General features: G+C 39.6%; 3 protein-coding genes across 7 annotated transcripts; all 3 read right to left on the bottom strand.

The window, feature by feature from the left end:
- Nucleotides 1-580: 580 nt before the first annotated feature.
- Nucleotides 581-9596, bottom strand: LOC128506660 (tripartite motif-containing protein 16-like). Its single transcript, XM_053477217.1, has 5 exons — nucleotides 8905-9596; nucleotides 7823-7918; nucleotides 7096-7329; nucleotides 1464-1620; nucleotides 581-1297 (listed from the first exon to the last, which is right to left on the bottom strand). The coding sequence occupies exons 1-5, from the start codon at nucleotides 9499-9501 to the stop codon at nucleotides 765-767; spliced, it is 1617 nt and encodes a 538-aa protein (XP_053333192.1). The 5' UTR covers nucleotides 9502-9596; the 3' UTR covers nucleotides 581-764.
- An 11756-nt stretch (nucleotides 9597-21352) lies between these two features.
- Nucleotides 21353-32105, bottom strand: LOC128506771 (E3 ubiquitin/ISG15 ligase TRIM25-like). 5 transcript variants are annotated; one of them, XM_053477350.1, is made up of 7 exons: nucleotides 31938-32051; nucleotides 31450-31834; nucleotides 31159-31254; nucleotides 30215-30448; nucleotides 22327-22486; nucleotides 22145-22204; nucleotides 21353-22046 (listed from the first exon to the last, which is right to left on the bottom strand). In XM_053477350.1, exons 2-7 carry the CDS (start codon nucleotides 31825-31827, stop codon nucleotides 21505-21507), a joined length of 1470 nt encoding a protein of 489 aa, XP_053333325.1. In that variant the 5' UTR covers nucleotides 31828-31834; nucleotides 31938-32051; the 3' UTR covers nucleotides 21353-21504. The 5 variants fall into 5 exon arrangements, with proteins under 5 accessions (XP_053333325.1, XP_053333323.1, XP_053333324.1 ...); XM_053477348.1 differs by having other exon boundaries at nucleotides 31450-32105; XM_053477349.1 differs by having other exon boundaries at nucleotides 22145-22198; nucleotides 31450-32105.
- Nucleotides 32106-56951: 24846 nt separating this feature from the next.
- On the bottom strand, nucleotides 56952-59398 carry LOC128506347 (tripartite motif-containing protein 16-like protein). The gene is made up of 7 exons (XM_053476768.1): nucleotides 59142-59398; nucleotides 58899-59076; nucleotides 58574-58669; nucleotides 58227-58460; nucleotides 57893-58052; nucleotides 57669-57737; nucleotides 56952-57547 (listed from the first exon to the last, which is right to left on the bottom strand). The coding sequence occupies exons 1-7, from the start codon at nucleotides 59396-59398 to the stop codon at nucleotides 57012-57014; spliced, it is 1530 nt and encodes a 509-aa protein (XP_053332743.1). The 3' UTR covers nucleotides 56952-57011.
- Nucleotides 59399-60948: the final 1550 nt, after the last annotated feature.

Raw genomic sequence — 60948 nt, 5'->3', positions numbered from 1 at the left:
ATACACATGGACAATCATTTTAAAACATGTTAAGACCCCAAGAAGCCCAAAAAAGCCCCCAAAAGCCATAGATACTTGAAAAAAAAAATCATTGGAAAAACAATAGGGCCCCTTACACACTATGACATAATTGAGCTGAAGTCATCGCACTTGGGGCCCTTAATAAGAGACCAAGTATTTAGATACTGATACTAAACAGGATAATTTTTCCTTAATATACTGTAATTTTCCTGCATACAAAGTTTTATGTCTGTTGCACCCACTGAAGAATTAGTAGGAATTTTAAGTGGGACCATTATACAAATCCTTAGACCTGCTGTAAAAAAGCAGCTCACTTTGTTTGTCAACAAAATTCTGTAAGAATAACTGTTTTTTGTGTGTACCATATTAAAAACCTTAACCAAAATATAAATAAAAGTAATTGACATGCAAACTGTAGTGTGTAAAAATGAAAAACTAGAACCAGGGTTTATAAAGATAACACTTTATAAAATAATAAAACAAAATAACTAACAATCTTTTGATTTTTTTAACAGAACATACATATGAATAGTGGAATTGTCATAAAGCGCATGGTGTAAATGCCCATTAATATTTTATTAACAAAAACACACAAATAAAAACATGAAAATGAAAAAAACTTTTTTTGTACAACAGTGTAGCTGAGCCCAGACTTTACTGTTTTAAAGTTTTATTATACCTAAACAACGATTAGTAACTGTGCAAGTTCTGCATCCTCCTGTTACATATAATAAAACACCACACTACATTATTTTGTCATTAAGTTTTAAAGTTGAATACAAAACAAGCTTAAACCCAGCGTATAGAGGCTGAGTGAATGTTGTGTGGACTCTGTGGAGGAGCTTCATCTTGTCAGAGACGCTGTAGAAGGACAGACTTCCTGCACTGTGATCAACGTATATGCCTATTCTGGTGGAAGATGGAACGCTAAGATCAGTTTTAATGTCATCATGATAGAACCAGAAAGAGGAAGGAGAACAGCACAGACTCCAGGACTGACTGCTGCGACCAAAGTCGCACTCTTTACCCTGTCCTTTTCTGCTGATATCTTTATATGAGACTGCGATTTCCACACCTCCATCACCACTCCACTCCACGTCCCAGTAACAGCGTTCACTTACACTCTCCTTACACAACACCTGATAATACGAATCAAATCTCTCTGGATGATCAGCGGACAGCTGCTTTTTTCTACTACATGTCACCACTCTGTTATTCTCAGACAAACGGAGTAAATAATGTGCTGTGTTGGGATCCAGTGTCAGATAACAGAAATCTAAAATAAAAAATATAAATTAATACTTTGAATGTATATTCATTTTAAATACATTTTAATAAACCAAAACTTCCTATTTTAATTATTTTAAAATGGAAAGTCATTTCCATGTATATTTCCCGAGCAAATCATTGTGTTTAGTTTCAGCAAAAACAGCTTCTCTTACCATATGGAGGGATTTTGTGGAATTCCTCCTCGCAGAATTCCTTAAATTTCTTTTTCAGCTCTGAGAGAGAATTTCTAAGGCCATCATATGAGAGCTGCGGATGGACAATGATGCAAGGTGAATCACGTCCAGACGAGAGACAGAGAGAATGGAACCTCTACAGAAAGAAAAGCAAAACAGACCTAAGAAGGGGAAAGGTGATTTTTCTTCTGATTTTAAACAAGAAAATTTAGTGTTGGAAATGCAAATGCATGGCCTAATTGGTTGCAAAGATTGCCAAAGCTGTTGGAGATTTGGGACAAAACATATCAGTATGTTAAGCAGAAAGAATTTCTTGAATTTAGAGTTAGATTATACACCTGCTTAAGTCAGATTCAGTTATTTAAAATCACCTTCTGATTGTTTAAAAACCCTAGAATTGACAATATTTTATAGATAAAAGTGTTTGAGTCATGTCAAGAACTGTCTTTAACCTCAAACATGCCCTTTAAAATAAATGAATAAAAAAAAAATTAGATGTACTCTAAGATAGCAGGAGCTTGGCAAAGGTTGACATACTGGGACCACTGGTACACACACAGGTCTGTCATGCCTGGCCCCAAGCAACGTAAGGCATTTAAGGCTGTGATTTAGTTTATGTGATTTAAAAAATGATACAAAATCAAAGAAGGATACTATAATTTGAGGACATTGTATCAAATAGTAAAGGAAATCAGAAAAAGTCTAAGAGTAGGACACTAAGAGGATGTTGATGTAAAGAAGAAGGATGCTTTCTACAGCAGTCTATAAAAACTGAAAAGACGTCCTTTAGAGCTATTACTTTCATTTACTTCAACATAACATTAAGAACAAGAACAAAGAAATATTATTGATTAAATGTGGGCTGAAAAAATTGTTATCTTCAAAAATTTAACAGATGAGGACTCATGTCCATCAATCTGATATACAGTATGCTGGAGAAACCCCTAGGTGGGAAGACACTGTTCCCTTTCAAAAGCTACACTTGATGCTGCGTGAAAACGCTATGGGAACATCTTTCCGTGTTGCCGGTTGTAAAGCATGTGTGTATCAAACACGCGAAATCTTGGCATATATACCCTCAGTCAGGTGGCGTCATCTGGAGAAGTCATCTGACTGACATCTTTCCTGGTGGGGAAAAGCTTTCAGGCAGCTGATCAGGCTGGTGCTCTACTGCACACCATAGTGGTTTTGCAGGCTTACCAGGCTGACCTGTTGAAAGACTTGAGCTCTGGCAGGGCTCTTCAATGGCGTTCCTGGAATTACGCCGAGCCACAGACCTGTCTCATTGTGCAACAAAGCAGTGCTCAAGAGTCGGGACTGACCGGGTCTGACTCTTGCCAGGCGTGAAGCACAGAGAGAAAGTATTATGAGCTGGGCACCCCCTCGTAAGACTGGGGTGCGGCGTGCTATGCTTTGCAATCCGCCTCAAAGAAGTCGGACCTACATACTGTTTTCTTTACGAAGAAGAAGTTCTGAGGCTCATTCGCCCAGGACCATGGGGGTGCCTCCATCTGGGGAGGGGCGCGTAGAATTCCTCTCAAAGATGAAGTGTTCTCTCTGGCACCCCTAGGAGGTCGGTGTTCTTGCTCCGCCACCACTGGTGTTTCGGACAACACCACACTCCAAGAAATGTTAGTTTTTTGGTCTTTTTCTGCCATGTTTTAGGATGCAGAACATCTAACACCCCCCGTCTAACGCCCAAAACTTTTGCTCATTTCGGAGAAACTGGAAGCGTGGAAGCTACTGCCAAGTATATCTCCTTGGGTACTAAGCACTGTAGTAAGAGCTACAAGGATCCAGTTCTTACATCGCCCTCCGCATTTTAATGGCGTGTTCTCCACTTCCATCAAACCGGAAAGGGTGCATCTGGTGACTCTGGAGTTACAGATGTTGCTGGAAAAAGGGGCCATAGAACATGTTCCTCTACCAGAGAAAGAGTCAGGCTGCTACAGTTGTCATTTCTTGGTTACCAAGAGAAACGGGGGGCTGCGTCCGATTTTAGATCTTCACGGGCTGAACCGCTATCCAAAAAAAAGACAGGTTCAAAATGTTGACTGTCAAAGTGATTGTTTCTCAAATCCAACGAAGGGATTGGTTTGTGACAATTGATCTGAAGGACGGATATTTTCACAGAGAAATTTTGCGACAACACAGGAAGTTCCTAAGGTTCACTTTCGGGGGCGAAGCTTACCAGTATCGAGTCCTCCCATTTGGTCTAGCTCACCCCCCCCGCACATTAGACGACTGGCTGATTCTGGCTCAGTCTCAGGAGCTAGCGCTTCGACATCGGGATGTCGTTCTAACTCATCTCTGTTCCTTAGGATTGAGACTCAACGCCATAAAAGCGTTCTCACAACATAATTGGGTGTCACATAGGATTCGATCACAATGCGGGCACAGGTGTCTCCTGCGTGTGTCAAATCCATTTCCAACACCCTGAAGGAAACCAAGCTAGGCCAGAAAGTCACTGTTCATCACTTTCAGAAATGTTTAGGTCTCATGGCAGCTGCGTCCACAGTGATACCTTTGGGCCTTCTGCACATGAGATCGTTTCAGTTGTGGCTAAAAGCTAGGGGATTTTACTCAGGGCCAATCCCCGGTGGCAAATAAGGGTTATGCGCCAAGGGCTCTGACCCTTTCTATGTGGTTCAGACCCCGGTTTTTGACTTTGGGTCCCACTCTACATGCATTTTGTCGTTGCAAGACGCTAACGACAGACGCTTCCCTCACAGGCTGGGGTGCGGTCTTAGATGGCCGTCCAATCCAAGGGAGCTAGAGAGGCTATCTTCTCGCATGGCACATCAATTGCCTAGAAATTATGGCTTTATTTTGACCCTGAAACACCTCCTCCAGCAGTGGAGGCTACCATGTCCTAGTGTGGGTGGACAACACTACGGAAGCTCTCGTACATAATCGCCAGGGCGGACTGTGCTCGCGCCGCTTGAATAGCTAGCGCACCAGGTTCTCAGGGCGCCCACAGGGCGATGTACATTCCAGGGCATATAAAGCTGGGAGCCCTGGAACCTTCATGCACTAGAAGAACTTTTGCCCTCAAGGTGAGGGTATTTGAAAGTGTTGCACAGTGTGTCTAAACATGTAGACCCAGTCCCCTGCCAAATTGTTTCAGTGCTGAAGTTTCTTTAAGAAAAGTTGTCCTCAGGCTTATGCCCTAGTACCCTCAATATGTACGTAGCCGCTATTTCGGCGTGTCATCTTCTGACCGATGTGGTCTGGTTGACACCCCTTCCAAACCACTAGAGTCAGCGCTTGTATGGCTTCTGACCTTAAGATGGTTTCTCTTATATTTCCTTTTTTAAAAGAATTGGAGATCTGCAGGCTTCCCTTCCTACCTAGACTTTGCCCCTGGGCTAATCAGAGTTATTCTGCATCCTCACCAGAACCATTTTTATTCTTGACCATGCACCCAGTCTTCCTCTAAGCCTCCTGTCCTCCGGCTTTTACAGCTCCAGAGCAGGAAAGTTTCACTTACTGTGTTCAGTACGCACTCTTCAGGTTTACGTCCACCACGCTAGCCAGTGGCGTAAGTCAGAACGGCCTTTTTTATGCCAAACGCTGTCACATTGGGTGAGACATGCTATTGCCCTAGCCTACGAGGCGCGTGGTCACACTTCGCCTCTAGGAATCAGGGCTCATTCGACCAGGGGGATTGCCTCATCTATTGCGCTGGCAAGTGGTGTCCCCTTGCAGCAAGTGTGTTATGCGGCAGGTTGGTCCTCTCCGCACTATATTTCAGATTTTATAGTCTGGATGTTCATGCAACTTCGGGCTCACGGGTCCTCGAGTCAGCCTCCCAGAGCTAGCTCTGAGACCTCCTAGGCCTTTGTGAGCACATGCTACACAACCCTGGGGGTTTACACACTTGCAGTGCGGTGGCGTTGGTATTCTCGTTTCCATAGCGTTTTCACGCAGCATCAAGTGTAGCTTTTGAAAGGGAACGCCTTTGCGATACTTTGCTGTAACCCTGTTCCCTGAAAAAGCTACATTTATAACCTGCAGGTGTGCTTCATCGAATGACGTCACCTGACCGAGGTTATATATGCCAAGATTTGGCGTGTGTGATACACACATGCTTCACAACTGGCAACACAAAGATGTTCCCATAGCGTTTTCATGCAGCATCTCGTTCCCGCTTTTTCAGGGAACAGAGTTACAGCAAAGTAACCTGAGGCATTTTTTGTAGTTAACATTAATGTTCCTCAATTCTAAGAATACAAAGAACAGATTGATTTGGAAGTGCAGACTTGAGGGTTTGAGGACACCGGGTATATTGCAAATGGAACGCAGCGTACAGGATGCATTACACAGTCACAATATATTATACCATAACCGTATTATACCAAAGAATGCCACTTAGAAATATAAAAAAAAAAATACAAATAAAAGTGTTCGGGTGATTTTTTTAAATAAACGCTATCTTCAATAACCGATGGAGGTTTTGAGGTGTACACACATGCATTCTCGCCTAAACAACACTTAAATCTACACTTTATGACACAATTACAGTAATATTTCTAACATTTCGCAGGCTGCCATTTAAGAAACCGGGAACAACAGGTTCTCTTTTTTAAATGACCCACTACAACTCATTTGATTCAGCATAAACCTTTAGGAATCTAAATTCGTACCATGCTGATGACTTGCCACTTTTTGTAAGCAGACATTTAGTAAAGCAGTAAACGTAAATCACAAAAACTTGAAGACACATACCAGAAGCTCAGACAAATATTAACATTAATACTGCTTTACTGCTTTACTGACTTTGATAAAGCCAAAACAATGAAGATTAAGAGCAATGTTGACAGGGAAATCAACATCACTGGTAAAGACACTGAATGCATGGAAGAATTTCTTACCTTGGCATAAACTAACTAAAGATGGGGACACTAAGGGAGGGGATGTTATATCAGGAGCAGCAAAGCCAACCAGTAACAAAGACTTCATTACTGTATGTTATTAACCAGCAGGCAATCCAAAAACATCAGCTTAATTTTAAAAGCCTACTTTTTTAACAGTACACCTTAGAGTGTCCTGCTTTGTAAAGCTAAATGTTGACAGCAAAAAACATGGATAATTTTGTGATATTTCATAAAAAAGTTATTTTGTGGGTATTCTGACCCAACAGTCTACACAAAAAGATGTGTACAGTGATTTTTGAAGCATATCATTGTAAATGGCAAAAATGGAAATGTTTGGGACAGATAAACAGACTACTTTCTGGTGTACTTCAGATAGAATTAGGAAAACTGTCTAGTCTAGAGAGATATTGAGAAGAACAGTGGAGATGAGAGCATGCAACTCTCAACCTTTGTCTGAATCTTTTCCCTGACCAGAAAACTCTCTTGTGGATGCCTTTTGTGCGTCTACATGATAATACTGCATATGCATGAGAAGGTGAATTTATGAAGATAAATTGAATAGAAGTCATTTGGCATTATATAATATAATAAATATTATATTCCTGCATTGCATAAAATTGCATATGTGAAGCGTCAAACAGTGGTACCGGACTTTATTCTGCTCTTCACTTGTGCTAACAACACATAGAAAGAAAATGTGACCAATAGCACGCTCTGTAAATCTAAAATGTTACCTGAATGAAATGTAGGTTATCTTGTGTATGTGAAAGTTCCTCCAGATCAGTGATTCTCCTTTTAAGATCAGAGATCTCCTGCTCCAGTTGCTTCAAAAGTCGTTCAGCTTTACTTAGTTCATCCTTCTCCTGAGCTCTGATCAGCTCTGTTACCTCCGAGCGCTTCTTCTCCATGGAGCTGATCATCTCAGTAAAGATCATCTCATTTTCCTCCACTGCCGTCTGAGCACGAGACTGGTAAGGAAAGCACACACACATACAGTACACACACAAACACACACACACACCATGTACTATTATATGGTACTGTATATAAGTCGCAGCAGCAAGCAGTCAGAACATGGCCTTCTGGGTAAAACCATTGTCTCTGCCCCTGAATGTGACTGTCTCATGTATCAGGTTTCTTTCGGTCCTGCTGTGAGAACTTATTAAGTTTAGGACAAACCTCAAAAGTGTGAAGTCTTCCTCAGGCAAAATGTATCACCAGGTCTCAGGTCAGACATGCATCCAAACCAGTTATGCACAGAAACGATGTGCTTGTATTCTTTACACGTACAAGTTTAGTTCCACTTTAAGTTGACTGGGTACAGTCAAACAGGACTTTACACCTGGGAGCAGGTTCACTTAAACCTTTACCATTTTACCCTCTCTTACTGTGACTCTTAATGCTTGGTTATTGATGTTGTGTGTGTTTATAGGAGCATCTCTGTGTCTGCTCACTGCTCACCTTAATCGTGATCACAGCCTGTTTCAGCTCATCCACGATCTCCTGCTTCTCTTGGATTTTCTGCTGTGATTTCATCTGCTCCTCCTTTAGATTACACTGTACACAAATCATGTTTATCATCTGCTCCAAATTTCACTGAAGCTGTCTAACAGTATTATGACTAAGACGGGTGAGGAGGACAAATTAATTTATTAGTTGTATAAACACAACACACTGAAATGTAATCTAAAAAAAAATCTACAGAATTTTACAGAAAATGACGTTAGAATTTAATAGAAGTTTTCCTTTTTTTTAAAAAAAAACATGCAAATCTCGTAAAATTGCAGACATTTGACAGAAGTCGACTGTTATTTTAAGTAATAATTAATTACTGAAAAATATACTAAAAAATACTGATTTCTATTCTATACTCATTTTGTTGCTTCATGTAAAGGTGTTTGATCTTATAAGGTGTTTTTCTTTAAAAAAAAAACTTGTAAAATAACAGTTTTTCTCTGCTAAATATCTAATGCTGTTGCTTTATTGAAGGCGTTTGTAATAATTTAGGAAAAAACTATAAAATGAAAGCATTTTGCTGCTAAACATCTAGTGGTGTTGTTTTAATAAAAGGTGTTATACTGTATACATTTTGGAACAATTTGTAAAATAACAGTGTTTAACTGACTTCTAGTGCTGGTGCTTTATTGAAGGTGTTTAACCATAAAATTTTTGAAAAACGGAAGTAACGGAGTAACATAAAAGTAACAGAATTTCTATGTAAAAGATGAAATAATTTCTGTAAATTTAATGTTTTTGCACATAATATAAATTAGAGTTTTATAGCTTAATTTTACATTTTTTTTGCCATCTATTGCTGCCATTCATTTGACCGTTTTTTAAAAGATTTTTTTTTACAGTGTAATATAATGTATTTAAATAATTCTTGTAAGAATTAAGTCAGTTTCTGTGCCTACACACTGCCTTGCATGCTTCTTTATTTGAGAACTATGGTCAACCGTTGCAACAACTGACAAATGATTAAATCTGACAAATGATTAAAGCCATTGATAAACAAAAAAACCACATAGATGTCTCATTCTTACCTGTTGCTCAGTTCTCTCTGCTAAAAGTGATACAGTGTCATGAACTTTGTGATTATCCAACATACACAAAGAACAAATAGACCTTTGGTCAGTACGACAGTAGATCTCGATTGGTTTTTCGTGTTGAGAGCAGATCTTCTCCTGGAGATTTGATGAGGCTCCAACTAAGGTGTGCTTTTTCAAACCTGGAATTTCAAGATGATGTTTAAGATGAGTCTCACAAAAGGAGGTCAGACACATCAGACAGGACTTAAGGGCTTTGTGTTTTCTTCCGGTGCAGATTTCACACTCCACATCTCCAGGTCCAGCGTAACAGTGAGTAGGAGAAGCAGCTTGGACTCCAGCTTTCTCCAGTTTCTCCATCAGTTCAGCCAGCATGTTGTTTCTGCGTAGAACAGGCCTCGGTGTGAAAGTGTCTTTACACTGAGGACAGCTATAAACCCCCTTTTCATCTTCCTTATCCCAGCAGTCATTAATACACATCTTACAGAAACTGTGACCACAGGGAATCGTCACTGGATCTTTTAGGAGACCTAAACTCAATGGACAGGTGAATTGATCCGCTGATAAGTGATCTAAAATCCTGGCCTCAGCCATTTTTCCTTATTTCATCCACACACTAAGAGAAAGTAAGAGTGTGAGAGCAGCTTTTGGAGATCAGATTGGTTTTCTCTGAAATAAGTAGATGTGGCTTCCTGTTTGTGTGTTTGAGACAAAGAGCATGAAGAAAATGGCTGAGAATGAGAGTGAGAGAGGGAGAAAGAGAGAACAGGAAGCTCTGCTCTATATTCATGTCAAAAGGGGTTCCAACATTACAGTTGTGACTTATTGGACTCAATGCATGGATAAGCTTAGTATTAGTGAATTTATTTGCAAAACTGTTTATTTAATCTTTGCTGCTTCACACAAACAAATCTTTTTCAATTCATATACTTATTTAAATCCTAATATATATATAACTATTTTTTTTTTTAATTTTGCAACATTTATAGGATCTGAAACATATTGTTCACAGTTATTGTGCTGTCAAAGTGCACTGGAATGATTCTCTACCAGTTTTTTCTCTAAGTAAGGAGATAGCATATATTAACACTTGGAAAATCGAACCATTTCTATGTCTTCCTTGTGCCAAAATACAAACAAAGTCTCCAACAGGTAGCTCCAATGGTGGATAAAACAATCTGTGATGCTCTAAGATCATGCACCGCTGCCTAAATATGGAAGTTTCTTCTTGGAACATAAAAATGTATAAGGCTGCATCATACACGTTCACAGAGCGGTAAAGGAGAGAAGCAGTGCTACAAAAGGAAACTAAAGACACACCTCCAACAGAGTGAATGTAGGAGCCTGTGACAGAGACTAAGGATGATAATGGACTATAAAACAGAACCAACCAAAATGCGACGAGGTGAACACCTTCTACGCTCAGGTTAAGGCTGTTAACAGCGCTAACCGTGCTAGCAATTCTGACAGTGTTGGTAATGCTAATGGCAGTAGACAGAAAATGGATACCAACATAGAAGAATGCCAACCATTACCATCCAGCCCTGACCTCAGTTAAGTGCTTTGAAATACAGGCTTCATCTCCTCACTACCTGACTGGTCCCATTACAGTTTGCATACTGGAGAAAATCAATCAACCCTACTTCTTCATCTCACTATCTCCTAAAACTGTTAATCACCTGGACACAAAAAAGGGAATATAATGTTAGAATGATGTTTGTTTACTTTAATTCAGCTTTTAAGACTATAGCTCCCTCCACATTCACCACCAAGCTGGAAGACCTGGAACTCAGACCACCTCTCTGTCAACTGGACTTGGGGTAAAAAGGTGCTCTCAGTCGTAAACAGTGAACTTGTTTTTACACACAGTCTTAATTAAGAGAATAACCTAAACCATGATATTTTTATTGAATTTATTTACATACTTATTTATCTAATTATCTATTTAATATGTACATTTTATTAAGCTTTCAAAATGTGCCTAGCACAAATAAAACAAAGTAAAAGTCAATAGGGTAAAATTTTATGTCAAGACCTTCATGAAACCCCAGATGCTGGCAAAAAAAGCATTACACTATGATGTCACTTAATGCAATGTCACACAAAATTTTTTAGCCAATTTTCAGCATAGGTTTAAGGCATCGTTACGGCTGACCCGTTTGAGATATTAATAATCCCTTTTAAAAAATCCTTCGCAATTTTGCATACTTAATGTTTTGTTACATAGGCCTGGTGTGGTCACAATTGTATAACTCTCTTAGGAGGAGTAAATTAAATTCCATTGGGTGCCTTTTGTAAACAACCCAAAATGACTGACTTACAGTACTGTTGAGTAGGACCCATGACGTTGAGTTTTCAATAACTAGCTGGACTCCATATTAACTTCAATTAACATAAACGGCTATGCTGAACTGCCTGCCAACTAACACACAGTATGGATGCAGATCAATTCCTGCTCTCTGTTATCACCCAGATGAGGTTGGGTTCCCTGTTGAGTCTGGTTCCTCTCAAGGTTTCTTCCTATTACCATCTCAGGGAGTTTTTCCTTGCCACTGTCGCCCTCGGCTTGCTCACCAGGGACTATCTGACCATTTCGATTCATACACATTCAAATTCCATACAAACTTAAATAATTCTTTTGATTGTGTTAAGCTGCTTCGGGACAATGCCAATTGTTAAAAGCGCTATACAGATAAAATTGAATTGAATTGAATTGAATGATGCGCAATGCAAAAGTTGTTCAGCTCAATAAAGCTTAAATGTGTACTGGGCTTTGCATGTATAAGTGCAAGTGTATATGATGTAAGGGGCCTGTGCCATGCCCAGGGCCCAGCCACTCAGGCATCCTAATGGCAGCAGATACCAACCTTTCTTACAATTTTTATTTTCATTAATTTTTGAGTATTTTAAGACCTAAAAAGCCCTGAATGCTGAAAAGAAGTCCTTACAAAAATAAGAGGACACACTATGACACCAGCATCCTTAGACATTAGCACTATCATAGCAATGACATTGACTTAATAGCCATGACGTCATGCATTATAATAATGAGATAATGACTGAAGCATCACTGGCAGCAATTCAAGTTTCTCAAAGGGACCTAATCACCCTGCTCAGGTGCAGTGACAGCTGGCCAAATTTGAAAGTAACAGAAGCGACATATCAGTCACAGTGCAGTAATGGTGGCAGCATGGCGGAATTGAGGCATAGAAGCCAATCTTTGGCAGTGGCGTCAGCAAAACATGGAATTGATCAAACTGATGTGGCTGCCGCAGTCTGTAAACCAGAAGGGGTGATGTAAAAGTCGAGGCAGCAGCTGGCATTTTAGTTGTGGCTATATATTGAGAGTTGGCCATAACTTAAGGTGCAAGTGCTGAGGCATGAACACAGTCTATAAATGGCTGACAATCAGCAAGCCCAGTGGTGAAAACCACTCCTGAACATGGAAGCTGGAAGGTCCATGCAAACCCTTACAGCATGCCTTGCACAATCTTTACCCCGATCTTGGTGATTTCCTAGAAGAAAAAAAGATTTCTTTTTAAAAATACCATGTGCTTTATCATGTTTCCATTCTATTTTTTCATTTACTTTTTGATTTCAGGATTTTAAATACTTTACATTTTTATATATTTTGTTAGAGGGTAGAACAGGATTTCCGTATGTCTTCCTTTGTCTCACTCTTTCTCCACATGCCTCACACACACAAACAGGAAGCCACAGCTACTGATTACAGAGAATGCAAGTTTGATTACTAAGAGCTTTTCTCTCACACATTCTCAACCTCCTTGGTGTGTAAGTGCAGGAAAATGCATACAGTATGTTCATCATGTTATATGCACCTCATATTGATTGCATAATATCCTATTACATAGAATGTATCGCCAAAGTTAGGGGGCGCGTAGATGTAGATTTTTACCCTATAATTGTCTGTGCTGGCAGTAATAGAGTGTAAACATCCTTTTTTTTTTGCTTTTAACAAGCTAAACAAAAAAATAATAATTCCACTAAATGCCTTGGTTTTTCATTATGCATCAGATTTTGTTTAAAAAAATAAGCCACTACATGCCATTGTTTGCTTAAAACAAGTGTAAAGCTTCTAAAATAAGGTTATATAGCAGTTTTGAGATTAAACATTTTGTTATAGAAAACCTTAGAGAAAAAAAATGTCAAAATGAACATTTTTTTTTTCTCTAAATAAATGCTCCTTATTCCTACTGTTCGCAAAATTAAGAGATCAGTGGTCCTTATTGTCATAGTAATGAAAACCTTATTCCCATATGTTTCTTACTTGTGTCAAGGGGCGTTAGAGGGCGTGATGGATCCAAGCAAAGACTTAGACCTGTGATTCCGAGTGACAAATGGTCTCGCTGGAATGCGGAAGCGCGCGTGAGAGCTCTGTGTGCAACATGGGCATGGGAGGAATGCAGAAGCGCTGCGAGTCGGCAAAAGCGCCTTGTGTGCGGAATTGCATAGAGCCGGCGAGAAAGCTTTGTGTGCAGCGCAACTCGCGCAGTGTTGCAGAGACGTAAAGAGTCGGTGAGGAAATAGAGATGCCGCACAAATTGGTGGCTGGTTTTGCTAAGCTTATTTGTGGTCGAAGGCGAGCGAGGTTCAGAGCCAGAAAGATGAAAGTAGGTCCGTGATCCGAATTCGTAGTCGTTAAGTCAAATCCAAAGGTCGATAACAAAACTCCGTGAGCATGGAATCCAAACGTGAGACAATGGCGTGGTCGAGAAAAAACGGAGCATGGTCGGTAAGAGGTAGTCCAGACATGGAATTAACGCTGGAAAATTGGGCTACGAAAGGCACACAATAATCTGGCAACATGACGGTGGCAGAGCGTGGTTTACACAGGTGTGTTGAGAGCAGAAGGTGAGGTGGCGAGATGCAAGGGGTGGTTGGGAACGTGAAACAGGAGTGATTATATGATCATGCAGAGCTGTAGCTTGACGGGTTGTGACAACTTGCTCTCCTCAAATCCACTTTGTTCCATTATTGCTGGCAAAACTTGCATGGTCTGGTGTGGCCTGTTCACTTATTACTCGATGACAAATCAAGCAGATTAAAGGCCTGGAGATGGTTTTGAATGTAAGGTTTGCAAATGAAGGTGGCCATCATTACCCCAAAAAAATAAAAAAATAAAAATTCAAAAACAGATAGCAAAAATGGGGAATGACCAATACATGATAAGTTTAAAACATTCTTAAGAAGAAAGGATTAACAGGACTGGAAGACCATGAAAGACAACTAAAGTAGATGACTGCAAAGATGACTCTCTTGAGAAGGTAGGCCTGTCATTGTCAAAGCCTGAACTTAACAAGAGTCTTTATAAAGTAAATCACTAAATTACTGGTGACGCTCAAGAACAGAAAAGCCAGAACAGACTTTGCCAATAAACTTTGCCAGATTCTTTGGACTGATAAAACCTAAATTAACACTAGAAGCGCCGAGCAGCGGTCATTTGACCGCAAGGGGGTAAAGAAAAAATAATACTTCACACTCGATCAAATTCCAGGGCCCTCCTTTCATGACTTTTCCTAGTTCCGTGAGCTTAATCACCTATATATATATATATATATATATATATATACTTCCGTGAAATATCGACAATTTCGCCATTCATTCTGGCATTGATAATCAGCGATATTTTATAAGGACATTTAGGGGATTTCGCTTTACTTAATTTTATAACGTTTAGAGAAAATTCATTAGTCTGTTCATTCTGTTAGAAGCCTCCGTGAAATTATCTCTAAAACAATATTGTTTTACATATTACATATGTAATGACCCCTCCTGAGGATATAAAGCCTCATTATTAAATTTGTATATTATCTGCTGTGGTAGATCTGATTTAAACTATTAAACTATTATTATTATTATATAAACCACGATTATGCCTCCGTTCGTTCAGTCGAAATCGGCGGGAACGTGGTTCACTTTGCCACGGTGTATTATAAACCTGCGGAATGTTTGACTGCTTATGTTCATGTAATAAAAGCGAGGGAAATGTGGAGGTGATGTGTGGCCACTGAATGAGAACTAAATCAAAGATTTCGGTAACTACACTGAGTGTAACATCTGCATAATGACACTAAACAGCTGAACAACTTCACTTTTCCGTTTACCTCTGAGAAAAAAAAAGCTGTATTTTGTTTGTTTATATTTAGAATGTTTATAAAAGTACACGAAGTAGGCGCGCACGCGCACACACACACACACACACACACCTCCCCTGAGCCCTCGGTCAACATCTAATCACCGTCGATATGCAAATGAGTCAAGACGTAACCTAACGTGGTGTCGTGTCAGATTTCAGCGGTCACGGAGTGGAAAGACTTTGAAGCAGTTGCAGCGTTTTTTCAGTTACAACAAGCACAGCGATGAGTCCACGTTGTTTCACTGGTTATGACATAGTAACACTAAACAACTGAACAACTTCACTTTTCCGTTTACCTCTGAGAAAAAAAAGCTGTATTTTGTTTGTTTATATTCAGAGTAACACCTTCCAACCACCTCTCATAGTTTATTGTTCAAATTTAATATTGTTTTAGCGATAATTTCACGGAATCGAGTTCAGAACTAAATCGCTGCTCCTGCTCCATCCGATACGTTCAGAAGCTTCGAATAGAATGAAAAAACTAATAAATTTTCTCCATACGATAAAAAATTAAGTAGAGCTTTCCTTTTTGTTATAGTACGAAGCCCCTAGATGGACACAGGAGGAGAAAAAACGGCAGAAAAAAGTCATGCCAAAAACTTTGGGTTATAATGCAAAACATGACTTGTTTTTTTTCTGCCGTTTTTTCCCTTTTCCTTTGTCCCCTTAGAGACTCTGTAGTAGGTTTTCTCAGTTGAATATGAAAAAAAGATACCGCTGATTATCAACGCGGGAATGAATTGAGCATTGTCCAAGTGCAAGTTGATCTGGGAGCTAAACTATTTGCTTTGGGTGAAAGCGCCATCTAGCGATCATTGTGTGTCAGCAGCAGCTTCCTATTCAAAACATTAGGCGGTCAAATGACCGCTGAACCGCGTTATTAGTAGGTGACACTGGCGCGGCGCTTCTAGTATTAACTTGTATCAGCATGGTGTTAGAAAGGAACAACTCATAATCCAAAGCATACCACTTCATCTGTCAAACATGGTGGAGGCACTCCTATGGCATAAGCATGTATGGCCAGTGGAACCCGGTCACTGGTGTTTATTGATGACCTGACTGCTGATTAAAGTAGCAGGATATACTGAAGCATAGTGTATGCTCAGATTCAGTTACATCCTGTAGGTATTACAATATATAAAGTGAATGTATATTTACTGCAACCAGGGACTCCGACAGAACTAACTATGACAGCATAACTAAAAGGGAGAGCCAGAAGGAAACACAGACATGAGGGCTCCCTGAGATGTAAAGTGACCAATCGCTTCACTGTCAACAAACCTGGGTAATCGATGAGAGTGGGAAAGACAGCATCTAAACATACCAGTTCAACATAATACTCACATGAGTCTCCCAGATCTGCTCCTTTACCCAAGGCAAATCTATTTACAAAAATGCTTGGCTAAATAAATAGGTTTTTAGTCTAGACTTAAACACTAAGACTGTGCCTGAGTCCCAAACATTAATTGCAAGACTAGTCCATAACTTTGGGGCTTTGTAAGAAAAAGCTCTGACCCCCTGCTGTATGTTATGTCATCGCTGCTTATGCTCATGTAATACGCGGTACTGACAAGCAGCATGCATGTGAGGCGTTACAATAGTTAAAACTAGAGATGATAAAAGCATGAACTAGTTTTTCTGCATTGTTTAGTGACAATATATTTCTTTATCTTGGCAATATTTCTGAGGTGAAAGAAGTGGTAATATTATCTACATGTGCTTTAAATGAAAGGCTGAAATCTATTATCACACCAAGGTCTTTCACTGTTGCACTTGATTTAACAAAAAGGCCATTTAAAGTTACAGTGTGATCAAAAAGCTTGCTTCTAGCTGATGTGGTCATATGACTAGAACTTCTGTCTTATCAGGATTAAGCAAAAGAAAGTTAATTAATCTCTATGGCTTGCACACATTGCTCATCTGGTTTGCTGAGACGCATAACATTGTGGCATCATCATAACAATGAAACATAATACCATGCTTACGAATTATGTTGCCCAGAGGAAGCATGTAAAGAGAAAAAAGCAGTGGGCCTAAAATTGAACCCTGTGGAACACCAAACTTTATTTGAGAACATGCTAAATAGTCACCATTTAGATCAATGAACTGATAACGAATAGTCAAACAGGACCTGAGCCAGGAGAGGGCTGTTCCCTTTATTTCCTACTACATTTTCTAATTTGTGAAGGAGAATACTATGATTAATGGTTTCAAAAGCTGCACTGAGGTTGAGTAACACAATTATAGTGACGCAACCCTGATTAGAGGCCAATAGGAGGTCATTTACTACTTTAACAAGTGCTGTCTCTGTGCTGTGATGGGGCCTTAATCCTGACTGATACAGTTTGTTTATGTAGCACAGGGCTGTGTGTATATTATTACTATGACACACTTTAATTGAGACAAGACAGTGATCTGAGATGGCCTTAGACTGTGGAATTGTGGTTATATTTCTTATACTTAATCCGAAGGATAGCCGCCTCGCCACAGCGTCAATGTCACAGATCCCCACCACCCCCACCACCCACCCCCCCAACAACAACCAAAAAAAAATCTAGGGGAGGCTCCTCCGCTATGCCACTTACATGGTCTGGCATTCTGTCACGAAATTGTTTTTGTAGGCGAGGCAAAATCGCAGGAGGTTAATACTTTAAGGTCTTAAATAATATAAAGAAAACAAACATAAACTAACGCAAGCAACTAAGACAACAAAAAACAAGATCTATGGCAAAAAAACAAGAAATCCAACAGAAAAGCAGTAAACCAAAACAGGATATCAACAGTTTAATACAAGACACTCTAAACTCAAAATCCTGGCTTCTTATAGCCAAACGAATTAGTCACCTCGGTTCAGGTAAGTGCTCCTGTCACCTAAATGACGACATGGAGTTCAAAAACGAAAAGAGCCTTAGAACGCAAGGCATCCTCTAGGGGTTAACCCTGACAAACTGCTTTAAATGCGAGAAATATAATATTTAATAGTCCTGCTTCAGATCAGAGGTGCTGGCTGTGTATTCATTGTGTTTAGAATTTTTGGTCTCTCTCTCTCACTCTCTCTCTCTCTCTCTCTCTCTCTCTCTATATATATATATATATATATATATATATATATATATATATATATATATATATATATTACTAAAACAGACTTTTTGAATCTTAATCTTAACTCAGGGAACAGACACAGTCTTAATATAGTGAACCCTGAGTGATGACTCTATGCAGTTAGCAGATGTTTGGTTTAGTCTGTTAGTCTGCTCCCTGGCCTGGGCTCTGAGTAGTTACCGTACCGAGTAGTTAGAACTAATCCTCTTCTGAGACTATGCACTATACTACAAAAAATTAGAGTAGCACCTTTCCGAGTGGGATGGACACCATCCCGCCCTAACAGGACAGCTTTGCCCTCAAAGGTCTTCTAACCAGTGATGGTAATTTCCACATATGAGTTCTTTATACAATAAACATGAAAAATCTGAACCAGAGCTATTGATATTTACTGTAAAATAATGAGTCAAAAAAACAAATATTGGTTAAATGTTGTTCAAACAGACGATTAAGTTCACTAGCTGACAATTTTATTTGTAAACTTCCTCCTCTTTAATTTCCTACATAGTCTATCGCATGCCTAAAGTTGTCCAGTGCACGGAGGAGTTTTGTTGTACTAAATAATATTTATGCAGTATAATCAGAGCCTCTTATTCCTATTTATCCTGGGTTGTTGTTCTTTTTGTGTTTCTTTGTGTGCTTAACAATGTCAGACAACATTTAAATGCAAATAATTCACCTCTCCCCAGGTGTGAATCAGCTGTTCTCACCTATACATTCAGGGAAACTAAAATGCAACTGAAATCCCCACTTTAAGACCCTCTTGGATCCGAGGGTCTTATGAAGAACTGCAGTGCTTTAGACATCTTCTTAATTTTTTGTAAATTTCATCTTCTGGATTCTAGATTCTAAAATTGACATTGTTACTGTTTTAATCCCTGGAAAGGCAGAAATGGAGATTTTTACCCTATCCACACAAATTTTCTTTGGTATTTTTTATAAAATATTTAAATTTTATATTTTATAAAAAATGAAAAAAAAAAAAGTCCATTTGTAAAATAGCATAAAAAATAACGGGCTGTGTATAGAATGATTAAAAACAATACAAGGCGTGTTATGACAAGGAAACTTTTCATCTCTTCCATTCAACGCGAGATGTTTCTGGACTGTTTATTAATTCATGGACTTTTGTTGAGGAGAGCAAGGACTCCAATCATTTAGCTAAAGTAACAGACTGTGTAAATATGGTATCTGGTGCTGAGTGTGAATGGTGTACAGCACGGCAATAAATGTATAAACGCGGGTAATTTTATACTCGGTATCTCTGGTGGTCCTTACCCTAATCTGTAAATGGCTAGTTTTTGTTTTATTAACAAGAGGTAGTTCGTTACAGTGGCATCCAACATGGGGCCATCTGAGTTTTATTTTTAATATACATTTTGTGTATTACACATTGAGAAATGATTGTTTGTTAGCTGTTAGCTACCTAGCCATCTCTCATACCGTTCAGCAGGGAGTATACTCACTCAAGGGTTTGTTAATCAAAAGGTTATTTAAATTAAATTGGGGCAAATTATGGCGGAGTCCGATGCACGAGCTGGGAAAGGGTTGGTAGCTCACGACTTCACAGCAGACCCTTTTGTAACCAGACCTGAGCCCATTCAAGAGCTCATTAACACCCTTAGCCACCTTTATCTGGACACCAATGATGAGGAGGGTTCTGGGGTGGATGACGAGGGCCCACAAGGTGATGATGGGGTAGAGCAACCGCTCAATGATGAACAGCTGCCTTCCACTCATCGACGCTGAAGACAACCAAAGCCTCATATGCATGGTGCTAGCGGCCCACCTCTGTCAGCTAAAAATGGCTTTGCAGGCACTAGAAGACAAACTCACCCAGCGAATGAATGAGCTGTCAGATCAGGTGCAGCTGCAATGCAACAGCAACAGTGATGTGTTAATAAACCAGCAAACTGGAGAATGTCCAGGCAGAAATTGTGTCAAACAGTAAAAAAGCAGAGTAAGGTTTAGTTGAAGCTAATGTAAGCCATTCCATGGTGGAGTTCATGAAGAGACGAGACTCACAATTAAAGGCCATATTGGGTGCGCAACCAGTCACACTCCTTTCCCTCGGCCAGGGTCCACCCATTCCTCTCCCTTTCCCAATAGCTGCTACCATGCTCCTACTTTCAAGGCCCCTGTTAAGTTAGATTTTCCCAGGTTTGGTGGTATTGAGGGGGAAGACCCCATTAGTTTTGTGGAAAGGTGTGAGGAATACTTAGCCCTACATTCACTATCTGATGGTGAGATACTTGCCATGCTCCCCTCTGTACTCTCACACACTGCAAAAGACTGGTGGGCTGCAGAAAAACACATGGTGAGAAGATGGGTGTCATTTACAGTAAATCTGCCCTGCTGAAGGCATTCCTTACCAAGGACGATGATATAAAGGCTGGGAAGCTTCTGAGGGAGCGGCTCCAGCATCCTGACACAAGCATAAGGTACTTTGCCTTTTAATATTGTGTTCTGTGCCTAAGGTGGAAACCAGGGATGACGGAAAGAGAGATAGTGCAGGCAACACTGAGGAACTGTAATCCCCATATTGCCAGCCTGCTGTGTAGCACACTGAACACCATAAGTGAGCTGGTGTGAATTGTAACACTGGTGGAGAGGACTTTCAATGTGTCTTTCAATAGCATTTCACACACGCTGATTTTTTTTAAAGCCATGAATCACGGGTAGACTGCTGATTTGTTTTTTAGGCATTTTGACTTTTGACTCAACTCAGTAGCAATTATGTTTCTGTATTCTGATACAGTATTCTGATAAGTGTCCTACACAGCAGCCCCCTTCCACCCTTCCTCCTCTCCTCTCTCTGGTCTCAATCACTACAGCTACAATTCTTTGCAAATTTAAAGTGCAGGTTCATTTGGTATATTTTGTACTAATTATTTTTATATGAATAGTTTCCATTATTTCTTATAGGGGGATTTCACTTTGATATACGAGTGTTTTGATATAAAAGCATGCTTCTGTAACTAATTATGTTTGTAATCCGAGGTTCCACTGTATCTTTTAAAAAATAGCATTGCAAGTCATTGCATTTATTATTATTTTTATTATTATTATTATTATTATTATTATTGATTTGGTCCTTATAATGCACTTTTTCACAATCATCATTCAGTACACATTTCAACGGTGTATCTGCTATATGATAATGACTCTATTGTGAATCTGCACACGTGAACACAACCAAACAAATCAATTTACATAACATTATAAATATGTTAGAAACAACAAAACATGCCTTCAAGACTTTTAATGTTTACTTGGTTAATGAAAATGTTTTAATCATGATTAAACAGTGAGGAAATAAGCAGGAATTTTTCATTCTATTTTGGCTTACACAAACTCACTGCTGAGTGTGATCCCAGCCCAAAACCAGCATATAGAGGCTGAGTGAATGTGCTGTGGACTCTGTGGAGGAGCCTCATCGTGTCAAAGACGCTGTAGAAGGACAGAGCTCCTGCACTGTGATCCACGTAAACTCCTATTGTAGAGGATGATGGAATTTCGAGCTTAGTTTCAATGTTGTTGTGACAGAAAGAGAAAGAGGAAGAAGAACAGCACAAACTCCAGGACTGGCTGTTGCGTCCAAACTCGCACTCTTTACCCCGTCCCTTTCTGCTGATGTCTTTATACGAGACTGAGATGTGCACATCTCTATTACTTTTAACATTGCTCCACTCCACCTCCCAGTAACAGCGTCCACCACACACACTTTCCTTACACAACACCTGTCTGTAGATGCTGAATCTCTCTGGATGATCAGGGACCGATTGCTCTCTCTCACTGCGAATCACCACTCTATTTTTTTCAGACAACTGGAGAAATTTATTTGCTGTGTTAGGATCCAGGCTCAGATAAAAGAAATCTAAAATAAAAGAGAATGATTAACATGGATAATGTATTTGGTAGTGTGTGTGTGTGTGTGTGCGTGTGCGTGTGTGTGTGTGTGTGTGTTACATTTACATTTCAGAAAATCCTCTCTACTCTTTGGCTCTGAGAGTGGAATAATATTCACTGCTGTTGCTGTTGGAAAAAAAAAAGGGATGGGACAAAATGAAATTAGCATTTGGATTACATGGATTACATTTAAGGTTAGATGAAGACTTCCATCATGGTATTTCTTCAGAAGGAACAGTTTATCTTACAATATGTAGGGATTTTGTTGAATTCCTCCTCACAGAAGCTCTTAAATTGTTTTTTCAAATCTGAGAGAAAATTCCTCACTTCATCCAATGAGTGATGTTGATGTACAGTGATGCAGGGTGAATCCTCACATCCAGAAGAGACACAGATGGACTGAAATCTCTGCAGAGCGAGAGAGAAAGAGTCATTAAAATCACCTGTTTGTTGTTCACACATTCAATTTTGTCTGATAAGACATATCTATAATGTATAAGCATCAGTTAATAATGTCAAGATTACTAAGTATGAACCCTCAATACAATAATATATGTCTTGCAAAAAATATTTAACCCACTTAAAATTCATCAGAATTGTCTGAATTAAAAAGGACACAATTTGGTTCATGATTTGACTGTGCAACAGTCTACACATCTACATTAGGGCTGTGCCAACATTAAAGTCATTTAAGTTGTTGCTGTTGTTAATCTTTTGCCTTCCATCGAGGGGCCGCCGCAGCCATCTGATCTGCGCACCAACTTGGCACATATTTTACACCGGATGCCCTTCCTGACGCAACCCTCCCATTTTATTCAGGCTTGGGACTGGTACTGCATCTAGAGGCAGGTTTGGACATTGGGTGGAAATTGAACCTGGGCCTTTTGCATGATAGGTGAGAAACCAATGCCCAGGGCCCTGCAAGTCCAGATTAAAATGTTAGTCCTTTGGTTTTGAACATCTCAGGTTACTTTGCTGTTACCCTGTTCCCTGAAAAAGCGGGAACGAGATGCTGCATGAAAACGCTATGGGAAAAGGGTCTTCTTTGACCGGTTGTTAAAGCATGTGTGTCAAACAAGCCATAAACTTCAAATATGTCAAATATGTAAATTAATGTTATGCACTTATTTTACAGAGCCGTTGTCGCAGCCATAGAAACCATGAACAACTGTGGCGTGACAATGGAGTGGACATCAGTGAGAGATCAATTCGTAGAATCAGGCAAAAAGTTGGTTGGAGATATAGGAAAACTTTGCATTGTCCCATGATCCGCAACAAAAACACAGAGATACGTCTTCAACAAGCTCAGACATGGATCAATGAAGAGGAAAAATTTTTAAACGTAATTTTCACTAATGAAACTACGGTGACTTTGGATCACTTTGCCACAATGTCCTTTCGTAAAACAGGAAGACAAGTGTTCAAACCCAAGCCGAAACATCCTGTTAAAATTCATGTTTCGGGAGCCATAAACATTAATAAACATTAACATAAGTAGATTTAAAATTTTTAATGGTAACAATTAAATCAGACTTCATAGTTGGATTTGGATATATTCAGATTGTGTAAAATAACTAAACCTGTTTCCTTCCTAGACCTTTTGTACCACACTGTTAACCCTGGTGCACAAAGTCATTAAACATATGAAGTACTCAAAAGATGAAGATCTCAAAGCTTTTATTTTTTGGGTCATAAATGCAGTGTTCAGTTACAATTTAGTGTGTCCACCCTGATTTTTAACCACTATAATAAACAACCTATTAATGTATTTATTATATGCCTCTTCTGTAAGCATCTCTAACCAGAATTTATTCATGGCAGTAATTAAAATGATTTTATAGTCAGTTTTGCTTCTTTTCGAATATAGTCTTTCATAGCACGCCACACAATTTCAATGGGATTCATGTCAGGAGATTCGGCAGGTGTCTTTACCCAGTTAATTCCCTCTTCAGCGATCACTTTTCTTGCAGCAGTGTGCTTCGGGTCATTGTCCTGGAAAAAACGGTGATAAATACTGAAGTTTTCCTTAATGTATGGGGCAGCAGTTCCTTTTATAATCGCCTCTTCGAAGAAAGACCTGTCCATTATTCCCCGTACATTTGAACACTCATGTGTAAATATCCCAAATAGGAAACTGGGGTCAGAGCGCAGGGTCAGCCAGCTTGCAGCACCCCTGGAGCAGATTGAGTTAAGGGCCTTGCTCAAGGGCTCAACAGTGGCAGCGTGACGATCGAACCCCTGACCTTCCGATCTATAACCCAGTAACCCACAGCCTTAACCGACTGAGCCACCACCCAGCATTTTTTTTGTATACTACTACAGTAATAATGAATGGAGAAAGAGCAGTCAAAGCCCGGGGAGTCTGCGAGCTTTTGTATTGTATTCAGCGAGTAGCACATATTTTTGTGTTTGTTGCATTTCATTTCTGTAGTTTTATCGATAAATCCGCTCATATCTGCGCACACGTTTATCAGCCTTTTGATCAAAAACATCACGAGCGGGGTGTTGTGGCAGGTGTTGAATGCCGTGGGCAGAAGGAGCAGGCAAAGAGGCAGAGGGGTGGTGTAACCAAAAAGAGTCTTTTAATGGTGGTGAAACAAAGTATAAATAAAGACACAAACAAAGGAACAAACAAACTCAAACAATACTTAACTCTGTGCTAACAGAGGCTCTCTGGCAAGACACAGACTGGAGGGACACCGAACCCGCCCTGTGGCCAGACACAGGCAGAGGGGGACACCGAACCCGCCCTGTGGCCAGACACAGGCAGAGGGGGACACCGAACCCGCCCTGTGGCCAGACACAGGCAGAGGGAGACACGCAACACGCCCTGTGGCCAGACACAGGCAGAGGGAGACACATAACACGCCCTGTGGCGAGACACAGGCAGAGAGAGACACATAACACGCCCTGTGGCGAGACACAGGCAGAGGGAGACACATAACACGCCCTGTGGCGAGACACAGGCAGAGGGAGACACATAACACGCCCTGTGGCGAGACACAGGCAGAGGGAGACACATAACACGCCCTGTGGTGAGACACAGGCAGAGGGACAAACACATAACAGGACAAACGATGCGTGGAGCTGAAACTGGACACTAGAGAGAGACACGTAGAGACAAGGGAGACGCGTAGAGAGAAGGGAGACACGTAGAGAGAAGGGAGACGAGAGACCAAGAGAGGGACGGGACGAGGGCTAAAGACATGGCAATCAGCTAGGCATGGCTTTTAGCTGAACGTTGTTAAGCAGTGCTTAACCGTGGCAGTTAGCTACACATACACCTAGCTAAGCATGTCTTTAGCCCCAACATGCACTAAGCTACACTTACCTAATAGCTTAACACACACTAGGGAATGGGGGCACAGAAACATAGACAGAGGGTACCCAGTGGCTAGGCGAGGCAGCCCTCCAAGACTAAGCGAGGCGGCACTAACAAGCTAGTCGGTACTCCAAAGCTAGGAGGGGCAGCACTCTGAAGCTAGGCGCACTGGGACACTAGGGGGAGAGGAAACACAGGACAGCTAGAGACACAAAGGGGCTATGGCTAGAAGTAGCTAGTTACTGTAACTCAACATAGATCTTAGCTAAACACACTCCTAGCCAAACACACACCTAACTACTTACCTGCTCAAGCTTAACACAAGAACACAGGAGGACAGGACTGAATCAGCTCCACTAACACAGACACACACAAGATACACAGAAACATTGCCAATAAGAGAGCCCAAGTCAACACAACTAAAATCAAAGTACAAACTAAACAAATAACAAAACTGATCAGAACAAAATGCCCACACAAATGACAGTGGTGTTACCAAAAATGCTCGACCCAGTTTCCCAGTCTAAACAGCTATTTATAGATTGATTGATGGCTACCTCGGTTCAGGTGTGCACTCGCATCACCTGACCGAGGTGCCTGCTGGGAAAATGAGTCGGCCAACAAAAACTACAAAATAAAAACAGTGATCTCTAGTGGCGGACCCTTACAAAAAAGCTGCACGCGCAACTCACTTTCACTTTGCACAAGGCAGTGTTTATTGTTTAGAGTACATTTAAAGTGCATAAACACGATAAAACAATAATGTTTTAGGCTAACATATCATACATCTTTGTAGTCTTTTTGCGCACAGGTGCGTTACAATAATAATAATATTAATAATAACTTCGGAGCACTACTACTACTAATATTAATAATACCCAATAAAGAAAGCGCAGTCAAAGAAGTATCATCATTAAAGGAGAGAAAAAAAATGAAGAATAAATACATATCAGTATTTACAATTTGAGCTCGACACGTTCATGAGCTCTATAGCATTCTGTCAATGGGGGCCTAAGAGAGATAACACATTTTTGGCTTCAGTAGAAACACGACTGCCCCTACAGGTAATAAAGGGCATTTCCACGGTTTGCCGCGCATAGCCGCGGCAAGTCGCAGGATCTCTTTTCTCGAAACATGCATTCTAAATGGGCAGGTCTGTATTAGAAAAAAAACATCTTAAATGTTAAAAGCCTAACAGGCACAGCTTCTGGAGGTTCGAAAGAGGTCTTAGCCAAACCTTCGATCATAATAGCTAGGTCCCCTGAAGGGACTGTTGTTCTAGTGGGCGGCCTCAACCATTTAGTTCCATGAATAAAAAACGGGTTTCAACTAACGAGTGTCTACCATGAAAACCCACTCAATCAGAACATGGTAAGCCAAAATGGCGGTCACATACATTCTGAGAGTGCTAGGACATATGCCTGATGACAGTTTCTCCTGCAGAAACTGCAGCACTGAAACAATCTGACAGTGGACTGAGTCTACATCGTTTGCCCTACACCAATTTTCAAAAACCATTCCATCTGAGGGCGTAAGTTCTTCTTGTAGAGGCAGCCCTAGCACATTAGCCATATTCAGGGGATAAACGTAAGGTCCCAAAGCTCGGGTCTGGTAAGAAAAAGAATTTTTATTCCTTGCGCCTGGGATCAAGGGACCCTCTCGAGCGGATTTGAGCCATCTAGGAAAGCTATTAGATTTGAGAACCATACTCAAGGCGCTATTAGTAAGAGGCGGAATCCCTGTTAACAGTTTCTAGCTAGGTCTCTGGAGAGCAGTTTTATTCCATAAGACGCAGTCTAGGCCACGTGTGGGCCATAGCGTCCAGCCAAGGGGAAGAACTTGTCCTATGCCCAAAGCAATTTGCTGCGATAGCTCAAATGTCATGGTGATCTATATATAAGAGAGTACCATAGTGTTGTCCACCGTATCCTAGGACATGGTAGCCTCTCAGCTGAAGGAGGTATTTTAGGGCCAGAAATAAAAGCCATCATTTTGGGGCAACTGGTGTGCCATGCGAGAAGATGAACTCTCCAGATCCTTTGAGCTGGGCGGCCATATAAGACCGCATCCCAACCCAAAGGGACACTTCTGTCGTTAGTATCTTCGTCTGTCGTATCTTGTGATGACAACAGAGACCTAGAGTGGGATCCAAAATCAGAACCGGGGTCTAAACCACATAGTGTCTGCGTCCCTGTTTGCCTCAGGGGATTGGCCCTTGGATAAAATCCCCTGGTTCTCAGCCACGAGAGAAAAGGGTCCCATGTGCAGAGGGCCCAAGGGTATCATCATGAAAACACCTGCCATAAGACCTTAAATTTTCTAAATGTAACGGCCAGTTACTTTCTGGCCTAGCTTGACATTCTTTAGGGTACCTAAAAATGAATTTGATATGTACAGAAAACAATTGTGCCTGTATTCTGATCGAATCCCATATGACCGCCCCCAGAAGTATGTTGTTCTGTGAGCGGGAGAGACAACACTTTTCCGAGTGTTTAGTCTCAATTTAAGATTTAAGATGAGCTAGGACAACATGCCGATGTCGAAGCGTTAGCTCCCGAGACTAAGTCAGTCATGTATATAATTCAAATTACCATATAGAAACCAGAGCTGCATCCATGTTTCTTATATATTTTCGGGTTGCTAAGCTTTACCCCTGAAAGCGAACCTCAGGAACCTCCTGTGTTGTGGCAATATTCCTATGTGAAATTATGAATCCTTCGAGTCGATTGTCATGAACCAATTTTCTAATTGGATTTGGAAACATTCATCTTTCCCGTCAACATTGAGTTGTATGTTCTGAGATAGTGGTTCCAAACGCAATGTTCTAGAATTGGACGCACCTACCAATTTTTTTTTTTTTTTTAACCAAGAGATGTTCGGTGTCCTGAAACATGGCAGGAGGCAACCAAACACCTAACATTTTATTGTCGACCACTATTCCCCAAAATACCTGTGGTGGCTTCCTGAGGGTGCCAGGAAGGATTTCCTCTTCCCATAGGAATACTATGCTCCCCTCCCTGGAGGGAGACATTCTTATGGTCCTGTGCATCTCATCAGTCTGAGGACCTCTTTTTTTGGAAATGATACTCCTCAGGTCTGGTCTTTTAGAGGTGGACTGTAAAGCGCGGCGAGTCGTGCCCCAGTCTTTATGAGGGGGTGCTAGATCCGCCACACTCTCTTTTTGCGCTTCACGCCTCACTGGGACTGGACCTGGTCGGAAGTGGGTGGCCAACAGTTTTGACTCTTGACCACGCCAGGGAAGAAACCTCTTCGTGGCGTGTCGCCTTCTGAAACCTAGTGGTAATGGTATTAACTGCATTGCCAAATAGGCCAGAAGGCAAGATGGAGGCATCAAGAAGGAACTTGTCCTTGATGCCCATGAGGTTGAGCCACAGGTGTCTCTCTGTGGCAAACATGGCAGCCATAAAACGGCCAATGGCACAAGCCCTCTGCTTTGTGGCACAGAGAGACAAATCTGTGGCTCGGTGAAGTTCTGAGAAGTTCTGAGAAGGCTTCTTCGCCGAAGAACCCGCCGGTGCTCAAGTCCTTCTGCAGGTTAGCTTGGGTCAAGCGTCTCTTCTATCTGGGGCATCATCATGTAGCCCCGCGTCTTTGCATCAACGATCATCGAATAAAGCAACGTCGATGGCACAAAGATACAGGAAGAATAAGGTTTACTCCATGAACAAACTACCTCATCATGGAGGTCATCAAAGAAAGGGAGAGACCTTCGTTGAGGTTCCTCACCCCGGCCACCTGACAGAAACCTGTCATCTAGTTTTGAGTGTTTGGGGAATTCCTGTTCCTGAGGCCAGTTGAGATTTAACCGTTTGACTGCCTTAGTTACCACCTCAAGTAATTCCTCATACTCTCGCTCGTTACAAGAGGAGCGATCTGAGGTGGTAAACGAAAAGGGCGAATCCTTCTCATGCGCTTGCACCAGACCAACACGCGATACCCAGGAGTGAAGCATGGCTCGCGATCTCTCTCTAAAGAATGCAAGGCGTGCACAAAGCGCTTTGATCAGAAGCAGATCACAGTGCTCGCATTGACACTCAAGCCCGAGGATAGCGTGCTCTTCACCCAAACACTCGAAACAAAAAGCATGGTCATCATCATCGGAGAGAAGTCTCTCACACGGAGGTAAACATTTCTTCCTTAATTGTGCCATTTTATTTTAGTTTTCTGTTTTAACAGTAGCGTTTCAGTATCACTAGACACACACACATGCACACAAAACAGTCCTTGAAGACAAAAGACCTGAGGATGTTTCCGGTTCAGACCTATTTATAACCTCCAGGTGTACCTGATCAGATGACGTCACCTGACCAAGGTTATATAAGTCAAGTTTTTGGCATGTTTGACACACATGCTTCAACAACCAGTCAAAGAAGACCTTTTTTCCATAGCGTTTTTACGCAGCATCGAGTGTAACTTTTGAAAGAGAACATGTTTGTGATATTTTTGCTTTATGATGGCACTCCGTATTTTTATGACTGATTTAAATTGAGTTAAATTGACTTTTTGGACAAAACACACTATTCAATCTAAAATGATAATGGTTTCATGAAATCTTGTCAAGAACCAAGCCTAAGTATCATTACCTCAAGAAAAAACACGCATGTGTAGAAAATAATTATTTTTGTCCAAGTTATGGTGAATTTTTAATTTTCCCTGGACAGGTGTGGAATCACATAATATCCAACTTTACTGAACTTGATGTTCCAATTAAAAAAAAAAAATCAATTTTCAAATATTTCAACAAGTGCTCTATAAAACAATTCATCTTTTACAGATTACACCATGTGTCTTACCTGAATGAAGTGGACATGATCTTGTGTATGTAAAAGCTGCTCCTGCTCACTGACTCTCTTCTTAAGATCAATGATCTCCTGCTCCAGTTGATCCAGAAGTTGTTCAACACGACTTAGTTCAGTCTTCTTCTGAGCTCTGATCATCTCAGTTACCTCTGAGCGCTTTTTCTCTATAGTACTGATCATCTCAGTAAAGATCCTCTCACTGTCCTCCACTACTGTCTGAGCACAGGACTGTTAGGAAGCACACACATACAGCACAGACACCATGTATAGCCTTTATTACATTTTTCAGGCCACCACCAACAGCTGTATCTGTGTTTGACGAGTTAGTATTCAGATGTGACTGGATTTAAGGTGTAGGTGTTACTGAATCCCAGTTATTGACAATGTGGTAGTATGTGTACTGTATGGCTGTTAAATCAGTTTTAAATATAATTTAAGCACTTATTTTCTTTCTTTTCTTTTTTGTATTGTATTGTGATTTTAGAGAGCTTAAGTGTAGTAAATATATTTTAACTGTTATTTTGTGCTGGCTACAGTTTAGATCGCGCCAATAAACTTTTCCCCTTTTGTGGGGAAAACCTTTGTCTCTGACAAGGTTGAATTATTGTGTTTAAGACAAACCTTGAAAGTGTGAAGTCTCCCTTTTAAGATTTATAGTGAGCATTATCATTGTAAGTGGGTCTCCAGTCACACATGCACAGAAACAACATGCTTGTGTTTTTTCTTGTGTAAGTTTAGTTCACTAATTTAGTTTATGAAACGTATTCAAATATACTGTATTAAGCCTCTACATTGCTGATATGTATTTTCTGCAGGTCTAATTAAAATGCCACCACTACGCCTATCTTACAGTGACTCTTGATGACTGGTTATTATGTGTGTTTATAGGAGCCCTAACCCTAACCCTAACCCCAACCCTGTTTTTACTCACTGCTCACCTTAATGGTGATCACAGCCTGTTTCAGCTCATCCACTTTCTTCTGCTTCTGCTGGATTCTCTGGTGGGATTTCATCTGCTCAGCCTTTAGCTCCCTCTGTAGACAAATCAACAAATAATGTACATCATCTGCTTCAAAGTTCACTAACTGATCTAACAGTATAATGACTATGACTCTGTAGGGAGGATAACATAATTGAATACTTAAGGACATAAAATCATTGTGTTCATTCCTGCCTTCATCTGAGAATTTATATACAGTATAAAATTTAGATAAAATTCCTCTTCTCACCTGCTTCTCAGTTCTTTCTGCTGAAATTGATACCATGTCATGAACTTTGTGATTATCCAACATACACAAAGAACAAATACAGATCTGGTCAGTACGACAGTAGATCTCGATTGGTTTTCCGTGTTGAGAGCAGATCTTCTCCTGGAGATTTGATGAGGCTTCAACTAAGGTGTGCTTTTTCAAACCTGGAATTTCAAGATGATGTTTAAGATGGGTTTCACAAAAGGAGGTCAGACACATCAGACAGGACTTAAGGGCTTTGTGTTTTCTTCCGGTGCAGATTTCACACTCCACATCTCCAGGTCCAGCGTAAAAGTGAGTAGGAGAAGCAGCTCGGACTCCAGCTTTCCCCAGTTTCTCCATCAGTTCAGCCAGCATGTTGTTTCTGCGTAGAACAGACCTGGGTGTGAAAGTGTCTCTACACTGGGGACAGCTATAAACCCCCTTTTCATCTTCCTTATCCCAGCAGTCATTAATACACATCTTACAGAAACTGTGACCACAGGGAATCGTCACTGGATCCTTCAGGAGATCCAGACACACTGAACAGGTGAATTGATCCACTGATAAGTGATCTAAAATCCTGGCTTCAGTCATTTTTCTTTATTCACACACTGAGAGAAAGAAGAGTGTGAGAGCAGCTTTTGGAGATCAGATTGGTTTTCTCTGAAATCAGTAGATGTGGCTTCCTGTTTGTATGTCTGAGACAAAGAGCATGAAGAAAAAGCTTGAGAACAGGCGTGAGATAGGGAGAAAGAGAGAACAGAAAGCCCTATACTCTATATTAATGTCAAAAGGGGTTCCAACATTACAATAAAATAATAATAATAATAATAATAATAATAATAATAATAATAATATACACACACACAGTATCTGTTCTGGTGTATTTGCAACATTTATAGCATCTGAAACTAATTTTTCATAATTAAGCAATTTATTCAGTTTTTAAAGTTATCGTGCTGCCAGTGTGCAATGGAACAATGCTTTGCTAGTTTTTTTCTCCAAGATCCATACTCGGAAATATACATCAACTTTTTTGTAAGTGCTTAAAGATTCATTCATTCACTCAAAATCCACTCATTGGCCAAGTCCAAGTAAAGCATTAATTTACAGTGTTTTGATTAATTTACACTGTTGTCTCTCAAAACATTTCACCTTAAAAACATTTTAGCTTATGATGTAGTTTCTTTGCAGCACAGAGAATAAAAATGCATTGCTAGTTAGAGCATAATAATAAAATAAGGTAGAAAACCATTCATTCTCTTTTGCTATAAAAAAGAAAAAGTCTAACTCCATTGTATAAAATAAGCAAATAAAACAGCAAAACAATAAATAAATAATAAATAAAAACAGAGAAGAATATCTGTTCAGGGCCTGCCTGATGTATAGGCCAAAATAGAAGACATTCCCATAATCTAGCTGAGTTGTAATAAAAGCATGTATAACCTTTTCAAGATATTTTTGTTAAAAATGGATTGACCTGGGATAAGAGCCTAAGCTAAACAAAGCTAGATTTAACAACTGAGGTAATTTGCTTATCTAGTTCAATAAAACACCCAGGTTGTTTTAGCAGTTGCTTTTACTTAAGATTTAAGGGAACACGTCTCAGTGAAATGGTCCACTAGATTTAGATACAGATTCACCAAGACCAACAGAAAAATGTCCGTCAGGTTAGATCTATACCAGTCCAGCCATATACAGTAAGAGAATGGAATGATCACAGTGTCAAATGCAGCTGTTAGATCTAAAAGCAGAATAATAGCCAAATTTCCTGAGTCAGTATTTATTAAGAGATCATTAAAACTGAGGGGCGGATTCAGTGCTGTGGAGAGATTTAAAATCAGACTGGAACACCTCAAGAACGCCATGTGCATCTAAGTAAGACTGGAGCTGTAAAGAGACAATTTATTCCCATTTTTTTTAAAGAAATGGTAGCTTAGATATTGGTCTAAAGTTAGACAGAATCAAGGGATCCAGGTTATGTTCAAGATGCTTAAAAGTCTTAGGCACAACACCAGTGGTCAGATTGATTGATTGATCCAATAGTATGAAAGATCTAAAAAAAAAAAAAAAATCAAGGAGGGATAACATCGATAAGACAGGATCTATATTTTATATGGCCTATAATCTGCTCTAAAAAGAAAAGTGAAACAGGCTCAAACTGGGTAAAAGCAGCAGAGCATGTATTGATGATGAATGGATCACAAGATGGAGGTCATATACAGTAAGTGCTCTAATATTCCTAATCCTATCCACATTTTTATATAACAAATATAAAAATAATTCACACTTTTCAGGGGACTCAACAAGACATCTACTGTGGGTTGTCTGATCCTTTCATCCAGGATCAGAAAGTCCAAAGCCCTGAGCCATGTGCCATCATCTGTGTCATGTTTAAAATAAAGAGATCGCAGGTTCATTTCATTCATTCAGCCATCCACAGCTAGGAGCCAGGAGAGCACCATGGCCGTGCTCTTTTAGGGGACTCGCACTCCCACATTCGCCAGTCATGTGTGAGCAGCAGTTTTAAAAGTTTCATCTTCTGTGATATCATTCTCAATATTCTCAGATTTCTACAGGTTATATTCAACACAGTATTTTTAATTGGTTAAAAAAATAATAATACAATGTGGTTTAACATGTTTTCCATTTACTTTTTAATGTCAGGGTTTTATAATACTTTAATTTCAAATAATTTGTTACAGGGTAGAACAGGATTTCCTCTTCTCTCTGTCTTTCTTTTCATGCCCTATGCCTCACAGACAAACAGGAAGCCACAGAGAATGCACTGAGAGTTGAGTTGGTCTCTTACTCTCCTTGATGCCAGAGTGCAGGAAAATGCACATGTATGTAACATATCACCAAATTGAAAAATGTCTTGTTCCACGTTAAGAGGTGCATACTGTACCTGTCAATACTGATGGAGTGACCTCAGTGGCAGTAACAGAGTGTAAATATCCTTATTTTGTGAATTCAACATTCTCGAAAAATGGTTGTTTTTTTGCTGGATGGTAAAAAATCTAGGCCAGTTTCAAGTCATTTGCAGACTCTAACAGGTTTTCTTCTAAAATTCTCTGTATTTGGTTTCTGTATCTGACCAGCTTCCCTGTCCCTGCTGAAGAAAAGCACCCCCACAACACAACAGTGTTAGTTTTTCACCACACATAGCATCCAGCATTTAGACCAAAAATTTTAAAAACATTTATCACTTGCCTTTCACTTCACAATTATGTAATATGTTCAGCTGAAGCAAATCCATGCAGTTCATAAAGTTTTTTTTATGTTCTGTACAAATGAGATTTCCAGTGAGTTACAGATGTCGCCATTAAAAACGCACGTTTCGAGAAAATGGATTACTTTCACAGCTTTGCACGTCAAGCTGTGAAAATGCCCTTCATTACCTGTAGGGGGCAGTCGAGTTTTAGTCTGTCCAAAGTATTGTGTGTCTACTGAAGCCGAAAATGTGTTATCTTTCTTAGCACCCATTGATAGCAAGCGACAGAGCTCATAAATGTGTCGAGCTCAAACTGCAAATACTGATATGTATTTATTCTTCATTTTCTTCTCTCTTTCAGTGATGATACTTCTTTAAATGCGCTTTCTCCATTCAGTATTATTATTATTATTATTATTATTATTATTATTGTTGTTAGTGGTAGTAGTGCTCCGTATTTATTATTATTGTCATTATTCTTCTTTTTATTGTAACGCACCCGCGCATGTGTGCAAAAAGACAAGTAATAATAAAAAAATTTATATGTTAGCCTAAAACAATATTGTATATTATTATAATATTCTAACAATATGTCAGGGAACGGTAGGGGGCGTGGTGGATCCAAACGCAGAAGAAACTGATCACTCTAGGTAGCAAATGGAGTTTGGGTGCTTGTGACTTGGTTGACAACGTTATAGTTTAAATGTCTTGACCTTAATTCCGCGTAGAGCTGGGATTTAAAATAAATCCACTGGAAAGCGGAAGCGCGGAGCGCCGACACGAGCGGGCCGAGGGAGGAGGGGGGGTGTGCGACGCTTGACTCGCAGAGACGCGGAAGCGCGAGCTTTATGCCGGTATGAAGAAGCCTGAGCCTTGCGGGAAGGCAGGAGCGAGCGGAGCCGGCGAAAAGCGGCAGCGTGAGTCCGGTTAGGAGAGGAGATAAATCGGGGTCGTGGAGCTGGCGAGGGTCGAAGCCGAAGAAAGGGGAAGAGGTCCGTGATCCAGATTCGTGGTCGATGGCAGGTAAGCAGTCGGTAACGGGAAAACTCCAAATGTGTCAGATCCAAAACGAAAGGCGAAGTCGTAGTCAAAGGGGCGAAGCGAGGTCGATACTTGGCAGGCTGAGACGAGAGATAACGCTGGTAAATTGAGGCTGAGAAGGCACACAATAAACTGGCGATGTGGTGGTGTCAGCACATGGCTTAAATAGGCATGAGAGGTGATTGCTGATAGGAGACAGGTGTGTGGAGAGCGGAAGGTGAGGTGGTGAGTTGGAAGCAGTGGTTGGGAGAAAGGAACAGGAATGCTTTTAGTGATCATGGCGAGACTGTGGCTTGACGTGGCATGACAGTACCCTCCCCCCTACGAACGCCCCCAGGCGTTCTACCAGGTGCCTCGGGGTGAAGTCTGTGAAAATCAGTGATCAATGAGCGGTCTAGGATGAATCTTGCAGGTACCCAGCTTCTCTCTTCAGGACCGTAGCCCTCCCAGTCCACTAAATACTGGAGACCACGCCCACGGCGGCGAGACTTGAGGAGTCTGTGAACAGTAAAGGCTTCACCCCCATCTATGAGTCGGGGGGGTGGAGGGGGTTGGGAGGGTATGGACAGTGGGCAAGGGGCCAGGCGACGAATCTGGGAGACGTGGAAAGTGGGGTTAATTCGGCGCATGGTGAGAGGTAGCGATAGCCGGACAGAGCATGGATTGATGATGCGGTTTATAGTGAAGGGGCCAACGAACCTTGGAGAGAGCTTCTTCGAAGCGGTCTTGAGGGGAAGGTCCCGTGTAGATAGCATGACCCTTTGACCGACACGATACCTGGGGGCCGATGATCGATGACGGTTAGCATAACGCTGAAAGGTACTCACAGTGTGCAAGAGTTGCTTGCGGGCCTGCTGCCATGTCCTTTTGCAGCGACGGACAAAGTTTAGCGCTGAGGGAACCGCCACCTCCTCTTCTTGGGCAGGAAAGAGGGGTGGTTGATAACCCAGGCAGCAGTGAAAGGGGGACATGCCTGTTGAGGAAGTTGGGAGCGAGTTGTGGGCATACTCGACCCAGGGAATGAATCTGCTCCAAGAGGATGGGTCCCGGGAAGCCATGCACCTTAGGGCCTTCTCGAGTTCCTGGTTCATTCGCTCAGTTTGCCCGTTAGTTTGTGGGTGGAATCCAGATGATAGGCTGGGGGTGGCGCCGACAAGGTTGCAAAAAGCCTTCCAGAACTGAGCCGAGAACTGGGGACCCCTGTCCGAGACGATGTCGACAGGAAGCCCGTGAAGTCGAAAGACATGATTGACCAGGAGCTCAGCAGTTTCCTTGGCAGACGGGAGCTTGGGTAGTGGGATAAAGTGGGCCGATTTAGAGAAACGGTCCACAATGGTCAGGATGCAGGTGTTATTCTGTGACGATGGTAGGCCGGTGACGAAGTCGAGAGATATGTGAGACCAGGGGCGGTGAGGGATGGGGAGAGGTCTGAGTAGGCCCTCCGGAGGTCGGTTAGTGTTCTTGTTTCTGGAACAGATATCGCAGGAGGCCACAAAGTTCTTTACATCTTCTTTGATTGTGGGCCACCAGAAGCGTTGGTGCAGGAGGAAAAGAGTGCGTGCTGCTCCAGGATGGCAAGCCAATCTGGAACCGTGGGCCCAGTCCAATACCTGAGGGCGCACAGAGGCTGGAACAAAGAGTTTATTTGCGGGAACGATACTTGGGCCTGGTTCTTGTTCCAGGGTCTGCTGAACCAGGTGCTCTACGTCCAGTTGGGTGATTGCAATGAGGCAGTGAGGGGGTAGAATTGTCTCTGGCGTGGACATGTCTTGAGGGGTAGAGAACTGTCGGGAGAGAGCATCAGGTTTTACATTCTTGGTCCCAGGACGGTAAGACAACGTGAACTGGAAACGGGAAAAAAACAGTGACCAGCGTGCCTGGCGTGAGTTCAGTCTTTTAGCTGTCTTTAGATATTCAAGGTTTCGGTGATCCGTCCATACGAGGAAGGGATGTTCGGCCCCTTCTAACCAATGTCTCCATTCCTCAAGTGCCAGCTTGACTGCCAAAAGCTCACGATCCCCGATGCCATAATTACGTTCGGGGGGGGTAAGTCGGCGAGAGAAGAAAGAGCAAGGGTGGAGTTTATTATCCTTGGGAGACCTCTGTGACAGGATAGCTCCTACTCCAGTTTCTGATGCGTCTACCTCTAAAACAAACTGGAGGGCGGGGTCAGGAAAAATGAGGACGGGCGCCGTGGTGAAGCGGTGCTTAAGTTCCCTGAAAGCCTCCTCAGCCCGCGAGTTCCATCGGAATGGCGTTTTGGAAGAGGTTAGTGCCGTGAGCGGGGCTGCCACTGTGCTATAACTTCGGATGAAGCGACGATAAAAGTTAGCAAACCCCAGGAACCGCTGAAGTTCGCGTCGCGAGGAGGGTACTGGCCAGTCAGTGACTGCCTTGACCTTGGCGGGGTCCATCTGGATGCCTACCGGGGAGATGGAGTGGCCTAAAAAGGAGGTGGAGGTGCAGTGAAACTCACATTTTTCTGCCTTAACGTAGAGCTTGTTCTCCAGCAGCCGTTGCAAGACCTGGCGGACATGACATTTGTGTTCCCTTATAGAACGTGAAAAAATTAGGATATCGTCTAAATAAGCAAAGACGAAAACATTGAGGAAGTCTCTAAGGACATCGTTTATGAGGGCCTGGAACACGGCCGGTGCATTGGTCAGACCGAATGGGACTACAAGATATTCATAGTGGCCCGTGGGGGTGTTGAAGGCAGTCTTCCACTCATCACCCTCCCGTATCCTGACAAGGTGGTAGGCATTTCTTAAGTCAAGCTTGGTAAAAACATGGGCATCCTGAAGAAGTTCGAAGGCGGACGTCATCAGCGGGAGGGGGTAACGGTTCTTTACTGTGATCTCGTTTAAGCCTCTGTAATCAATACAAGGTCTGAGGGACTTGTCTTTTTTTTTCAACAAAGAAAAACCCAGCTCCCGCCGGAGAAGATGACGGACGGATTATGCCTGCTGCTAGTGACTCGTTAATGTAATGATTCATGGCCTCTCTCTCTGGGCGAGAAAGTGAGTAGAGTCGCCCCTTGGGTGGGGAGGTGCCGGGAAGCAGGTCAATAACGCAGTCATAGGGGCGGTGAGGTGGTAAGGAGATCGCCCGTGACTTACTGAACACCTGTCGCAAATCGTGATATTCAGCGGGAACCTTAGTTAAGTCAGGTATCTCCTCTAGTGATGCTGGCGAGGTCCGGTCCACAGGGGCTGAGCGTAGACATGAGGAGAGGCAGGTGGGGCTCCAATCAAGTATACTCCTTTTAATCCAATCAATGTGGGGGTTATGTAATCTGAGCCAAGGGAGCCCTAAAACAATGGGTGCATGAGCATTTTGTACAGTCAGGAGGGAAATAGTCTCCGTGTGGTTGCCTGAAAACTGTAGGTTGATGGGGGCAGTGCGATGGGTGATGGGAGTGAGTCTGCTACCATCAAGGGCCTGAACAGAAAAAGGCTGGCACAGGGGAGTGAGGGGGATTTGGAAGTCGGAGGCAGTAGAGGAGGAAATTAGGTTCTGGTCCGCCCCGGAGTCCACTAAGGCATGAGTGGCATAAGACCGATCTTCATGGGTCACAGTCACTAAGAAAAATGAGCGCTGGTCCGGGGAAGAGCTAGAAGTTGGGCCCCCCTGCATCCCCAGAATTACGGGGGGGCCTGCCCTTTTAGTGGGCAGGATCGCACGACGTGGCCTGTCTGGCCGCAGTAGAAGCAGGCGCCATCGTCTCTGCGGCGCTGACGCTCCCTTGTCGAAATGCGCGTGCGACCTATTTGCATGGGTTCAGGGGTTGTCTCGGGGGGGGCTAGGACAGGTACTGGGGTGTAAGGAACAAGCGAAGGCTGCCGTTCACTACGCCGAATCCTTCTCCGGGCGTCAACGCGGGTTGCTAGGTCGATGAGCCCCTGCAGATCCGAGGGGAGATCTCGAGCCGCGAGCTCATCTTTGATTGAATCCGAGAGACCATGGAGGAAGCAATCAAAAAGGGCTCTTTCATCCCAGTCACAGGAGGGAGCCAGAGTCCGGAAATCTATGGCATAGTCTGAGACGGAGCGTGTTCCTTGACGAAGCTGAAGTATCTGGGTTGCCGCCTGATGCCCCGTGAATGAGCGATCGAAAACTCTTCTCATTTCGTCAGTGAAGGTCTTGTACGTGAAGCAGCATGGAACTTGGGCATCCCATAATGCCGTCCCCCATTCTCTAGCCTTTCCAGTGAGCAGGGTGATAATATAGGCGACTTTGGAACGCTCTGTGGGAAATGACATAGCCTGCAGCTCTAGCACGAGGGAGCATTGAGATAAAAAAGAACGACACGTGCCTGGGTTGCCGTCATAGGTAGGTGGAGCAGGGAGGCGTGGCTCCTGAGAGGGAGGAAGTATCTGAGTGGGGGGGGCGAGGAGTGGGTGCAGGAGGTGGCCGATCCTGAATCTGAGCAGAGAGAGATTGCAAAGTTTTTGTGATGGTTTGAAGAGTACTAGTTATCTGAGAAATTTCCTGCTGGTGAGTGCCTAAGAGGGCTCCTTGGCTCTCCAGCGCCCCCCTCAGGCGAGCGGCTTCTGCTGGATCCATTCCTTGGCCAGTTTATTCTGTCGGGGAACGGTAGGGGGCGTGGTGGATCCAAACGCAGAAGAAACAGATCACTCTAGGTAGCAAATGGAGTTTGGGTGCTTGTGACTTGGTTGACAACGTTATAGTTTAAATGTCTTGACCTTAATTCCGCGTAGAGCTGGGATTTAAAATAAATCCACTGGAAAGCGGAAGCGCGGAGCGCCGACACGAGCGGGCCGAGGGAGGAGGGGGGGTGTGCGACGCTTGACTCGCAGAGACGCGGAAGCGCGAGCTTTATGCCGGTATGAAGAAGCCTGAGCCTTGCGGGAAGGCAGGAGCGAGCGGAGCCGGCGAAAAGCGGCAGCGTGAGTCCGGTTAGGAGAGGAGATAAATCGGGGTCGTGGAGCTGGCGAGGGTCGAAGCCGAAGAAAGGGGAAGAGGTCCGTGATCCAGATTCGTGGTCGATGGCAGGTAAGCAGTCGGTAACGGGAAAACTCCAAATGTGTCAGATCCAAAACGAAAGGCGAAGTCGTAGTCAAAGGGGCGAAGCGAGGTCGATACTTGGCAGGCTGAGACGAGAGATAACGCTGGTAAATTGAGGCTGAGAAGGCACACAATAAACTGGCGATGTGGTGGTGTCAGCACATGGCTTAAATAGGCATGAGAGGTGATTGCTGATAGGAGACAGGTGTGTGGAGAGCGGAAGGTGAGGTGGTGAGTTGGAAGCAGTGGTTGGGAGAAAGGAACAGGAATGCTTTTAGTGATCATGGCGAGACTGTGGCTTGACGTGGCATGACACAATATTGTTAGTGTAAATATACACTAAACAATAAACACTGCTTTGTGCAAAGTGAAAGTGAGTTGCGCGTCCGGCTTTTTAATCAAAAGGCTGATAAACGCGTGCGCAGATATGAGCAGATTTATCAATAAAACTACAGACATGAAATGAAACAAACACAAAAATATATGCTACTCGCTAAATACAACGCGACAGCACGCAGAATCCCCGGGCTTTGACTTCGCTTTCTCTATTCATCTATTCTCTAGTAAAAATGCTGTTTTTTTGTAAACACATTGTTGGTTTGTTATGCTAGATCAAAAATCTGTGTTATTTCATGTACTTTAATCACACTGTTGGGTTGCTTTTGCCATGAATACTAAAAGTGCTGCATAATTAAACTCAATGCAAAAAACGGTAAAAGAAACTTCTCTGTTTCGCACGTTCTGTAATATTCCATTGTCATTTATACTGCCATTGTTTTAAAGCCCTTTAATGAAGCATTTACTAGTTAGTAAGTAAGTAAGAAATAAAATATATTTATAAATATAAAGATAATATATTTGTTTTCATTAAAATTTTTATTATCACGTTCTCTTCGGATGTGAGCCGATTTATTTAAGTCATAATTAGAGAATATATATAGAGAGATAAATAACGACTAATACGACTGTCCATACAGTAAATAAAAAGAAAAGTATTAAATCCAACAATTAAGTTTGATTCAATTGCTATCATTAACCATTTTCATTTATTTATTTTTTGATACAGTTTGATAAATTCACACCTGAATGAAAGGTAAAAAGAGATTCCACAGAATCTTCTGACACAATGCTTGCTCTGAAGGACTATACTCGACAAGAATATACAGTAGAGAATAAGAATCATATTCACAATGAGGTAATTAATTAAATAATACAATAATATCAAATAAGACATTTATCTAAAAGCCAGACCGACCAAGTTTCTAATTCACTGCTGAAGTAGTTAAATATACTTATACTGTAGATACGTACTGTGGGTAACATTTTAAAAGTACAATCGCAAGTAAATTACAAACTGTAAATTGAAGATAGGTTCTCGTGTGAATGTGCTGCTCATGCTATACATGCTGTGTGCATAATAAAGTACTCCCAGCTATTGCATTGGGCAGCAATTAAGCTTACTTGTCTCTCCAACGGTAAAACGCTACAATATAAATAAAACAGTATAAGACACAAATATATGATATGGTAGTATATACTGTACAATGAAAAAGCTATTTACACATGAGTGCTCAAATGTAAAGCAAACACAATTACTAATTTATTGTGTATATTTAACTTCATTCAGCCGTTTAAGTTATATGAAAAATAATGTTCCTACCAGCTCACTATTCTTTTCTGTTCAAAAAAAGACGAAGTAAAACAAATACAAAAGTGTATAATCTTTAATAAAGTTAGCCTAATACAATATTGTTTCCAATGCTGAAGCAAACATGCTTTTGTTTTAGTCTATTCGCTGAATACAACGCGACAGCGCGCTCCGAGGTGACACCCACAGAACCCCAGTTACTGTAACCCCTCTAATCACCTTTCATTCACGGTAGGTGTGAAGTTATCAAACCGTTTTCGCTGATGGGGGAATTCACAGAATTGAGTGGTTTCGCCAGCAAAACATAAAAATAAATAGAAAAATAAACATAAGTAGATATAAAATGTTTAATTGTAACAATTAAATCAGACTTCATAGTTGGATTTGATACTTTAAGTGTAATTCATAAATTTACTAAATATATTTAGATTGTGTAAAATAACGAAACCTGTTTCTTTCCTAGACTTTTTGTACCACACTGTTAACCCTAGTGCTTAAAGTCATTAAACATATGAAGTACTGTTAACTCGAATAATTACAATTAGTTTAAATTAATAGACCTTGGTGAGTATTTTATCATTTTTTTTAGTTTTGCCAACTTATTCGGGTTTACGGTGCATTAAACATTTTCTAAAATGCATTTAAAACCGGCGTGCTTAAACCTGTGACTTGCACTTTTACTTTACATTTAAGTTTAATCAAATAAACACAACATACGGCAAATATATCATCTCAAAGCTTTTATTTTTTGGATTATAAATGCAGTGTTCAGTTACATTCCAGTGTGTCCACCCTGATTTTTAACCACCACTGGAAGGACTTTAAACAACCTATTTATTACATGCCTCTTCTGTAAGTAACTTAAACCAAAATTTATTAATGGCAGTAATTAAATCGATTTTGTAGTCGGTTTTGCTACTTTCCAAATATAGTCTTTCATAGCATGCCACACCATTTCAATAGGATTTATGTCAGGAGATTCGACGGGTGTCTTTACCCAGTTAATTCCCTCTTCAGCGATCACTTTTCTTGCAGCAGTGTGCTTCGGGTCATCGTCCTGGAAAAAACGTGATAAATACTGAAGTTTTCCTTAATGTATGGGGCAGCGGTTCCTTTTTATAATCGCCTCTTCGAAGAAAGACCTGTCCATTATTCCTTCAAAGATGGCAATGGGTCCTGGTTCAAGTCTAGAAATGGCTCCCGAAACAAACAAATTTTAAAAGGATGTATCTGCTTGGGTTTAAACACTTGTCTTCCTGTTTTACGAAAGGACATTGTGGCAAAGCGATCCAAAGCCACCGTAGTTTTATGGAAATGACGTCGTGAAATTTTTCCTCTTCATCGATTCATGTTTGAGCTTGTTGGAGACGTATCTCTGTATTTTTGTCGCGGATCATGGGACAATGCAAAGTTTTCCTATATCTCCAACCAAGTTTTTGCCTGATTCTCTGAATTGATCTCTCACTGATGTCCACTTCACTGTCACGCCACAGTTGTTTTTTTTACAGAGCTTGCAACCATTTCATCGTTTTGCCTAGTGATGGTTTCTATGGCTGCGACAACGGCTCTGTAAAATAATACATAACATTAATTTACATATGTGACATTTAAAGCCTAATAAACACATGACAGTGTATAATTTGTGATCGTACAGTATAAGACAGAGCTACATACCGATTAATTTTGCAAGGGTTGCGTTTGCATGATGTCCGTTCTCTATAATGTCTTCTGATGGTGCTCAATGTTACGTCTACACCAACAGATTTCAGATGGCGGTGGTCAATATTTTAAGCTAAATTAAATAATTTCAAGAAAAACAGTTTTACCTTTACGGAAATTGCATTGCAGTAGAACCTAGTCTTTCTAAATGAGTAAAATTTACAAAATTTCTTCAGTTGTGGCATGGGCAGAAAAATTAAATATAAATTTCCCCATTTTTTTCTCGGAAAAATGTTTTACTTGAAATGAAATTAAAAAATAATCAGCATTTGTTTAAATCAGCTTAATGTGACTCCAGAATGTAGTTTGTAAATTTTATAATAAAATTTGTAAATTTTATTATGCACTTCATAATATTAATTCATCAATTGTTAACATCACTAATATTAGTGATTTAAAAAGTCAGTAATATTATTTTATCAATTGTTAATTAAGCACAGTCCCACTTTTTACAGTGTAGTACTACAGTATATACTAATGATAAACTATAAAACATGAAAATACTAATGTTAAAATAATATAATTATTATATTTATATATAATTTAATAAATAGCTGTACATCTTTTTTTTCTTTTTGGTTTATTATACACCTCTGCACCATTTCATTCATCATGCATTCATCTCATTATTATTTAGACACATTTTGCTCACACATACACAATTTTTTTTTATTGAAAATGAAAAAAAATAATTTAAAATTATTTTAATAAAGTTAAAATTAATGTTTAACAAATGTAGTGGGGTGTACTCATTTATGCTTAGCACTGTGTGTGTGTGTGTGTGTTTATATATATATATATATATATATATATATATATATATATATATATATATATATATAAAATTAGCAGCCTTTTGATCAAAACGCGGCCTTCCGCAAAGTGGGAGTACGATCCGCCGGTTTCTGCACGGCGATGAACAGCTTTATTTATTTATAAGATATGTTGGCATATTCACGAATCAGGACATTCGCATAGTTAACACTATCAGATTACAAGTTAGCCTACTATCAGGTAATTAAATTTATTTAATTTAAGACCATTTAAACCAAGGCAATACCATCTCTTTAATTATTTTTTCCCTGTTAAGTCATTACAAAAACTACTATAAACTTATTATGAATTTCAAAGCATGAATTTGGGCATCTCATTTTATCATTATGAAAATAATATGAAGCACATATACACTCATTCATCATGAAAGATCTATTGTAAAACTAAATAAAATTCATGTTTGCTACATACATATCCATAAATACTTTTTATAAATTATATATTTGTTCATTTATGTCTTCTGATGATGGCAACACATTTTTACGTTTTAAATAAGATATGTTGGCATATTCACGAATCAGGACATTCGCATAGTCAACACTATCAGATAGCCTACTATCAGGAAATTGAATTAATTTTTAATATCATTTAAACTTAGGCATTGCCATGTCTTTAATTGTTTTGTCCCTTTAAAGACATTACAAAAATTATACAGTATAAGAAACTTACTATGAATTTCAAAGCATGAATTTGGGCATCTCATTTCATCCTTATGAAAATAATATGAAGCACATATACACACATTCATCATGAAAGATCTGTTGTAAAGCAAAATAAAAATTCATGTTTGCTTCAGCATTAGAAACAATATTGTTTTATGCTAACTACTTACAGTATACACAATTCTTTGTTGTACTTGGTCTGGCTTTTAGATAAAGTCCTTCCATACATCTGGTGTATATTCAGTGAAGCACAAAACATTTATTTAAATTCCCGAATGTTGCTTGCGGCAAGTCGCAGCACGCCATGCGCTAAATTGCGTCATCTTGCGGGAAAACACGAGCAGTCTTAATGGCAACATCTGTAGTGTGCAGTAGAGCAACTTGACCAGAAGAAGGCAGATGATTCAAGCAAACTTTGCAGTGAAAGTAATCGTGTGTGTGTGTGTGTGTGTGTGTGTGTATATATATATATATATATATATATATATATGCAGGAACATTAAACACATGTCAATTTGATAAAAACAATATTTACTTTTGGTTCACAAAAATAACTCATTTAATAACTCATACTGTAGAATACACTAGTAAAGAGTAAATTTTACCAGTACTTAAATTTAAGCTAAGAGGTAAAAAGAATATCATGAATGCTGGTATAGAAGCAAAACAGCCTTCCACCAAATCATTATTTTATTAGAAAACACACTATTACTGATTTTTAGATGTTTAACGGCTCCTTAGAAGTTTAAAGGATTTGAAATACAAACGAAAATCTCTGTTTAAACAATATGAATAACTTTGAATCTGCATCTAGCAGATATCGCCATGAAAATGCTATGGACCTGGTGAAAGGTTTTCTGGTGCTAACAAAACTTTTTAGATTTTTTCTAAAAAAAAAAAAAAAAAACATCACACATGAGAAGAACATGCAAAACTTATGCACTTTAACTCGATGCGGAAATCGAACAAAGGACCTGGAAGTGAAATGCAACAATGATAACCACCAAGTCACCATGCCACCTTACATTCACTTACAGTACTTTATGTTACAGATGCCGATGTTTTATGGTTTCTTTACAGAATTTCTTACCAGTAGCACACATTTATAGTTACATCGGATCAGTTTGTGCTACTTTCTCAATATATCATACTAAATATTTGAATAGTTTGTAGCACTGCAAATAAATAGTACGGAGGGAATATTTCCTGACAAGCCCTTTTTTGATATGTTTTTAACACTTTAAGACTGGTAGAATTTTGTGACACATTGATTTACCATTATTCGTAAATCCTATAGGTAATGTAAAATTAATCATGCAAATTGGTTTGACAAGCATGCCAGTAGGTAAAGAGCATCCATTTTTGGGTTGAAAGCAGGTGACTTTGGAGTAAAGAATTTCCCATTTCTTAGTCTTGGGTAGCTTTCATGTTTTGGGTTTTTATGCATCTCCATAATGAAGAGGTGTCCTATCAGTATTGCTGCATTGACTGCAAGAGTATAGGCCTGCACACTTCGGAATTCATGCTGCTACTTTTATCAGCAGTCAGATCATCAATAAACACCAGTGACCCGGTTCCATTGACAGACATTGTGTCTTCTATACAAGGTTTGTGTGTCTTTATGGGGGTTAAATTGAATTTGAAAATACTACTATAAATGCATCATGCCTCCCAAGTGCACCAAGTCAGTACTAAGGATAAGAGCAAAAGGGGAAATTTTTTAGAAAAATAGAAAGTTTCACTAGAGAATAACTTTACCACATATTATAGTGTAGATTTCATAAGTATATAACATAGTGTCTGCACAACAGCTGAATCTTACAATTTCACGTAATTCATTTTTAATTTAGATATTACTGTAAGTGATGCATACTCCATTAATGCTGGAGTAACTGGAATGCCAGTAACAAAGAATAAATATCTCTTAAAATACCATTTAGTTTACTCATGGTTGTTTACATCATAACATAACCTTTACCATGATTGACAGGTGACGTGGTATGCTTTGAATCATTAACTTTTACTTACTTTCCCCATACTTTTTTCTCCTAATCATTCTGGTATAAAGTAATATAATTAATATATTGGTTTCAACAATCCATAGAATCTGACATGGTTTTCTTGCAAAGTCTTATCTGACCTTTCAGTTCTTGAGTTCTTCAGTGGTTTGCACCTTGTTGTGAAGCATCTGTATTTACGTCATAAAGCTATCTCTTGAATGTGGGCTTTGACAATGACACGCCTACCTCATTAAGAGTGTTCTTGACTTGACTAGATGTTGTGAAAAGGTTCTTCTTTGCCATAAATAAAATTCTGCAGTCCTTAATTTTAGTTGTCTTCAGGCCTTTTGTTGTTGCTGAGCTTGCCAGTTAACTCCTTTTCAAAACAATATTCCAAACTGTTGTATTGACTATTATCAGGGTTTTTTTCTATTACTCTAAGGGTTATTTTGTTTTCTTAGCGTAATGATGGCCTCCTTTACTTGAATGGACCTCATGTTGAGAATTTGAGTGAAGAGTCAACAAAAGCAAATGTAGCACTCAGAACCACCCACCTTTTATCTGCTTAATAAGCCATAAAGTTATAAGGAAACAGAAAACAGCCGGCTGTGCAACTGCTCATCAGGCTTTTGACCCATTACTTATTAGCCCCCAAAACAATGGGGTGCATATGTAAATAGGTGTAATTCATCATAGGCACACTTTTCAATGCCGTGATGTACAAAGTACATTTGTTCCAGAATTTATTGACCTGACTGTATTTTGAACTGTTATTGTAGGATTTGTTGCGAGGTCACAAGATCCTACTTTTATTTATTATAATTACTGAATTCTATTAGTACATGTTTAATTGTTTCTTCTTGACCTTAATGTGAGCATGATAAAGTTGGCATTTGCCTAGTCTGTAAAGATTTTAATTAAGACATGTATCTCATAGTCTCAATCGGGTTATAGCCACTTTTTCCCTCTGGTTGTTGCCCCATACTTTACCGACATCAAAATACAATACAAATTAAATCACACCTTGTGATTTTTGTAGTGATTCAGACAGCAGTTTTGGCTAAAAATTACGCATTCTACGCAATACAATTACTGCATCATCAGCCTCCTCCACTACCAGTTTTAGCTTCACTAGTTGATCTCATTATCTTTTCATTGTACAATAATCATACAGTAGTAATTATAATCAAGCATCTTCTAGTAAAGCACCATATAACATCACTTCCTGCGTTGTCTGAATGCACATATGCCTGTTGTTCCATAAGATTATAACATACAGTAGTTTAGAACCTCAAGTTGTTGAGAAGAGTAGCAAATGAAAGCAGATGCAACTAATTCAACACACTGCATGTATCTTATGTGTCTTCTGAACAAGGTTTGTGTGTCTTTATAGGGGTTAAATTTAATTAAAAATTTACTTAATTCTAATTACAGCATATTGTCAAAAGTTTTAAAGAAACTATTGCATTGTACTTTGTTTATTATATGTTTTTTCTCCGGTATTATATGTATTTGTTGTATGCATGCATGTTTCTTTGTATGTTTGTTTGTATGCATGCATGACGAAACTGGGGTGTGGACTTGACATTGGGCATAGTGGCAAAGGTAAATGTCTTTTAATGATAACAAAACAGAACATAAACAGACACAATCACAATGAAACTAAACATAACATGAGCTAACTAGACCTGGAGATAAACCTACCAAAGAACTAAACACAAGAGCTAACATGGCTAAGAGATAAACAAACAAATAAATAACTTAACATAACAAAAAGCTTAACTAAACCACCTAGGAGCTAACAGAACATGAATACCGCAGAACTAGAAACAAGGAGCATTGCATGACGCAGAAACATACCAAAGATTACTCAACAAATACACGACCAGGAGAAACTAAAGACAAGACTATTTATAACCAAAATAATTAGTCCCTTCTAATTATCTGCCTCGGTTCAGGTGAGCGCTCCAAACACCTGGCCGAGGTGCACATTGGGAAATTGAGTTCAACTTAACAAAAAACAAAGGAGACCCAAAATGGCGGCTTTGCACATGGCGCCCTCTGCTGGCGTACCGTGACAGTATGTCTTTCATTTGAGTTCTTTAATTTGATGGTTCAAGTGGTATTCCAAGAATGTCTATATGTCCTATAATAACCTTTCACTGCCTGCATCACTTTTCTGGTCTGTGATCCTCTATGTTTATTTCCGCTTCTATTTCTAATTGCTTACTACAGGTAACCAGGTAACTAAAGGTTACTTTAGCAGTTGGACATAATTTAACCCAATGTTTAATATAGGAAAGCTGAAGATGAAATATGTAAACACTATTGTACAGACAATTTTGAGCTAGCTAGCGATTTACATGACAGAATATACAGTGATTCTTGATCTTTATTATTATTTACACACTTAAAGATCTGATATCTGTAATAAAAGCAATAACATGGCCTTCATTATACGGACAGTGCTTCTGTGATCTCATGCCTGTGGCCAAATCATAGCTATTTATTCGTCATAACCAGATTTTTTTTACTTGTGTGACATTGTTTTTTTTCACCTTTTTAATAGTTAATTTTATATATATTGTATTGTAAATTGTATTTACATTATTTTGGATCACACAATTACTCCCTCTGGTTCTTGCCCCATACTTTATGACATCACATAGTGCCCATTCAACATGTGTCTTATCAGTCTTTTGAATTAGATGTATGTTGAAACTGATACATTCTGTTTTGACAGTAGATGATTTAATCAGCCTCACTAGTACAATTTAAATGGTGCACACATGCCCTATTGAGACCCTCAGAATAATTCGAAATCAAAGTCTGGGGAGAGTCTGAGAGCCCCTCCATTATAAAATTTTGAGCTCCAAATGTATTATTATTTCCAATATTTGGTGACTTTAAATTAATGAGAATACTAAATCATTTTTGAGCAAAATTATTGAGCAAAATTTCTGACGGGTCACGGAGACATTCCAACCAACATCTCAGCTTGGTCACGAGGGCAGTTACTGTAAGAGAATAAATCTGCAGATCATGAGAATCTGCAGAGGCAATTCATTTCTTCTCACATCCATGTTTTATTTGCACGCATGTGCATTATGCAGATGTCGTAACACTTCTGACAGTTTTGTTGTCCAGCGGTGCATGTAGAGGCGTGAGCACGCACATCACACACTCACCCACACACAAACTTAAGCGCACACATTTGCATGCACGCACAGTATGAAAAACAGGTTGCATGAGCCTTCTAATTCACAAAAGCATTTCCCCCTCGTTAATCAGCATGGAAGACACTGGGAAAGTTTTAAATGGTGCACAACATGCTGGCCCTGTTTGACATGCGACTAAGATTTTTCTCTAAACTATAAATCCCTAATCTAAGGTTGTTCTCATAGTGGTACAAAATTTATTTAACAATGATGTTTAACCTTCCCACCAGTCTTGTCCTGCTAATACTGTAGCTGAGCCTGTATTTCTTTATTGAGAGTTTAAATCCCTGCATTTATTAGCCCACACCTACACCTTATTGTTTTTGCACACTGCATTTTATTCATTATTTACTTAATATTTCTTCCCGTAATCCAAAGTGCTTTCTCATCAGCAGGGAATGACTTGCTGATTGATTTTCTAACTGCATCAAAAATGTTATTTATCATTTTATTAAAGAGTCATGGACTACAGACCCAACCTTGTGGTGCACCGTTTTCAACTGCATACAGCATGCCTGTAAAATGTTCTGCGCTGACTCCTCCCTCTATTGTTCTGCCACCCAGAACATCATTTTGCCCTTCACATCTAATTTGTTACTTTAAATAAGCGTACTTTATATTGCATGTCAAGCATTTTTTCTACATTGAAAAAGAATGCTGTTCCTCTTCCCTGTGAATTATTTATTTCAGGCTCCAAACACCAAATTTAATTTATTGGGTTTCTACACTTGAAATTAACTTTTACACTCTTACTACACTTTTAGATTATTTTTCTCTAAATAGAAACTGATGGTCTACCAAATGTTTGTATAATATATATATATATTATATATTAGTTTTTTGTTGAATAAATATCCTGTGATTGATTTGGCAGACATGAATATAAACTTTTGTTAATTTAAGATATTATTAAGGAATTAGCCGAATAGAAATGTTTTTTAGAATAAAAAATATATCCACCATCTCAGAGATAAGGGTAGTCTATATATTAAATTTGTGTTTTTTTTATTCACGACTTGATACATATATTTATGATACAGTATCGTATGTAGTACGTTGTATTTCTATAGATAATGTAATTAAAATAGCTACTTTGACAAAGTAGCAAAGTAGGCTTTTTGTAGAAAAAGTGTTTAATTTTCTTTTGATTGTGTGAAGCTGCAATGCAACAATGAGAGACGTTGGTTTCTTATTCAATTAGATGTGGAAACGTCTGTCTATTCCATATTATTCCATATTTCCTCACATTCTCCATCCACTGATGTAGTGTGTTTGGGTTTGGAAATCTTGTTTCACTGGTTAATGTTAACCTTTTCTAATGACACTAGAAATGAATGAATAAACGTATATATTCAGATTAAATCATATTATCTTCAGCTATTGTTAAAATATAAGGCAATAAAAAGTGTTTATTGCTACTTAATATGCACAAGAAATTCCTTTGCCTCTAGCTTGGCTCCACCAATGAGAAAAACTCCATCATGTTTACTATATATAGTATATGGTGTATGCTGTAAATATTCAAGATGATGAGGTCAGCAGCCAAAAATACATTCAGTTACAAGGGTGTAGGCTTCTGCAAGTTCATTCCTGCAAATGTGTGCAAATATCAAGAGAAACGTTGAGCATTTAAAATGGTTTAGATGCCATAGCTCTGAGTCATGCTGCTACTGTAAATCTCACAGAGTTCACAAGAGCACATTTGTGTTGTAGAGTTTGAAGTTTAGCCATTAATGTACTTATCCTTATCATGCTTTGTGAAATAATAGTTCTCATGTGTATACATTTCTCACACGATGTAGTGTTTAATACTACAGTGCTTTAATTTTGATGAACACAGCAATAAATACAAACATAGAAATGATAAATGTACAGTACATTTACTCCAAAACGGAAAAGGATTCCTGAAGATGATGTGGTGTTGAGATAACTTAATTATTATATGTGCATGTTACAGTATGTTGGAATCACCAGGACAAAATATTAAGCCAATATACAGTAGATAGCCATGTTGGCCAGAAATAAATAATAAAACAAAATGAGTCAAAAAGTTAAGAAGAGTGTTTATTGTATTTATTGTATTTTGCTGATTTTCTTTTTGTTTTTCAACCAAACCCTGCATTATACTTTATTTGTTTATTATATGTATTTGTTGTATGTATGTATGTATGTATGTATGTATGTATTTCATTCGAGTTCTTTAATTTGATGGTTTAAGTGGTATTCCAAGAATGTCTATATGTCCTATAATAACCTTTCACTGCTTGCATCACTTTGCTGGTCTGTGATCATCTATGTTTATTTCCGCTTCTATTTCTAATTGCTTACTACAGGTAACCAGGTAACTAAAGGTTACTTTAGCAGTTGGACATAATTTAACCCAATGTTTAATATAGGAAAGCTGAAGATGAAATATGGAAACGTTTAACACGATTGTACAGGCATTTTTAAGCTAGCTAGCGATTTACATGACAGAATATACAGTGATTCTTGATCTTTATTATTATTTACAAACTTAAAGATCTGATATCTGTAATAAAAGCAATAACATGGTCTTCACTATACGGACAGTGCTGCTGTAATCTCATGCCTGTGGCCAAATCATAGCTATTTATTCGGCATTACCAGATTTTCACTTGTGTGCCATTGTTTTGTGAACAGCACAGGACTGAATGATGCATCCAAACCCGCACTCTTTGCCCTGTCTTTTCCTGGTTAATTCTTTATATGAGACCGAGATATACAAAGCACCACCATTTTTCAACTCCACCTCCCAGTAACACTCTCCTCTCTCCAACACGTTTTAGATGTACATTTCAAAAATTCTTCTCTGCTCTTCGGCTCTGAGGCTGATTTGAATTTTCTGAAATACTGCAACTGTGGAGACAAAATGAAGATGAAGACAAAAACTAAACTTAACATCAACATGGAAACTGTTTAAAGTGATACATTAAATGTAATAATTATACATGTATTGTAAAAAAAAAAAAAAGTGATTTCGGAGTATCTTATGAATATTTCCTGAATAAATAAAGACGTCCATTGTGGGGTTGCTCCAGGAGAAACAGATGCACTTACCTTGTGGAAGACATTTGTTAAATTCTCAAATCTTTTCTTTTGGTCTGCGAGAGGAATTATCACACTGTCAAATGAGAAAGGTTGCTGGACAGTAAACCTGGATGGATACTCACATCCAGAAGATGGGAGACTGAGAGACTGGAAACTCTACAGAGGGTGAAGAATACTGTAAGGGTGAGGAATGAGAAAGAAACCAATGATATCTGATGACCAAAGCCTCAATGTGGATGAATACAAAGCTGAGATACTGTTATTAAAATAAAGTTTAAAGTGAAATGGTAGTGTTATCTGGAGGAAGTGGATGTGATCTTGTGTGCATATAAGCTGCTTCAGCGCAGTGACTCTTCTCTTAAGGTTAGTAATCTCCTGCTCCACTTGCTCCAGGAGTTGTTCAGCTCTCGACTTCTCCTGAGCTCTGATCAGCTCCGTTACCTCTAAATGCTTTTTCTCCATGAAACTGATCATCTCCTTAAAGATCCTCTTACTGTCCTCTACTGCGGTCTGAGCATGGGACTGTTAGGAAAAACACACACACACACATCCCGCTAGTACTCTGAAGTTGAATGCCTGGTTGTTGATGCTCATCTTTATCATAATCACAGTGTTTATCTATGCACTATCTTCTTCTTTGTCTTGATTTGTCCTGGGATTACCTCTGCTCATACTCTAGCTTTCTCTGCACACATATATTTAGCTGGTGACTAATTATGTGTGTGTGTAAATATTTATGTCAGCTAAATAGTTCAATGTCACAGTCCTGCGTCAAGTTAATTAGGTTGTTACTGTAGCTGCTAGAAAGGTCACTGCTGCACTAAGTGAGGAGGAAAAGCATTTGTGGAAACGCCCTAAAAATTAGTACACCATTTTCTGCTAATACATTTAATGTATATACTGTACTGTGTGTGTGTGTATATATATATATATATATATATATATATATATATATATATATATATATATATACTGTATATATAAATGATAAAATTATTGTAATAAAATATTAAAGTTCTCAGCTGTTTCTCAGATCTCTCTGCTGAAAGTGTTACAGCGCCATGATTTTCCAACATGTGCAAAGAACAAATACATGTTTGGTCAGCACAACAGTAGATCTCGATCAGCTTGTTATGTTAAGAGCAGATCTTCTCTTGATGTTTTGATGAAGCTTCGATTAAGATGTGCTTCCTCAACCCAGGAAGTTCAAGATGAGGTTTAAGATGAGGTTTACAGAAGGACATCAGACAGGACATGACAGCTTTGTTTTTTTTTCTCCCGCTGCAGAAATCACACGCCACATTGCCAGGTCCATCATGACCAGGTGAAGTAGCTTGGATTTCAGTTTTCTGCAGCTTCTTCACCACCACAGCCAGGATGTTGTTTCTGCGAATAAAAGGACTCGGAGTGAAAGTGTCTCTGCACTGAGGACAGCTGTAGACACCTTTCTCCTCCTCCTGATCCCAAAAGCCATTAATACACACCTTACAGAAACTGTGACCACAGGGAATCATCACTGGATCCTTCGAGAGATCCAGACACACTTAACAGATGAACTGACCCTAAGGTACTGGAATAAACAGCTCAGCCATTTTCCTGCTCTAAGACGAGAGAGAGATACTCAGTGTACGTGCATGTTATTCACAAGTTCTGACGCGTGTCTTTTGTTACACAGTGTCACTGACGACTCCAGGCGTTTCGTTGATTTCTTTGTCTCTTGTTTATTTTTAACATCAAAGTACAACGGCTATTACAGTTTCTTGCATAAATCCACTGTAGTCACGACACTTATTTTACTGTATTCCTTTTAGCTTACTGTCTCACGGTCAAAAGCTTGTGTGCTCCACACCTTTCTGTATCCTTCCGTGTCTTAACAACAACTAACAACTAACGTGCGTGATAGACATGCAACTACATAACTGTGAGATGATGTCACAGAACAACTCATGAAATGATGTCACAATACAAATTATGAGTATGATACTTAATGCTTAATGCTTAACTAATAGACTGAAATGAAATAAACACAACAACAAATCACAAGAATGAAATATGGCCCTTACACTCAGAGATCAGTTTAGTTTTTTTGTAAATCAGTATGTGTGGCTACCTTTGTCTGTTTTTCTCTCTCGTGTGTGTGTGTGTGTGTGTGTGTGTGTGGAGAAAAAAAAATTGTTGTCATGTAAATAACTGTGTATCATTGAATATTTGGATGAATCACTATATAGTGTTCCGCAAAACAAGCAAAGATTTTTTATAAATTTTGACTTGAAAAACGAACAAGTCTTGGTTTACGACCACCCAGTATCATGTATCATGCATGCGCTTCTTGTTTTGATGCCAAACGACACGTGATCACAACTGAGCCAACGTTTTTTCTTTCTTTTGCGCTGCGGAATTGTGGGTAATCGTCTCCCCTACTGGGTCTTAGTGCGCGACTCTCACTGGTATAATCAACATCTGTGCACGTGTGTACTGTTTACTATAACACTGTGACCACATGTGTGTGTAAAACATATTTTATTTTGTGTTTGTATGTGTGTGTGTACAGCGCGCATGTACTGTTTATTATAACACATCTGTGTGCATCCGTGTAAAGCAAAAGCAAGTTTCATCAGAGATTAAAGATCCATTTTCTCTCTCTCTGTATCAGCTCATGTTTTCCCTAGCCCATCATGTGCCCTTTCCCATGCCTCCTCTTTTGTCCGTCTGCACACCGGTCTTGCATTGATGTCATAAAATAATGCTAAACTTACATCTAGAACATGAATGTCAAAGTTATATTAAACTAATATGAAAAAAAAAATACAGTATGAATAATATAGTATTTTTGCAGTTAAAATGTGAAAAGAAATAACATTTTCAGTATAGAAATAATACTTAAAATAACAGTTCAATTTACAGATAATGTACTTCTACAGAGATTTCTATGTATATTTTTAACAAATGGAAACACTATCAAAAAATGTAAGTTATTTTTTTGTGAATCAGATTTATATATAGATCTGTGTAGATCTGATATACATAATTGGATTATATTTGGATTATAACTATTCACCTTTTTAACAGTTAATATTTTGTTAATGTTTTAGTTTTATCACAGTTGTAAAAACAATAATGAAACCATTATTTCGGATCACACAACCTGACGGATCCTTTATAGACCCCAAAGCCAGCATATAGAGGCTGAGTGAATTTGGTGGAGACCCTGTGGATGAGCCTCATCGTGTCAGAGACGTGGTAGAAGGACAGAGTTCCTGCACTGTAGTCCACATACACTCCGATTCTGGGGGACGGTGGAACACAGAGCTCAGTTTTAGTGTTGTTATGGTAGAAAAAGAAGGGAGAAGAAGAAGAAGAACAGTACAGACTCCAGGACTGACTGTTGCATCCAAACCCGCACTCTTTACCCCATTCTTTTTCCCTTCTCCCTTTATATGAGACAGAAATGTGTACACTACTATGATTTCCCCAATCCACCTCCCAGTAACTGCACCCACATATACTCTCCTTACACAGAACCTCAAAACAGGAGTCAAATCTTTCTGCATAAAAAGAACACAGCTTGTTTATCCAACTGAAGGTTGCCACTCTGTTATTCTCAGAGAGACGAAGGAAGCGATGATGGGAAGTTTTTTCATCAAGAGTCAGATAACAAAAATCTAAAATAAAACACATAATAATAATAATAATAATAATAATAATAAATAAGTAAACAAATAAATAAATATGATGTTGGGCGTAATGTGTGGATCTGGGTGTGTGTGTGTGTTTTGGACATACATTTCAGAAATTCTTCCCTGCTTTTTGGCTCTAACGGTGAAATTTTCTGAACTGCTGCAGCTGCAACTTCTGTAAAAGACGAAAGCCTTTTAAAGTCAAATAGTAAATGTCAGGATTTTCTAAAAAAAAAATTCTAAGTTTTTTTGTTAAAAGATTTCTTAGTATCTTATGAATATTTTCTAAATAAATAAAAATGTTCATCATGGTGTTGCAGATCATCTTACCATCCTGAGGGACTTTTTGGAATTGATCTTCACAGAACTCCTCGAATCTTGTTTTAAGATCTGAGAGAGAATTCATGATTCTGCAGAATGAGAGAGGTTGCTGGAGAGTAAAGCTGCGAGAATCCCTATGTCCAGAGGAGAAACAGAGAGACTGGAAACTCTACAATGAGAGAAGAATTAAGGTGAGGAACGAGAAATGAACTAACGATCTCTGATGAAATTCGATCAAAGACGCAGCGTGGATCAATAGGCTGCTTACAAAAACATGAAAAAAATAAGGTTTGGTGTCAAATGTAAACATAACTAACTCATCACTACAAAGTGTGTTTGTTACCTGGAGGAAATGGATGTGATCCTGTGTATGTGAAAGTTGCTCCAGCTCAGTGACTCTCCTCTTATGATCAGTGATCTCCTCCTCCAGTTGCTCCAGAAGTCGTTCAGCTTGACTCAACTTATCCTTCTCCTGAGCTCTGATCCACTCTGTCACCTCGGAGCGCTTCTTCTCCATGGAGCTGATCATCTCAGTAAAGATAATGTCATTTTTCTCCACTGCTGTCTGAGCACGAGACTGTTAGAACACACACACACACACACACACACACACACACTTGCTTACCATGAATCTGGCTGTTCATGTTGTGTGTGTTTCTAGGAGCAGCTCTGTCTCCACACACTGCTTACCTTAATCCTGATCACAGAACATTTCAGCTCCTCCACCTTCTTCTGCTTCTCCTGGATTATCTGCTGGGATTGCCTCCGTTCCTCCTTTAGCTTTTTCTGTACACAAATCATAATCCATGATCCATGATTAGAACTCGTGAGGAAGACAGATTTATTCATCATTTGAAAACACAACATACTGAAAAGTAACACAGAATAGTCTGCTGAATTTAATCATTGCAGTCACATTTTAAATCTAACATCTGACTTGTTGATTCTAGATTTAAAAAAATATATAATCTTGAATGTATTTAAAAAAAAAAAAAAGAAATAGGAAAGGTCTTACCTGTTTCTCGGTTCTCCCTGCTGAAAGTGATACTGCGGCATGACCTTTGTGATTCTCCAACACACACGAAGAGCAAATACACTTCTGATCAGTAAGACAGTAGATGTCAAACAGTTTCTTATGTTGAGAGCAGATCTTCTCTTGGAGTTTTGGTAAAGCTTCAACCAAGTGTGCTTTGCTGAAATTTTAAGATGAGGTTTAAGATGAGTTTCACAAAAGGAGGCCTGACACATCAGACAGGACATTATGGCTTTGTGTCTTCTCTCTGTGCAGCTATCACACGCCACATCTCCAGGTCCAGCGTAACGCTGAGCAGAAGGAGCAGCTCGGATTTCAGCTTTCTGCACTCTCTCCACCATTTCAGCTAGCATGGTGTTTTTGCGTAGATCAGGCCTCAAAGTGAAAGTGTCTTTGCACTGAGGACAGCTGTAGACACCTTTCTCCTCCTCCCAAAAGCCATTAATACACACCTTACAGAAACTGTGACCACAGGGAATCATCACTGGATCCTTCGAGAGATCCAGACACACTTAACAGATGAACTGACCCTAAGGTACTGGAATAAACAGCTTAACCATTTTCCTGCTCTAAGACGAGAGAGAGATACTCAGTGTACGTGCATGTTATTCACAAGTTCTGACGCCTGTCTTTTGTTACACAGTGTCACTGACGACTTCAGACGTTTCGTTGATTTCTTTGTCTCTTGTTTATTTTTAACATCAAAGTACAACGGTTGTTACAGTTTCTTGCATAAATCCACTGTAGTCACGACACTCATTTTACTGTATTCCTTTTAGCTTACTGTCTCACGGTCAAAAGCACCTTTCTGTATCCTTCCGTGTCTTAACAACAACTAACAACTAACGTGCGTGATAGACATGCAACTACATAACTGTGAGATGATGTCACAGAACAACTCATGAAATGATGTCACAATACAAATTATGAGTATGATACTTAATGCTTAATGCTTAACTAATAGACTGAAATGAAATAAACACAACAACAAATCACAAGAATGAAATATGGCCCTTACACTCAGAGATCAGTTTTGTTTTTTTGTAAATCAGTATGTGTGGCTACCTTTGTCTGTTTTTCTCTCTCGTGTGTGTGTGTGTGTGTGTGTGTGTGTGTGTGTGTGTGGAGAAAAAAAATAGTTGTCATGTAAATAACTGTGTATCATTAAATATTTGGATGAATCACTATATAGTGTTCCGCAAAACAAGAAAAGATTTTTTATAAATTTTGACTTGAAAAACGAACAAGTCTTGGTTTACGACCACCGAGTATCATGTATCATGCATGCGCTTCTTGTTTTGATGCCAAGCGACACGTGATCACAACTGAGCCAACGTTTTTTCTTTCTTTTGTGCTGCGGAATTGTGGGTAATCGTCTCCCCTACTGGGTCTTAGTTCGCGACTCTCACTGGTATAATCAACATCTGTGCACGTGTGTACTGCTTACTATAACACTGTGACCACATGTGTGTGTAAAACATATTTTATTTTGTGTTTGTATGTGTGTGTGTACAGCGCGCATGTACTGTTTATTATAACACATCTGTGTGCTATAATAAAAGTTTCATCAGAGATTAAAGATCCATTTTCTCTCTCTCTGTATCAGCTCATGTTTTCCCTAGCCCATCATGTGCCCTTTCCCATGCCTCCTCTTTTGTCCGTCTGCACACCGGTCTTGCATTGATGTCATAAAATAATGCTAAACTTGCATCTAGAACATGAATGTCAAAGTTATATTAAACTAATATGAAAAATAAAATACAGTATGAATAATATAGTATTTTTGCAGTTAAAATGTGAAAAGAAATAACATTTTCAGTATAGAAATAATACTTAAAATAACAGTTCAATTTACAGATAATGTACTTCTACAGAGATTTCTATGTATATTTTTAACAAATGGAAACACTATCAAAAAATGTAAGTTATTTTTTTGTGAATCAGATTTATATATAGATCTGTGTAGATCTGATATACATAATTGGATTATATTTGGATTATAACTATTCACCTTTTTAACAGTTAATATTTT

Source organism: Clarias gariepinus, chromosome 18 (genome assembly GCF_024256425.1).
Source record: "Clarias gariepinus isolate MV-2021 ecotype Netherlands chromosome 18, CGAR_prim_01v2, whole genome shotgun sequence".
NCBI lineage: Eukaryota > Metazoa > Chordata > Actinopteri > Siluriformes > Clariidae > Clarias > Clarias gariepinus.
The sequence above is the reverse complement of the archived record's forward strand: the minus strand, read 5'-3'. Positions and strand labels throughout refer to the sequence as shown.

Excerpts from the sequence above, each read along its gene's own strand:
- LOC128506771 (XM_053477348.1), bottom strand. The coding sequence starts at position 32,046 with ATGACTGAAGCCAGGATTTTAGATCACTTATCAGTGGATCAATTCACC. Across the intron at positions 30,449-31,158 it reads AGGCTGTGATCACCATTAAG|TCCTGTGCTCAGACAGTAGT; the intron begins GTGAGCAGTGAG and ends GCTTCCTAACAG. Across the intron at positions 22,047-22,144 it reads TAGAGAGGATTTTCTGAAAT|ATTTCTTTTATCTGAGCCTG; the intron begins GTAAATGTAACA and ends CTTTTATTTTAG.
- LOC128506347 (XM_053476768.1), bottom strand. The coding sequence starts at position 59,398 with ATGATTCCCTGTGGTCACAGTTTCTGTAAGGTGTGTATTAATGGCTTT. Across the intron at positions 58,670-58,898 it reads CAGGGAGAACCGAGAAACAG|AAAAAGCTAAAGGAGGAACG; the intron begins GTAAGACCTTTC and ends ATTTGTGTACAG. Across the intron at positions 58,461-58,573 it reads GTTCTGTGATCAGGATTAAG|TCTCGTGCTCAGACAGCAGT; the intron begins GTAAGCAGTGTG and ends GTGTTCTAACAG.
- LOC128506660 (XM_053477217.1), bottom strand. The coding sequence starts at position 9,501 with ATGGCTGAGGCCAGGATTTTAGATCACTTATCAGCGGATCAATTCACC. Across the intron at positions 7,919-8,904 it reads CAGAGAGAACTGAGCAACAG|TGTAATCTAAAGGAGGAGCA; the intron begins GTAAGAATGAGA and ends ATTTGTGTACAG. Across the intron at positions 1,298-1,463 it reads CCACAAAATCCCTCCATATG|ATTTCTGTTATCTGACACTG; the intron begins GTAAGAGAAGCT and ends TTTTTATTTTAG.